Source organism: Nicotiana tomentosiformis, chromosome 3 (genome assembly GCF_000390325.3).
Source record: "Nicotiana tomentosiformis chromosome 3, ASM39032v3, whole genome shotgun sequence".
NCBI lineage: Eukaryota > Viridiplantae > Streptophyta > Magnoliopsida > Solanales > Solanaceae > Nicotiana > Nicotiana tomentosiformis.
This window is the reverse complement of record NC_090814.1, coordinates 105,847,268-105,917,936: the sequence shown is the minus strand read 5'-3', so window position 1 is coordinate 105,917,936 and position 70,669 is coordinate 105,847,268. Positions and strand designations below refer to the sequence as shown.

The window sequence follows — 70,669 nt, the reverse complement described above, 5'->3', positions numbered from 1 at the left end:
TATACATTATACAGATTATCATCCAGTCCGCTAAGAATATAATTCTTGCATAAAAAATCAGAATGCTTCCACGCTTCAATCACGAGAAAGCGTTCATTATCTGGAGTTTTATCCGGCAGATCAGGAACATCTTCCTTGATGAACTTCTGTAGACATAACGTAGTTAAGTAGAAGAACATCTTCTGCTGCCAGCGTTTGAAATCAATCCCGGAAAATTTTCCGGGTTTTTCTGCCGGTGCCAACGCCGGTGTTCGGCTTGTCGTTGCGTTGGCAGTCGCCATCGGAACAGCTTGGTTTTCGTTTTCAGTCATCATCTTTTCAGAAAAGAATGACACAAACAAACGTTTAATACACGTTTTCAAACTGGAGTAAAAATCACGTAGATTTTAATATCCAACAAAACGCCACGAAGGCTTAACTCTCCAAAACGGGAGTACACAAACCACAAAGGTTTTAGTTTGCAGAATAATAAGAATAACACAAGTACAGAAATAAATATTAAATTTCTTAAGATTGTTATTCCCGGTCAATATTGCTGTATTTGTAAATATTAATTCTGCAAAATATAAGTTAACGTAATGAAACAATAATAATAAATTCGAGCCCACTGAATTCACAGTGTTTCCTTAAGGAATTTAATCCCCTCCTAGTACCCAAGGTAATAGATTATTTCCTCCCAGGATAGAACGAATAACACACTGGTGTAGCGGTACTTCAAACCCCAGTGTTTCGGCGAACACAAAGTTCGGTAGCAAATCACACTTACAGTTGCTTTGTTTGAAGTTAAAAAACAATGCAGAACGAAGGAGTATATACTCAGAAAAACGTATGGAAGTTCTGAGAGGAAGGAGTGCAATGTATAGCCAATTTGTTGAGCGAATTGTATGTTGAGTTGAGTATCTTTCTTCAACATTTGCTGCTCATATATATAGCAGCAGCCAAGAAGGAGTGCAAGACCAAACGTCCACCCTTCATGGTGGATCAAGCATTACATATTTGTGGAGCAATACGGATAATCTTACGTTAATAAATCCAAATCCAAATCCGAAGCCGAAGCCGAGCCGAGCGAGCGACGACGACGACGGCGCGAGGCTTGCTTTCTTCTTAACTCTTTAAGAGCTACAAGAAGAGCAATTATATATATACCCACCAAAAATGTCTTCCACTTCCAATATGGGACAATGTCTCATTGTTAAGAGGGGAAAACTTAAAATTTTACTCAAAATTTCATTTTCCCTCCATTTTCCATTCACCCTCATTTTAAGAATATTATATCTTAAAATAAAACCTCAACAACTGCATTCCCAACAACAGTAGAGAGATTGGGAGCAATATATCACATTCGACTCTCGACAAAATACACAATCTTTTCCTTTACTGAATCAAGAGCAATGGCTCTATCCCATGCTTCTATTGTCTTTCCAAGTCGCCTGCAAGAAAAAACCGTGATGATAGCTGAGGGTAGCAGTCCTTCCAAGTCGCTAACAAGAGTAGTCAGATCCCTCTCATGGCCAATTTTTTAAATAACCCGAGCATAATCAATTGGGTGATGAACATGTGACTATAACTCAGGAACTTTCAATTGATACTTGTCGCGTATGAAGTTGTGGATTAAAACAATTTCATTCTCAATGTCAATGGATAACGCATTATAGCCTATTATCAACTGTTGATCACATTCTGGATAATTTAGGTTTATGATCAGACTCAGTTAGGGCACCTTCAACTTTCTACATCATCTTAATATAGCGACGTGATTTTTGCAGCTTGAAAAAATTATCTGGATAATCATAATTAAGCGCCGCACCCAGCATATTCTTTTCATTATTGGATAATCCGTCAAGATCTGCTAGGAAAGAAGTAGCAAGAGTTGCCATTAATTGTCATTGGGGATGAAATTTCAAGCACAAGGATTTTCTATTCTGGAGAGACGAAAACAAAATAAGCAAATTAACAAGTTTATTTTGCACTATATATCTCTCGAGGAATTAGGTTTTGAAGAAGGAATTTTCTTTCGTAGATATATGGCAAAAATATAAATAAAAAAGATAACAATTGGGGACCCCATGCATGAGGGAGAGAAGCAGCTGAGAGCACAGAGCCGTGTAACTAAATGAAATTAGAAAGGACATGAGGGAAAGAAATAGAAGAGCAGTCTGTGATCAAAGAAATATGAGAGGTTACCCAGAGGAAAATATGGGAATATAATGAGGGATGTATCATTTTGTATTGACGTGAACAGCAAAAAGCATTTTGTGCCAAGCAAGCCTTCCAATCTGTCCTTCACAAGGTCCAAAGTACTATTAGTTCAAATCCATCATCAAATGTGCCGCCAACAACACACTTTCAGTATCACCTTACTTATAGTAATACACATATTTATTACTTCTTTGGCCAGTACTATTTCTTCATCAGATGTTGTAATTCTGACGAGAGCGTTTGTGATTGAAATGTGAAGAACGTCTTCGAAAAAACAAAAGTAAATGGTTCAACATAATACTCAACAATTTGAATAGAAAAAAATTGACCACAACAACAATATATTGTTTTTTACTTTTTGATCTCTTTGGTATAATTTTATAAAGATCTCCTAGGAATTTGACACAAAACAAAATAAAAATATAATAAACTACAAAACATATTGATCCTCAAAAAAACATTTGTTATATTCATAATAAAGTTGTGCAAAAAAACATAACATCACTATTTTTTTAATCCTAAACCACTAAGATTTGAACTAGGAGTTATCTTTGCTAACTGGGATGTTATGAAGCAAAATGAAATGCGATAATTTGTCGGAGGTATGCCAACCACACCGCCGTTCTCAAATCCCGATATATTAGCATAGAATTCTTTATTATATTAAATCGCAGTAGCCACATTTTCCTCGTCAATACCATTGTCAGATTTTATTACAAAGTAGACTTCCTCATTCTCTTCGACTTCCGATGAGACGCACTCACCGAAATTGAATCTTTATCACGTAAAGCATCAAGTGCATTAGATAAGTCAATAAAGCTAACTATAATATGCAGGAAATGATCCGAATAGGAGTAAGTCTGATTAAGGAAACTGGAGACAGATACTCGTAATGTCGCAACAACAAAAGTTTCATCTGGTGAAACTTCAGGCCTGCGAAGATAGATTGGAGTTCCAATCCTTTTTTCAGAAGATATAATTGTTGCGGAGATACTCGAAATAAAATCATGAAGCAAGAGTAAAGAGTCCATTGTCTGTCTAAGAATATCGTGACAACAACGTCTCAATAAAACTAGTGGCTTAAAACCAAATTTTAATAAGGGGCATTTTTTTAGTTTAGTTATCTTGCAAAATATAGTATTAATATTACATTATTATTTTTCTTTCTTTTTGTTTGTAGTGTAGTTATCTTATAAAATATAATATTAATATTTACATTGGTAAGAAAATACAAGTTAATAAGATATTAGCCACGTATTTACAATTCATTACGTTGGATCTTATTGTAAAAACGTTATTTACCAATATGAATATTTGAGTAGCTTAATTCAAAGTTCTAAAATATTTCTATTATTAAAAAATAGATAGTCTTTCTTTCTATTTTTATAAGAATTTTGTACTTTTTCTTTCTTTTTTCTATAAACTTCAATATTGTCTAAGCGAAAATAAAATAGTAAATCCACAACTAAAAATATTTTTGCCCCAAAATTTAGGGGCCTAAAACAAAGGCTTTACTCCCCTTTAGCCGCCCCTCTATCGTGATAAAACTTCTCCATCCTAAACTCCAGAATCTTGAGCAGTGGTGTGGGGGGCGGTGGAAAGATTTGCATTCGTTTTTAAGAACATAATTGCTTTGAGAAAGATTTAACAAGAACTGAATTCAAGAACAAGGAGAAGGACTTGGATTGAGACTGTATTCAAGAAGAATGAGACGGACTTGAGTTAAGAATTGAATTCAAGAACAACTTGATTAAGAACTGAATTCAAGAACAAGACTTTGGAGAATTGGGCGGGAGCGCAACTATTATTCTATTTCAATTCATAATCTAATTAATTTCGAAGTAGCTGAATTTTAATTACTTATGAAATGGTGACTTTTTTTCAATTAAAGGTTAAAAAATGGCTCTATGTGAATTTTACACATTTCATTTTGCACAAGTCAGTAGCCAAATCGATACCTGAATTCACCCAAAAACCATTTAATTATGAGAAATTTACACATAATACAACTTATTTAAAACCTATTTAAATAAGTTACAATTGATTTTAAAAAATTACATATTATACAACTTAATTTAAAACATACAACTTTTCATATTCCTTAATATATATCTCTTGAGATTCTCTCACTTTCATTATATCTCTCTTGAGATTCTCTCACCCAATTAATTATCCTTAATTATCCTTACAAAAACGTATGCTCCTTTTTATTTTTCAAAAAATTTCCTTTTCTCTCTCCTCTAGTTGTGTATATGATTGTAGTATATTTGATATACCATTACTATATGTAAAGAACTATATTGCATATATTTCGAATAAATATAATGTAACGACCCGGCCAGTCCTTTTGAGTGTATTAGCCCCGATTCCCTATTTACTATTTTTTCCGTATCTGTTTCTGCTTATGTGACTTGCCGGGAGGTCTTGTTTTTGGTTTTAGAGTATTTTGGGACACTTAGTCCCTAAAACGGAAGCTTAAATCTCAGGATTTTGACCGTAGTCGGAAGTGTGTGAAGACGACTCCGAAATGGAGTTCTGTCGATTTCGTTAGCTCCGTTGGATAATTTTGGACATAGGAACGTGTCCAGACTGTGAATTTGAGGTATGTAGCTAATTTAGGCTTGAAATCGCGAAAGTCAAACTTTGGAAAGTTTGACCGGGGGTTAACTTTTTGATATCGGGGTTGGATTCCGATTCCGAAAGTTGAAATAGGTCTGTAATATTGAATATGATTTGTGTGCAAAATTTGAGGTCAATCGAACGTGGTTTGGTAGGTTTCGGCATCATTTGTAGAATTTGAAAGTTTAAAATTTTTTAGGCTTGAATTCGAGTGTAATTGGTATTTTGATGTTGTTTTGAGTGATTCGAAGGCTTGACTAAGTTCGTACGATGTTTTGGGATGTGTTTGTATGTTTGGTTGATGTCTCGGGGGCCTCGGGTGAGTTTCGGGTGGTTAACGCATCATTTTTTGGACTTGGCTTGATAGTTGAAGTCTTGTTGCAGCAGGTTCTGGTTTCCTTGTACACGATCGCAGGGATTCATTCGCGATCGCGTAAGCTTATTCGGGGCAGAGGTGAGTTTGTTCTACGCGATCACAGAGTTAGGAACGTGATCGTGTATGTGTGCGAAGTTGTGCTTTGCGAACGCATGGCTAAGGTCGTGTTTGCGTAGAAGGATTTGAGCAGGAGGGGAGGTATGGCCAATGCTCTACGCGATCGTGTGAAAACAGGATGCGATCGCGTAGGTTTTTATCATCTAATTTGTAATTTGGGGTGAGAAATTGGGGGAAAAGAGGAAGAACTCTTGAGTTGGGATTTTGAGATTTTGAATGGGATTTTATTATCGGGTTTGAGTAAATTTGGTATGGTTAGACTCGTGAGTGAATGTGCTTTCGGATTTTATGACTTTTGTCGGATTTCGAGACGTGAGCCCGGGAGCCGGGTTCGGGCTAATTTCGGATTTTTTGCTATAATTTAGTACTTTTCTTGTGGAATTGATCCCTTTAGACTATATTGATTGTATTGTTCTACTTGTAGCTAGAGTCGGGACGTTTGGAGACCGATTTGAGAGGCAAAGGCATTTCGGAGTAGAGATTTACTCGGTTCGAGGTAAGTAACAGTCCTAAACCTGATTTTGAGGGTATGAAACCCCGAGAATTGGTATGATGTGAGTATTTGGAGGTGACGCACATGTTAGGTGACGGGCGTGTGAGCGTGCACCGCGAGGGATTGTGACTTGGTCCGTCCCGTGAGACTGTAAAGTCGAATAGCCATTGTTATTACTTATTTTTCCTCGTCTTTGAGCAATTGACTGCATTTCATGTTAGAAACCATGCTTAGGCCATATGATATCACTGTTGGGACCTGCAACAGTCATATACTTGTGAAATTGACTGCTAATTATTGTCTCGTACTTAGTCACAATCTTACTTGTGTGTTATATCTCTGTTTCTTCTCAGTTCTTGTTGATATTTATTGTATTCTCTGTTTGGGCTGATTATTATGGTATTCTTTGAGCCCGAGGGGCTGGAGAGGTTAGTGACTGAGATAGGGCCTTAGTGCCGAGCTGTGAGCTATGTGAGGTTATATGGATCAGGTTGCATGCCACAACAAGCCTTATGGCTATTTATGGACTGTGGATCGGGTTGCACGCCGCAACGAGCCTTATGGCTATTTATGGACTGTGGATCGGGTTGCACGCCGCAACGAGCCTTATGACTACTTATATGATTGGGTCGGGCTGCATGCCGCAGCGATATAGCGCTTGGGCTGAAAGGAGCCCCTCCGGAGTCTGTACACCCCCACTGAGCGCAAGTACCTATCGAGAGTGTGTATTGAGGGATGAGAGCCGAGGGTATGAGCTGTTGAGATGAGTTGAGTGACTGCTGCCTTGAGAGGGTGTACTTTCTTTTATTTATTGTTGCACTTAGTTGTTATCTGTTATTGTGGTGAAATTTCTGGAAGATTCATATCTGTTTTACTTGAGCTCGAACTGATTTGACTTACACCACCGGATTTGAAAGCATGTTCACTCTTTACTGAAAACTTTTGAAATGAACTGTATTTTTATAGCTCGTCACTATTTCTCAGTCCCTTATTTAATTCTGTTACTTGCTGAGTTGGTTGTACTCATGCTATACCCTACACTTCATGTGCAGATCCAGGTGTGTACGGTTCTGGCGTCACTAAGTTCGTGCGCGAGCTGACTATCAGAGACTTACGAGGTAGCTGCTGGCGTCCGCAGTCCTTGTTTCTCCTTTCTTATTATTTTTTCTCTCTTGTATTGGCATTTGGCACAGAATGTAGTAGACTCTATTTTCTAGATTGGTTGTTAGATGCTCGTGACTCAGTGACACCCCGATATCGGGCTATTTATTTTTTCACACTTATGTTTTAATTGGGTTTTACCCCCGTTTTATGAAAAACTCCGGTTATTTTAATATTTTAATTTATTTCTGTTAAAAAAATTTGAAAGTGTTTTGGAAAGGTCGGCTTGCCTAGTACCACGATAGGCGCCATCACGACGAGTTAGGTTTTGGGTCGTGACATATAATATATTAATATACTCAAATATTATAGCAATATGTTAATATCTTATTAATCTATTATACCAGTATGCTGTAGCAGTATGTTAATATCTAATAAATATAATATATTAATATACTCTAATACACAAATATTATAGCAGTATGTTAATATCTTATTAATCTATGGTACATTAATTATTATATATTTAGTATCGGTGGATATATATTCTATAATATGTTGTATATTATATATAATTGTATAATTATATAATTGTATATTATATAATTAAAATATATAATAATATGTTGTATAATATATATAATATATGGTATATAATGTCCGAACTATATAAAATATTACTTACACACATTATATATATATATATATATATATATATATATATATATATATATATATATATATATATATATATATATATATATATATATTTCTCTCTCACATATTTTATTATTTCTTCACTAAATATACAGAACAATTAGTTGTATAATTCAGTATACTATAAGTCTTAAGAAAGGTTCAATGGTATATGCTAGGGGTGTCAATGGTCGGTTCGGCCGGTTATTTTATAAAATTTGTACCATACCAATTTTTTGGTTATTCTATTATGTATAACCAAAATTAATTTTTTTGAAACCATCCCAATCATATCGGTTTCCCTTCGGTATCGGTAAGGTTCAGTTAATTTTGGATATTTTTTTAAATGTCATGCAAAATTCATTAGTAAAAGTAGAATGTAATAACATACATACTTTTATAGAACTTAACAAAACCCTCTAGACATTTTTACTGTTTTAAATGATGATGAATTATGAAAACATGAAAGATGGTCATAATATAGATCAGTAACGACCCGACCGGTCGTTTTGAGCTCTAGTGCGTCATTCAGCGGTTTGAGACCATGAGCAGTTTCACTTCAGGTATTATGACTTGTACGCGTGGTCGGAATTTAATTTCGGGAAGTTCGGAGTTGATTTGGAAAGAAAATTAAATTCTAATTTCGGAAGCTTTAAGTAGGAGGAATTGACTATAGGGTGATTTTTGAGTAAACGACCTCGGAATCGGTATTTGAAGGTACCAACAAGTTCGTATGATAATTTTGGACTTGGACGTATGTCCGGATCGGGTTTTGGATGACCCGGGAACGTTTCGGCGCCTATTGTGGAAGTTGGCATTTTGGAAGGATTTCATAAATTTTGGTTGGAGTGCATTTCAATGCTATCGATGTCCGTTGGGATTTCTGAGTCTGGGAATAGCTCCGTATGGTGATTATAGTATTGGAAGCGCGTCCGTATGTGGATTTGGAGGTCCATAGGTCATTTCGGAGTCATTTGACGAAAGTTCGAACTTTGAAGGTTTTTTTTGAGAAGTTTGACTGGAAGTGAACTTTTTGATATCGGGGTCGGATTCTGATTATGGAAGTTGGAGTAGGTCCGTAATGTCAATTATCACTTATGCGCAAAAATTTGGTGTCAATCCGAGTAGTCTAAGTACATTTCGGCGCATTTTGAGTGAATAGAAGAACTTGAAATTCATAAGTTAGATTCAATTGGTTTTGGGCTGCGATTCTTAGTTTTAATATTGTTTCGGGCATTCCGAGAGTTCGAGCGAGTCCGCTACATGATTCGAAACTTGTTGGTATGTGTGGGCGGGGCCCCGGGGGGGGGGGGTATCAATCAGACGAGGTTCGGACCAAGTCGGAAGCTTGGAGTAACAGTTGAAGCTCCCAGATCTGTCATAATCGCACCTGCGCTTGGCCAGCCGCAGGTGAGGGCTCGCAGGTGCGAGCCATGAGCCGTAGAAGCGAGAAATGGAGGGAAATCCAGAATCCGCAGATGCGGAAGATTGGGTGCGCCTGCGTGAGCGCAGGTGCGAGAGACATGGTCGCAGGTGCGGCTGGGCTCGCAGAAGCGGCCCTCTTTGTCTGCAGATGCGGAGCCCGGCCAGGTGAGGGAAAGGCGTACCAGCGAGGCATTTGCCGCAAGTGCGGGACCGCAGATGCGACCCAAAGTACTGTGGGTGCGAAAGTCGATGGGCAGTGAGGGTTCATGTAATACGAAACTTAGGCCATTTTTATCACATTTTCATTCACTCTTGGGCGATTTGAGAGCTTTCAAGGAGAGGATTTCGACCTAGCTTTGTGCGATAAGTAATTTCTACTTAATATGAGTTTAATACATAGATTATGGGTAGATTATAATATGAAAATTGGTAGAAATTATAGGATTTAGATAGAAAACCTAGAAATTGATATTTTTTGGATTTTGACCACGAATTTGGACATGGAATTGAAAATAAATTAAATAGTTGAGTTCGTGAGGTTATGGGTAATAGTTATCTTCGAAAATTTTCAGAATCCGGGCACGTAGGCCCAAAGGTTGCTTTATTGATTTTTCGAGCGGAGTTGAAAATTGTTATAAATTGATTAATTATGAGTATTAGAGTACATTTTGATTGGGTTGCATCTTAATTGACTAGTTTGGAGCGACGGGCACCAGTTTGAGGTTTTAGAGAGGCTTTGGAGCCAGTTATGAAATTTCGGAGCGAGGTAAGTCTCTTGTCTAACTCTGTGAGGGTAAAACGACCCCCTAGGTGTTGTAATTGATATTTGCTACTTGTTGCGGGGGCTACGTACGCACGAGGTGACGAGAGTCCGTACGTAGCTATATTCATGTTATTGTCCCGGTAGACTCAGGTTCATGCCATGCTATGACTGTACTATTTGAGTTGTCTCTTGCCTATTAGGTTCCTTATTACATGTTAAAATTTGAGACTAGACTTGTGTAGAGAGGTAGACTCGTTGAGATCAGATGAACTTTATGACTTGCCACGGAATAATTGTACTCCCCTTACAAATTTCCCCCGCGTTACGCGTTCTCGTCGAAGGGCTTTCCCCAAAGCTTTCCTAAAACTAACTTATCCTTTGGTGAGTGGGGTCAAGGACCCGTCAAAGCTTTCTTATTCTAATGGGAGTGGGCCGTTCGCCTCGGCAGGATAGATACATCTATGGTTCGTGTCGTTCGACCCTCGGCAGTGCGCACACTTTATGGGATCGGGTCGTTCGCCTCGGCAGGATTATGTACCACACTCTTATGGGAGCGGGCCGTTCGCCTCGGCAATATATATATATATATATATATATATATATATATATATATATATATATATATATATATATATATATATATATATATAATAGATATATCTATGGTTATATACCAGCTTATGATGTGATTGGGCCGTACGCCTCGGCATTTCTGTAAAACTCCTTTTAGGGAATCGTGCATATTAATTGTACAAAGGACCAGTGTATCTGGGAGTTTTCCTGATTTGAATTATGGCGACACATCTGGTGAGGTCCATTATATATATGTATATATGTACTCCGGGGGAGGAGGAGACTGTTAATTGAGAGTTGAGTTTATTGTTGAGAGGAAGATTGTACCACATATTTATATTTGTTTAATTCGCGTTTTTATTCTGCCCCATATCTGTTTTACTTTTTACTGTATTTGCCTTATTGGACCACTAGTAAGCGTCGATGTCGACCCCTTATCACTACTTCTCTGGGGTTAGGCTAGATACTTACTAGGTACACGTTGCTTACGTACTCATACTACACTTGCTGCGCATTTTTGTGTAGGTACATATATGTCTAGAGGCCAAGTGAGAGCAGAGGCGTGTATACATGCAGGGAGCTAGGTGAGTTGTATTCCATTTGTCGACCCGCAGCCAGCAGAGTCTCCTTCAGAGTATTTATATTTTTTCTGTCCAAATTGTATTACGGACAGTTGCTGTATTTTATTTTATATTCCTCGTTAATGCTCATGCACTTGTGACACCGAGTTTTGGGATGATTATGGGTTTTTCTTTATTGAATTTGTTAAAAGTATTATTATTTACTCTGTAAATCCCCATTCTTTACTATTTAAATTGAAGGAAAAAAATATTATTTCAAAAATAATAAAATGAGAACCCAATTAAGTAATTATTGTTGGCTTGCCTGACAGCGGTGTCCGGCGCCATCACAACCTTTATGGATTTTGGGTCGTGACAGCTTGGTATCAAATACTTAGGTTCATTTGGGTCTCACGAGTCATGAGCAAGTCTAGTAGAGTCTTGCGGATCGTTACAGAGACGTTTGTACTTATCTTCAAGAGGCTACAGGGCCGTTAGGAGTACTTCCCTTCTTGATTCCTCATCGTGCGATTTGTTTCCTTTGAGGCTTATGCCTTTATTTTCTTCCCACTCAATCTTATGCAACGTGAAGCGCTTGTTATCGATTGGGAATCGAGGAATTATAATGGTATTGCGAATATGGTACAGGATGTTTCTCCCTGCTATTTGAATGGGCTATTATCGTCGCCTTGCGGAAGGATGTTCTGTCGTTTCAGTTCAGTAATCGGTATTGCTTATGGTTTAGAGGTGGGGCACTGATTGTTATGATGATTCATGTGTTACACTCACACAGTGTTGGTGTAATGGTAAGGTGCTCATGTATGGGTCGCGACAGTGAGTGACTTGAAAGGAGGATTTCTCAATTCATGGCTTAGAGGTTCAGCATTTAAATTCCGGCGGAGGGAAGTCAATCAGACTATGGATGTTCAAGCCTTGGTTGATGAATGACGAGACTTGGTATTTTCTAGCGAGGTGAAATTCTCAATTGTGATGTAGCATTGTCGTCCTTGTTGAAACATTAAGGTTCGTCGGTGTTATGGTCTTCTTTGATTTTTGTCCTTCGAGGCAGGGTGTTGCGAAATGGTGCTTGAGGAGCGGTTGTCAGAGATAGCAGTGTGTCATGGTTCAAAATTGAATTGGTGTTTCTAATTTTGATGGCTCGAGAAAGATGATCTTCTAGGAGGTTTAGAGTTGGTAGCGACTCATTTGTTCAGGTGCTACAGGTATGGATTTGATTTGGGGCAATATTCGGGCAATGAGGAAGGACATGGCGGGAGGTGTTTTGTGGTGGTTGAATTGCTATAAAGTCAAGAATGAAAAGCAGAAGTCGAGGATTTGCTTAAAGGAGAGGGTTTAACCAAAATGGGAGAGTGGCAGAGTAGCATATGAGTTCTGTGGTAGGATAGCCACACGCCTTGAGGAAAGTTTACAGCAATTTGGGGATTCATGATGGGCAATGACTAGGTTCACGGATTTTATTTGGATGCAACATGACTTCGAGTTTGGGATGTATTGTTGTACTTTCAGCTGATGTCAATGGGGGAAAAGGAATCTCGGTGGGTCCCAAGGTTATGTAATTGTAGCTTCAAGCTAAGTGGGAGAGCCCCACCATTTATGATTGGATTGTGTGGTTGTCTACTCGTGCGATTTCTGGTTATCGGTGTATTGGTGGATTATTACGACTAAGAAAAGAAAACATCAGTGCTAATTTGAGCAAAGGATTGGAGGAATGTGTTGGCCTTATCAGTTCGTGTCCAGGTTTTGGTAAGTCTCGGAGTCCATGATTCGCGTGGATGTGATATATAAGGAAAGGAATTCAATCGGTTGCTTCTTCGAGAGGGTGTTCATGTGCTAGCAGAGCCTTGGAGTTTGATTATATTCGGGGACAAGCCAGAGTGGGTGACTCTCAACGATGGTCCTAGTAGGTTCAAAATTATTGAAAGTGTGGTGCTTGAGGATTTCGAGCCAGTAGTATGGTTAAGTATTTGAGCTTTTGCAGTGGATTATGAAAGGTGGCTTGGAGTGTTCTACATTACCATCAGTATGCGGTATGGCATTTGAGGAATGGGAGAAAATAACTTCAGATTAATAGATGGGTTTTCAGAATGGGTGTACCAGTTGAAGATGCAAATATGCGCATAAGGAGAGTATGAGATGGTTTGTGGGTTTTGGAGACAACGTGGTCTCGTGAAATAAGGTCACTCAGGATGAGTGCGAATTTGGGTTCATGATGTTTTGAATGGAGCTATCATTATTTCTAGGGCAAGTCCCGAGTAAATTAGAAAAAGTGGCTCGGTTGGTAATGGTTGAATCGGCACGGTTATGGCAGTGGACAGTCTCTCCAGCGTGAAGTTATACATGTAGTTTGTAGTTATACACTTGGGCTTGAGCGCCACTTGTACATTTGGGAGGTATTCGATTCGTATGGCTTTGTTATGTAAAGGGATTTTCGAAAGAGTTATGGAAGTTTAGATTACAACATGATGTTGTATTTTCTGCGGTTTGGGAATTAGGTTGCGTGTTGCATTGGTCCTTCCGAAATGAGCTAAGTAAAGGTTTCTATATGATGAAGTGTTTATCCTATTAGTGGAGCAGGGGTTATTATGGAATTCTGCTACTCTCACGTATTGGCATGTTAGGTTTAGCGAGCAGCATGGGAAATTGGAAGCTGAGGATCAAGGTTGTGGTTCGGTGTTGACAAGAATGTCACGAGCTCGGATGATCAGGGAAGAATTCGGATGTTTAGAGTAAGTTGGTATTGTCTTTAGCGTCACCTGAGATTGGTGTCCTGTGTAAGAGGCTTTGTGTATTGATTTGCGGCTTCTTGATTTGCTTTACATCATTAGTGTGACCGGTGGTATGGATGTGCAGACTCGTTACCTGATACAGAGGGTCGTAGGAGTGTATCACACGGAAAGATTGTATAAGTGTGACATGTAGTCACTTGATTGATTAAAGATTTAAAACCAAGTATGGAGATTGTGGTACTATCGCTAATGTGAGAATTTATGCCTGAAGGGCGCTCGGTTCATTTGGTTATGGAATATGGAAGTTTGTTCCGGATTTGAAGGCTGCTCTTATGTGTCGTGAATAGGTCATTGTGGGTCCTTAAGAGGCTATTTAGCCAAGCATGATATGATCAGAATCGGTTGAGGTCTGTGGATGGATCTAAATGCGAATGTGGGCTATATATCAGGCCGGATGTGCCCATCTCAGCATAGTGATGTTTTCGGAAGGGTCTTCGGGCCTTGGATGTTATTCATGTTGTCAGCTAACCCGTGTAATCTATATTATACCAAGTGGGTTGTGAGGTTTTTTGATTATTCGCACTCGTATTGAGATCCCGTATGGTTTGTGGTATTATGTGAGCAAGATGGCTCTCGAGATGTAGGTCATATATCGCACCTTGGTGGTGCTTGAGTTTTGTAGCGCGTGACGCTACCCGTCTCCCCATGATTTGTATTATGCACTTGGCGTGCTTATGGTTGATATTCGGGCATTTCGTGGGTATGAGCGTTACGGCTCGATGTATGTTTTCTTTAGATTATTATGTGTGGATCGGGTGGCACGCCGCCACGGGTATATGGTTGGATCGGGTGGCACGCCGCCACGGATATGTTGATTGGATCGGGTGGCATGCCGCCACGGGTATCATGGTTGGATCGGGTTGCACGTCGCAACGGTACCATGTATGGATCGGGTTGCATGCCGTAACAGTGTGTTATTGAGTACAGTTTTCCATATCTATTATTGCGTGTTTTTCTTCTCATTTCCCGAGGAAGGTTCATAACATCCTTTCTGTTGTTTAATTAGTTACGTGGGTTGAGTAGTTCTTTCCAGAGTTTGTTTTTCCTTATGTATCACATTCGAGTCTGTAGCTTGTTGGCACATTGTGGCATCATACGAGATTTTTGGCAGTGTCTGAGGTGGCTTATTGCCTGGGCAGCTTGTACTGGGTGAGACGAGATTATTCGACCTGGGATCAGTGCGATCAGATTTATATGAAACATATTAAAGAGTAAATATTGTCATTCAGTCCAAAAAAAGGTAATGGTTCTTGTCGGGAGGAGAGACTCCATAAATTGTGATTAGGCATGTGGTTATGAGTTCTGCACATCTTCTCTGTCGTGGCAGTATTGCAAGAGTTGGAACATAACTTATATAGGTCATAAGGTATGTTGTGAGCATCAGATTCGTGGGATTTCGGTTGTTGTTATCAGGAGATGTTATTATAGTCATGTGAATTATGCGGTGCATGGTGTGGATTCCGTGAAGGTATGCAAACATGTATTGGTGCATCGTGTAGTGATTAATACGGTGTTCGTATGTTGGAAACAGACCTGGTAGAGGATTTCAGATGTTGGAATTTGGCTCTAAGGCTTATTTGACTAGATAAAAAAGGGAGGATTTTTAGGTTTGCTCAAGCAAATGTGCTCAACTGGGTTATGGTAGCACGAGTAGGTGCACGAGGTGTTAAACAACAATCTCAGACAACTCCAGAGCAGATCTTAGCACGTTTGCGGACGAACGTATGTTTAAGTGGGAGAGAATGTAACGACCCGACCGGTCGTTTTGAGCTCTAATGCATCATTCAGTGGTTTGAGACCCTGAGCAGCTTCACTTCAAGTATTATGACTTGTACACATGGTCGGAATTTAATAAAGTTATACACGTCATAATACTTGTACAAGTATTATGACTTGTACAAGTATAAAGTATTATGACCCTGAGACCCTATTGTGAAAGTTGGCATTTTGGAAGGATTTCATAAATTTGGGTTGGAGTACATTTCAATGCTATCGATGTCTGTTGGGATTTCTGAGTCTGGGAATAGCTCCGTATGGTGATTCTGGTATTAGGAGCGCATCCGGATGTGAATTTGGAGGTCTGTAGGTCATTTCGGAGTCATTTGGCGAAAGTTGGAACTTTGAAGGTTTTTTTGAGAAGTTTGACCTGAAGTGGACTTTTTGATATCGGGGTCGGATTCCGATTTCGAAAGTTGGAGTAGGTCCATCACTTGTGAGCAAAAATTTGGTGTCAATCCGAGTAGTCTAAGTATGTTTCGACTCATTTTGAGTGAATATAAGAACTTGAAGTTCATAAGTTTGATTCAATTGATTTTGGGGTGCGATTCTTAGTTTTAATGTTGTTTCGGGCGTTCCGAGAGTTCGAGCGATCCGCTATATGATTCTAAACTTGTTGGTATGTTCGGGCAGGTCCCTGGGGACCCCGAGTGTCAATCGGACGAGGCTCAGACCAAGTCGGAAGCTTGGAGTAACAGCTGAAGCTCCCAGATCTGTCATAATCACACCTGCGCTTGGCCAGCCACAGGTGCGGGCTCGCAGGTGCAAGCCACGAGCCGCAGAAGCGAGAAATGGAGGGCAACCCAGAATCTGCAGATGCGGAATCTTGGGCGCACCTGCGTGAGCGCAGGTGCGAGAGACATGGTCGCAGGTGCGGCTAGGCTCGCAGAAGCGGCCCTCCTTATCCGCAGATGCAGAGCCCGGCCAAGTGAGGGAAAGGCGCACCTGCGTGGCATTTGTCGCAGGTGCGGGATCGCAGATGCAGCCCAAAGCACCGCAGATGTGAAAGTCACTGGCCAGTGAGGGTTCATTTAATACGGGACTTAGTCCATTTTTATCACATTTTCATTCACTCTTGGGCAATTTGAGAACTTTCAAGGAGAGGATTTCGACCTACCTTTGTGAGGTAAGTAATTTCTACTTAATATGAGTTTAATATATAGATTATGGATAGATTTAACATGAAAATTGGTAGAAATTATGGGATTTTGATAGAAAACCTAGAAATTGATATTTTTGGATTTTGAACACAAATTAGGACATGGAATTGGAAATAAATTATATAGTTGATTTCGTGAGGTTATGGGTAATAGTTATCTTCGAAAATTTTCAGAATCCGGGCACGTGAGCCCGAGGGTTGCTTTATTGATTTTTCGAGCGGAGTTGTAAATTATTATAAATTGATTAATTATGAGTATTAGAGTACATTTTGATTGGGTTGCATCTTAATTGACTAGTTTGGAGCGACGAGCACCGATTTGAGGTGTTAGAGAGGCTTTGGAACCGGTTATGGAATTTCAGAGCGAGGTAAGTCTCATGTCTAACTCTGTGAGGGGGAAACTACCCCCTAGATGTTGTAATTGATATTTGCTACTTGTTGCGGGAGCTACGTACGCACGAGGTGATGAGAGTCCGTACGTAGCTATATTCATGTTATTGTCCGGGTAGACTCAGGTTCATGCCATGCTATAACTGTACTATTTGAGTTGTCTCTTGCCTATTAGGTTCCTTATTACATGTTAAAATTTGAGACTAGACTTGTGTAGAGCGGTAGACTCGTTGAGATCGGATGAACTTTATGACTTGCCCACAGAATAATTGTACTCCCCTTACGAATTTCCCCTGCGTTACGCGTTCTCATCGAAGGGCTTTTCCCAAAGCTTTCCTAAAACTCACTTGTCCCTTCGTGAGTGGGGTCAAGGACCCGTCAAAGCTTTCTTATTCTAATGGGAGCAGGTTGTTCGCCTCGGTAGGATAGATACATCTATGATTCGTGTCGTTCGACCCTCGGCAATGCGTACACTTTATAGGATCGGGCAGTTCGCCTCGGCAGGATTATGTACCACACTCTCATGAGAGCGGGTCTTTTGCCTCGACATATATATATATATATATATATATATATATATATATATATATATATATATATATATATATATATATATATATATATATATATATAATAGATGTATCTATGGTTATATACCAGATTATGATAGGATCGGGCCATACGCCTCGACATTTTTGTAAAAATTCTTCTAGGGAATCATGCGTATTAATTGTACAAAGGGCCAGTGTATCTGGGAGTTTTCCTGATTTGAATTATGGCGACCCATCTGATGATATATATATATATATATATATATATATATATATATATATATATATATATATATATATATATAAGTACTCCGGGGGAGGAGGTGACTGCTAATCGAGAGTTGAGTTTATTGTTCAGAGGAAAATTGTACCACAAATTTATATTTGTTTAATTCGCGTATTTATTCTACCCCATATCTGTTTTACTTTTTACTGTATTTGCCTTATTGGACCACTAGTAAGCATCGATGTCGATCCCTCGTCACTACTTCTCTGGGGTTAGGCTAGATACTTACTGGGTACACGTTGCTTACGTACGCATACTACACTTGCTGCACATTTTTGTATAGGTACATATATGTCTAGAGGCCATGTGAGAGCAGAGGCGTGTATACATGCGGGGACCTAGGTGAGCTGTATTCCATTTGTCGACCCGCAGCCAACAGAGTCTCCTTCAGAGTATTTATATTTTTCCTGTCCAATTTGTAATTCGGACAACTGCTGTATTTTATTTTATATTCCTAGTTAATGCTCATGCACTTGTAACACCGGGGGTTTAGGATGATTATGGATTGTTCTGTATTGAATTTGTTAAAAGTATTATTATTTACTTTGTAAATCCTCATTCTTTACTATTTAAATTGAAGGAAAAAAATATGATTTCAAAAATAATAAAATGAGAACCCAATTAAGTAATTATTGTTGGCTTGCCTGACAGTGGTGTCCGGTGCCATCACGACCTTTATGGATTTTGGGTCGTGACAAGATACATCAACTATTCTACCACTGCATAAAAGAAACTACGCAAAGATAAATAAAAGATAAATCACAGAAGTAGAAAGATATTAACCAAGTTGGGACTCAAAAATAAAGTCTATAATAAATTAAATATTTAAAAAGATAAATCTAAATCATACAAAAGGAATCATATTCAATACATTATAGTTTTCTATTATTCATAATCGTTAGAATACTTTGTTTCTTGTTAGTGAATATGCTGGAAATAAATTAGTTAATAGGAGTAGCATAGTAGGTTTGAGAATTAGGATTTTGATCTTAATTACTTGTTGGCTTGTAACCATTTTCATAATTCTAAAACCAAAGGAAAAATTTAGTACTTTATTATTTTTAAACTTAATATATAAATATATTTTTCATATGTAAATTTATTCGGTACGGTTCAGTATTTTTTTCGTTTTATTTTCATAAAATAAAAAACCTACCCTAATTATCGGTACGATTGTAGATTTCTAGAAAAACCTGCGGTTTTATTAAAAGAAACCTAAAAATCGGTTCGAATTTTTTTTAAAAAAGAAACCTACAAGAGGGGTTGGTGCGTGAACACTATCCCCCACTCTCCGAGCCGAATAAAATTTTAAATTAGCAATTTTAATGTAAAAGCATTCATTAATGGAAATTTTACCTCCTGTAGCAAACTATTACATCCTATTTATTATAAATCAAAATTATTGTAAAATATTATTATTTATAGCTACCTTTTATATTTTACAGCAAAATATGTATTTATTGTATACACTACCATATATGCGTGAAATACGCTATTTATATTTTTTCTCTCTCTTTCTTTCAGTTAACACACGTTCTTTCTCAAATCCAAGCAAGATTTTTTTCTTTCTCTCTCCACAATCTCTTTCTCTCACATCAAGATTGTAAGAACAAATTTCTCAGAATTGATCCTTAACATTTTTTCTCCAAAAGTTCGTGGTAATTGGTAAAGCTTTTGGCCGGTTCATGCCAAATTACTTTACCATTCTTCTTTTTCTCTTCACTTTTTTTTTTCTAAAATTTTCGCCATTGTTAGGTTTTGAGGAAGAAACTTTAAATTTCGTCTTCAATGGCTGATTCAACAACTTCGAATAGGGTTACACGAGGTATACCCACTAAAGCACTTAATTTTGATCGTCGGCGTCAGAATCGTCGGCGTCTATCATCCACTATTGGCTCATCCTCTTAGGCGAACAGATCTGGCCATGGCTAGGCCGGAGAAGATTTGAGGGCTGGATTTTTGTTCGTTTCCATTTTTAGTTTTAATACAATATATACAGTATTTTGCTTGGCCGGAAAAAGCCATCTCCGACGAACTTTCTTCTCTTTTTTGCTTTTTAGTCACATGCAATGATACAAATACACTCAAATACATTATATTTTTGTATAAATATATTATTTTTTTGCATGTATTTATGTATTCCGAAGGTCTGTATTTTTTGAATACAGCCGAATATCACTTTGTTTTGTGATTTTTTGTTGTTTGAATACAGTCGAATTGAATACTCTGAATTGAGTACAATGTATAATAGTGAATAATGAATATATGTGAATTGAATACAATGTATACAGTCGAATTGAATAGAACAGTTTACACTATATTTCTTGATTACGTCACTGTATTTATAAATACAGTCGTGCGAATACATGAAATACAACACAGTAGCAGCGAAATTTATGTAGAATTGATTTTGTTGAGTTAAATTAGGAGTGATACACGCTAATTGGTCATTTTTTTCGTTGTTAAACACCTGTACTCACCTATTTTTAGGCGAATTCCACTACTGTATTCATGAATACAGTAGCGCGAATACAGTCGCACAATTGGACTCCCCTATTACTGTATTCATGAATACAGTAACGCGAATACAATAGCAAATACAGTCGCGTAGCAGCGAAATTTATGTAGAATCGATTTTATTGAGTTAAATTAGGAGTGACACACGCTAATTGATTCTCTTTCCATTATTAAATAACTGGACTCCCCTATTTTTAGGCAAATTCTGCTACTATAGCGTAAATACAACGAATACAGTCGCACAACTAGACTCCCCTATTTTTAGGCGAATTCTGCTACTGTATTCATGCGAATACAGTCGCGTAACAACTAAATAATAGCTATAAAAAGTAATTATATATATTGTAGTTATAAGAAATTAATAGCCACTAAACAATAATAATTTATGAAAATTCCTCTTAATTAACCAAGTACTACCTAATAAACTAGGGTTGAGCTCTATTCCTATTGCACATGGTATAGTCGGATTTTCACCTTAAGCACGTAACCTCTTTCTCTTTTCATTCTTCACATTCTCCATAGCATTAAAGAAGAGCATTTATCATCAAACACAACCAAACACACTCTCATTTATTATCATTCATTCATAGAACCCATGGAAATAGTAAATGAAAGAGTCAGTGATTTTCAAAATAATGAGCTTGTAGTTATTACTTTGAACAGTGATGTGATCGAGGAAGGTAACATTCCTAGTACTTCGGTTGTTAATATTCCTAGTAATTCTAACAACAAAAATGCAGAAAGTCGCAACAAATGAAGAGGAGAAAGCAATATTAATAGAATCTGTGCCTGGTTCAACATTTAATAATCTAGAAGAGGTGTACCTGTTTTACATGAAACATGTTAAAGCCAAAGGTTTTAGTATTAAAAAGGAAGCTAAGTAATTAAAAGAGAAAATAGCGGATACCCTATGTATAGTGTGTTAAGTAGTAACAAGGCAGGCAAGACCAAAACCAATAGCAAGTATAATAAACGAGTTAACTGCATGCGCGCGAGGCACGAGTTAATTGCAAGGCTTTAAGTGAATATTTGTGGACTGTGACATTGGTCAACAAAAGAATGCTGATCTCAACACTTAGATTTATGCTATGCAAGGCAGACATCCAAAAACGATATTGACTGATCATCGATTTTGCAGATGCCTAACATACATATGGAATACAACCTGGTAATTTTTGCTCACAAATTGAGTTGCATCTGGTTTAATTTGAGGAACAAAAGAAAAAGAGTTAACTGTTTCTAACAGCTCTTTTAACTGTGTAACCAAGAATTAATATTAATCATTCACGTTAGAGAGTTTTATTAACAATCAAGTCAAACCCACCAAAAATATTAACTTTTGAATTGATTTTAGCGCCATCACACATGAGATGCAAATAAGTGTTTTTAAGTAAAAACTAGAAACCTTTGTTGATTTTGGGATTGATCGAAAGAAAGGTTCCAATTTTTTTTTATTTTTTTTTGGTCTTTTCCATGTCACCTGAAATTACTAGCAAGTGAAGTTGATTAGTTTTAACAAAAATTTAAAGGTTTACCGCTAGATTAAGAGTTTTGGAACAAAAGTATAGGTTATACACAAGGACAATTTTTGCTATTGATTAGTATATATTAAGGGCAAAAATAGTCCAACTCTACATTAATGACCGTTTTTATTTTTTTCTCTAATATATAACTAATCAATTGGCAATTGACGTATAAACAATAGTTATTGCGTGCATAAAAAAAGTAGTAGTATATTCTTTTTGCTTTTAACCATGTGTCAAGAACTATGTGTAGAATCAGTCGAAGCAAGTAAATTAATAGCTAATAATTAATATACTAAATAAAATAAGACCTCTCTCTTTTTTTCCAAATTAAAACATCAAAATATTAATACGTGTATTAAGATAAAGACATTTGAATAGAAGTACACATTTAAATATTAAATACAAAATTCAAATTTATACGTCTTAATCTTAATATTAGGTGTGTGTTCTTAATATTAAGAAAAACAACGAGGGCCATTTGACAACATCGGTGAAGCAAGAGGTTAGAGCTACAAATTAAGAAAGAAAAAGGGCCGGAGTGAATTTTCATAGACTGAAGGGGTTATGTGTAGTTCCACACAAAGTCAATAGATCACAGTATTGGTACTCAAATTTGCCGGACGATTGCCGGAACTGAAAAAAAGCTCCTCTTTCCGGGAATGGCAGGAATGGCTATGTTTGCCTCAAATCTCTCCAGCGAGGTATTATCTCTCTGAATCTCTGATCCTCTTAGTTTTCACACACTCACATATTTTGGATGTGTAAACACTGATCTGAGTGTGCGGTTGCGTATAGTAACTATCCTTTTTGCTGCCCGTTCTGATCCGTGCTATATCTCATATGTAAATTAGGGTGCTTTTAATCTAACTGGGATTCATTGCAGGATTATTAGCAATTAAGAGTTTTAGCATATGCTGATGTTTCTATTTATCAGAATATTGAAAGATAATTATCGTCAGTATATTCTCCCAGTTACAAACAACTCTTCTTTTTGTTAACAAATGTGGTGTCCATGCCAGCTTGCATGTACATGTACCGGGTAACCCTGTCCACCAATGCTTGGATAGATGGTAAGAAATTACCTAGTGTTTTTTGAACAACTTTTTTTATATAATAAGTTAAATAATGATATATTCAAGTTAAATAATTATATATTCATTCAAACGGCACCAAGAAGGTGCTAAGATCGAGTGTTACATACAAAAGCTGTGGCCCGATGCTTCAGATAGGGAGTTTAATCTTCATTCAAAGCATCTCTGATTACTCTTTTTTTCCAATTAGACATATATTAGAAGTATTTCAGACGATTTTATTGCTTGCCTGAATTTTCCTCTCCTTTTAGCTAAATAAAAACTGTCTAATATACTTACATTATCACCCGATGTACCCCAGAAACACCCAGAAATACACACAAGATCCGAAAAGCTAATGGGCAGTGTAAAATTAGGATGATCTACATTGATGATCTACATTTTTGAATTCTCATTTATATATAACATCTGCTGCATATTATAAATCCCCCCTTTCTTCAATGTTTTCTCATTTTAAAGACAGGCACGTTAATGAATTTCTTGTGGATGTTTCATCGATTACCTCTCCAATCTAACAATTTTCCTTGAAATACTAGATTGAGGGGTCATGGGATATCAGTCCTTATATTTGGAAAAGAGGTATCCAATCCTCCCGGATTAGATTGAGTAAGGGAGATAGTGTGTTGATTGAATTTCTATTTCATGTCTGACATGAAGGATGATGTACCCGACAAATACAGATTAATTTTTCATTTCCAATATGCCTCTAATCAAATGTTAAAGAATTTCACTAAAAAGTCAGACGAAGGATAAAAAACACAACAGAAGAATTTCTTATATTAGAGGATCATTTATGACATTTTGCCTTTCAGAGGGACCCCCCCACCCATGGTGGATGTCAGTGAGGGTTTTCCAGATTGGCCTGCCAAAGGTAGGATTAGAGTAGATAAAATTATCCCAACCAATCGATCTCCAATCCCTCATGCTAAACGACCCTAAAGGTGTCAACATTAGTATAAAATAAATGAATTGATCAGATTGGGAAGGGAATTAGAAGCTTAAATAGAGTATTGTCATTTTTGTAATGCTTTAATATTCTGAGGAAATATCATAACAGACAGTAATCTGTTAAGATCTTCTTGCTTGTTATGGTTACTTGGCAAGTTGGTAAAATTTGTGAGTAACCTAAACTACTTCCCCTCAGTCTTAAAGTGTTTGAGCTGGCCAACCAGTCATGTTCTACAACCCTCGACGTCCGTCTTACAAGTTTTCATTTTCAAGCTTCACTAAAACTACTCTTCTATTACTGGTCATCCTTGTGCTTGTAACTTTCATTTATGTCATGCATCCGGAAGATATAGTATTTTTCTTCTTCTCTGGTCTCACATCACTTTCATTTGATGCAGGTTGGGTTAAAATTGCTTCTTAGCCCGCTTGATACTAATGTTGTTGTCCGTACTGCATGGTGAGCTCTTATTCGAGTTTGGAGATTTTCTTTTCATGATCCAATTGACTTTGCCTACAGTCACTTTTAAGTTCTAAGAAGGAATTCTACACTGTTGCTTGGGATGAGCCAGATGCAAAAGTTTCATATCCGTTTCACGAGCCTGAAGAATCCTTGTTTCTTATTGATATTTTGAATTCTATTCTTTAGCTGCATTTATTATTTGGCAAAGTGGAAGATTGTAATTAAACTTTAAAGGTATTTGCAGCTGTTCTGTGGGGATTCTTTTGCCTGTTTATTCTACTTTCAAAGCAATTGAGATGGGGGATCAAAACGAGCAACAGAAATGGCTTCTGTATTGGGCAGGTGATGATGCTTTTCAAAACATTACAGATATTGTTTTGCTTTGAAAATCTTGAAATTCCTTTTTTCTGCGCAAGATACTAATTGATATTCTCACCACAAAGTATCTCCCCTAAGAGTTCTATTGTATGTCCTTATCAAAAAAAGAGTTTCATATGTACTTCTGTTTTCCCTAATACCGTGTGAAATTATTGCTGGGCAATTAATCTATAGAGTTTCATTTGAAAAGCAATAAAAAGAAGCTATTGAGTCTACAGAACAAGAAATTACAACAAGAACTTAAGCTAGATCCTCCTTTAAATCATCTCATTTTTTTTAAGAATGGCGTTGCTATACTTGTATATCTCAATACTTGCTAAATCACCTAATTTGATATACAACCCCAGCAGAAATTGGGCAGTCGATACAGATTGGGTGTCTGTCTTTTTCTTCCACTTCTGGTTATTGATTCTATGAGTGACACTAACTTCATCTTTTTGAAGGCAATTAAGCAATGTGTATGCTTCATGATTATATGTTGTATGACATTTTTTGACGCCCCACATAAACAAAAAAAATAAGTAAATAATAATATAATAAAAGAAACCCCCACTCCATGAATATTTTGCTTTACTGGTGGCTTATGCTTAACCTATTCAAGGCCTAATCACTGAGGATTGGAGGCCTCACAGTACTAGTTAGACTTTTAGGTTATTGTAATTATCTCGCTCATATGTCTCTGTTCAGTCAAGCATAAGCTACTCCCTCTCTCTCTCCCTCTCTCTCTCTCTCTGCTTGCAGCATATGGATCTTTCAGTATAGTTGAAGCATTCACGGATAAATTTCTCTACTGGTAACTGCTTTCACTTCCTTTTTCTAATTTTTTTTAATAGCCAGTAATGTGTTTAAATGAGGTTATTTGTTTGGGAATACCAAAGTAACATGGAAGAGCTTTGACTTATTTCATAGGTTCCCACTATACTATCATGTGAAGTTCGCATTTCTTGTTTGGCTTCAACTTCCATCTGCTGATGTGAGTTCAACAGATATTTCTGTTTCTTGAAGTTTATCTTTTTCTTCCCTTTCCATTTTGCTTACCTGCTTTGGGGAGGATGGATGTAAAACAATTTCACTACCATGGTTTATATCTCCTGACAATATCCTGCCCATTTCAAAAGGTAAGTGCCTGGGAAATATAGCCAGTACCTCTTTACCGTTAGGAAGACGATGACTTTCGGAGCTTACAACTTCTAACTGGATACTCTTTCCATATGGAAGCCAATTGTTGATTCTGCTGGTGAGTTAGAAGATAGAGGAAGAGATGTACAGAGAGAGAGAGAGAGAGAGAGAGAGAGAGAGAGAGAGAGAGAGAGAGAGAAGGCAAGAAGGTGTAACGTAGGTTTCAAACAAGGGAAAAGGAACATGCAGCTTAGGTTTCACACCAGTGACAAGGAAGGCGGAGTCTAAGGATGGTTGAGGGATGAGTGGGTGAGGGGAAGCTAGTGAATCTGGCAGACAGTGGAAAATAGAGAATGGTGAGAATAGTGACCTAAGTTTAAAAAATTAGAATAATCATCATGGGGGCCTTCTTTGACTTTTTTTTAATCAATTAAAATTAGCATTAAAATGTCCTAATCTCAACACACTTGTGAGCGTGTCAGGCCAAATAAAAAAATTTCTAGCTTTTTTTGAGGTGAATTTTGCTGGACTGCTTAATTAGAGTTAGTGATGTAGCTTTAGCTCGAAGTTTGTACTTACCATTTCACTGAAGTGATGCACTTCTTTGGTGTTACACAGGGTGCTAAGCAATTGTACACAAACCATCTGCGCCCTTTCCTCATGAGACATCAAGGAAGACTGGATAATATTTTGGAGTTATTTCATGGAGAACTGGTAAAAGTTATCTATTATTGTATGTCATAAATTTGACTTTGAAATGTGTTGATGCAACTTGCCAATTAATTTAAGGTTATTGAAAGTGTCATCTATTTCAATTTACTAGGATGTAGCATTCTGTCACTTGATGCTTTGTGCCCTTTTTCAAAGTTTTTCATAAATTCCAGAGTAAGGTTGGATGAAACTGTGCTCGTGCATGTAAGTTAAAAGGACTGCTTAAGGTTTTTGATCAGTAGTTTGTCTCTTACATGTATTGTGTAATTGCAGCTTCTTAAGGGTTTTTTAATCGTCAATTCAGATTGTCTTATAGAAATATAATTTGCAGGCCAAATTTATTAGTACCCACCAAACAGAAATCCAATTTGCACAGATGCTTCTTGCCAAAAGTTTATTATCAGGTGATTCTTTCTTATAGTAACAGATTCCCTTCATCTTATGTTTGTTTCCACAAGCTATTTCAGGGTGAACATCAGTATTTATCCCTCGTATAATTATAGAAGAAAAGTACCTTCATATTTTAGTTTGGTATATGCACCATGTACATCGAAATGTGATAGGTTTAATGCATATCCCATTTAATTTACTTTTCTTTATTTAGTTGGGGGTATTCTTCAACCTGGGCAAGGACGAGTTGTTGGTACAATTGAAGGTCCAGCAGCGCAACTAGAGACTTCAGCACAGCAAGTAGAGACTTCAGAGTCAGAAGATGAATCATGATGCCTTTTTTTTGTACATCATATCAACTTAGTTTAGCTTTCTTTCATGTTCTTACTGCATCTTTGATGCAAAATATATAGAAAGTGATCAGTGTATACATAATTTTCGGAGGAGTCAATTTTATTGTGGGTTTGTGGTTTTCCTTCTTCGTTTCCCTGTAAATATTTATCAACAGAAAGTGCTGAACTCACCCACAATAAGTATTACTATGCATATAAAGGTATGATCTAGTATACATTGCCCTTTCCTGACCCCACTTGTAGTAATATATATATATATATATATATATATATATATATATATATATATATATATATATTTTGTTATGCGTATACCTAAAATATTACCATACAACCTTTTAAAACGATGATTTAAATTAGGGGTGGCAATTTGAGCCACACTCATTTGACTTTGACCTATCCATTTGTTGAACTCCGTTCATCTTGAGCCAACTCATTTCAACCCATCTAGTGTAGGACTAATTTTTAGTTCAAATTGATTCATAAGTAACTTTGTTAAAATATATTGAAAATAAATTTTTTTGTTTGATATATTATATATGAGCATAATAAAAGAAAAAAGTCTTATTTGATAATTAAACAAATCATAAGAAAATAATACATATAAATTAAAGCTCGTTAAGAGTTGGGCGGATGGATTATGATCTAAATTTTAGTCCAACTTGACCCAGCCCATCTTAAGCAAAGTTACTTTGACCCGTGCATTTATTAACTTAATCCATTTTGACCCGCCTAAAATTAGCCAACCCGCCCCTTTGATACCCGTAATTTAAATTATTGAATTTGCTAAACAAGAATTGAGTAAATCCTAAATCTAGATTCGCTCCAGACTAGATTTTCAATTAAAACCAGAATCGTTTTATTCGCCATCTCAAAATCCTAAAACATAATATAATCAGTGCAAAATTGAAAACTCTCACATACCCGGGGTCTTAATTGCATATTTCAAATAAATAGATCACCAGTTTGTAAATAATTTAAAATGTAGCCGTCCATTTTTCTCATTACTGGTCCATCGGCAAAGCAGCAAAATACACTAAAGCAACCGACATCGGCGGGTTGAGGTCATAATTCGGGTTTCTTCCTCAGTTTATTTCCTCAACCTATCACTCATGGCGGCTGTTGCAGAGACGCGAAAGCTCCCACGGCCGGGGAGGGGCGGCGTCGTCTCCCTTGGCCTGACGGAGGAAGAAGCCAGAGTTCGTGCTATAACGGAGATCGTCAACAACATGGTGGAACTCTCACGGAAAGGCAAGGACGTAGACCTAAATGCGTTAAAGTCAGCAGCGTGCCGCAAATACGGGCTTTCTAGGGCTCCAAAGTTGGTAGAGATGATCGCTGCTTTGCCTGACTCCGAACGTGAATCACTGCTTCCCAAACTCCGAGCCAAGCCCGTCCGTACAGCGTCGGGCATAGCAGTGGTTGCTGTAATGTCCAAGCCTCATCGCTGTCCTCATATAGCTACCACCGGAAACATTTGTGTTTATTGCCCTGGTGGACCCGATTCTGATTTTGAGTACAGTACACAGTCATACACTGGATATGAACCTACTAGTATGCGAGCTATTCGAGCTAGGTGACGATCAATTCTCTGTCTTTTTAATTCCCATTATGAAGATAGATAGACTAAACTGTGAATTTCTTTAAAGCTTTTCTTCTCCAGGAATTATAGGTCTTAAAAATTTAAAATTCGTTAGGGAAAAAATGTGGATGTACTTCCTTTTACTTTACACATAACTTTCTGAAGTTCTTTTACTCTCGTTTATTCAAAAAGGTATTTTGAAGAGAAAATCACGGGTTGTATCAGATTATTTAATGTACTTATGCCGTTCATTTTGCCAGATACAACCCTTATGTACAAGCTCGAAGCCGGATTGATCAACTTAAGAGATTGGGTCACAGTGTTGACAAGGTTTCTTCCTTGGAAATACTGCTAATTCTTTCTGGTTTTGGAAATCTTTTGTGAATACGCATAGTTATGAATGTCTGATTGCAGGTTGAATTCATCTTGATGGGAGGTACATTCATGTCATTGCCAGCAGAGTACCGTGATTACTTCACACGGAATCTTCATGATGCTTTATCTGGACATACTTCTGCCAATGTTGAAGAGGCTGTTGCTTACTCCGAACACGGGGCTACAAAGTGCATTGGGATGACAATTGAAACGTGAGTAACTATTTGCTATATGAGAAAGTGGTTTAAAAATCAGAGTGAAAAGCACTTGCCAAAAAAGAAAAAATCCATAGGGAAAAGTACCCCAAGAAACTATTTTAGCCTTATAACTTGGTCCTCCATTACTGAGACATTCTCTTGTCTTTTACTTGATTCTTCTTCCTTTTGTTTTACTTTTTTCATGTGCTAGCTGAGTTCAGACTGAGTTCTAATGCATGATAGTGTATCTTCCAGTAGGAAAGAAAACATTTTTAGTTCTCATCTTCCTCCTCCTCATGATTATCACTGACATCTTTGGTTTATTAGTTATAATATTATTCTGCAATCTTTGAATTGTTGTTATTGTAATTATTCTTCTGCCATATTCAATGATCAGAAGACTGGTAAGGTGATGGAATATAATTTGAACTAAGAAAAGAAGCTAGCAAAGTGCTGTACTTAAATTTAACCTACCTTATTAAAAAAAAAAAAAGTAGGCAAAGTGATATACTTAATTTCTTTAGAAGAGTTGGTGGAACTTTTACGTCTTAATAATATTAGCATTTTGTTCATATCTGTATTGTGTACTCAATAGTGTTTTTTTTGGCCAATAGATGGCCAGACTACTGCCTTGGACCTCATCTGAGGCAGATGCTTTCTTACTTATTTTCTTTAGGAGATTCGGTCGAGCTTTTACCTCTTACTAATATAAGCATATAGCATTTTGTTCATATGAGTATTGTGTACTCAATCGTGCTTTTTTCGCCAATAGGAGGCCAGACTACTGCCTTGGACCTCATCTGAGGCAGATGCTTTCTTATGGTTGTACTCGGCTAGAAATTGGAGTCCAGAGCACATACGAGGATGTTGCTCGTGATACAAATAGAGGCCACACTGTAGCAGCTGTGGCTGATTGCTTTTGTTTGGCAAAGGATGCTGGCTTCAAGGTGCTTTTCTAACTTATTTTGTTGGTGGTTTGGGTAGAATCTCTACATTTAGTTGCAGGCTACAAACCCTTCCGCCTCTAATCCTCTCCCTCCCCAAGCCGCATGTTGAAGATGAGCCTTGAAGAATAAATGAAAATGGAAATATAATGAGGAAGGTCAAATTTACATTTGTGGTGCGATGTTATTTATTTGGACGATTTGACATGAAATTTTGCCTTGAAGCTGTTATAATGATTCATACATTCAATTCCTTTCTATCTTTTTGGACTTTAAGGTATATTTTCAAGTATCTACTGGTAAAGTTGTCATTCATACAGTTGTTAAAATTTTGTAGGTTGTTGCTCATATGATGCCTGACCTTCCAAATGTTGGTGTTGAGAGAGATATGGAGAGTTTTAAGGAATTCTTTGAAAGTCCTTCATTTAGGGCAGATGGACTTAAAATTTATCCAACCCTTGTTATTCGTGGCACGGGACTTTATGAACTGTGGAAAACTGGAAGGTATAGTCTACTTTCTGAATTTTGTTATGCTACATGTTTTTTTTGCATCGCTGACATCATTTATTTAACAATCCAATAACACTGATTTCATGCAACCTAGTTGGCGATAGTACTAAGACCATATTGTTGGATGCAAACTTGAAACTATTACTTCAGTGAGATCATCATAAGTGTTATCATGTCCAGGTATCGGAATTATCCGCCAGAGCAGCTTGTAGACATTGTAGCAAGGATTCTTTCGCTGGTGCCACCTTGGACACGTGTTTACAGGGTTCAACGTGATATCCCTATGCCTCTAGTGACATCAGGAGTTGAGAAAGGGAATCTCCGAGAACTGGCTTTAGCTCGAATGGATGATCTTGGCTTGAAATGCCGAGATGTCCGAACACGTGAAGCTGGGATCCAGGTAATATAATTTTGTTATATACTTTCTTGCATTTCATCCAATGTGGTCTCAAAACTCAAGTCTTTTGATCGAAATAACATATTAGGACATCCACCACAAGATAAAGCCTGAAGAAGTTGAGCTTGTTCGCCGTGATTATACAGCAAATGAAGGATGGGAAACTTTCCTTTCATACGAAGATACACGCCAGGTATGTCAATTCAGCTGGTTGCTCTTTGTTGATTTTCAACTCCTTCCTGGCTCTAGTGTAACAACAACAACAACAAACCCAGTATAATCCCACAAGTGGGGTCTGGGGAGGGTAGTGTGTACGCAGACCTTACCCCTGCCTTGTGAAGGTAGAGAGTTCCCGGCTCTAGTGTCAAAATAGCAAATCGAACTCAATGCATTTTGCTGCCAAAAGCAGTTACTTGTTCTAGATTTGTTTTACTTCTGCTATGGGATCAGCTCAGAACTTCGTAAACTTATGGAACCAAACCTTTTTTCCCTGTTATAAGGAAATTTCTCAGAATAGCAATGTCCCGCCAACTAAAAACAAAGAAAATGGGCTGGAGGAGGGGTGGTTTGGTTCCATAATTCTATTTTTCTTTTTAATCTTATAAAATTTAATAGCAGTAGATACTAGCTTATCTAAACAAGTCTTTTATGTCTTTTTATAAGTGCTGGTAACTGCAAACTATTGCAACGGTGGGTCCTCTTACTTGCAATAGGAAGAGTTCCTATAAGAAGGACCCTGAATCAGATTACACTTTTCTTTTGATGCAGGATATTCTTGTTGGATTGCTACGACTGCGGAAGTGTGGACGGAATGTAACTTGCCCAGAACTCATTGGGAGGTGTTCTATAGTTCGTGAGCTTCATGTGTATGGGACAGCAGTTCCTGTTCATGGTCGAGACACAGATAAGCTGCAGCACCAGGGTTATGGTACTCTGCTGATGGAGGAGGCAGAGAGAATTGCTCTAAGGGAGCATAGGTCGACCAAACTAGCAGTTATCTCAGGTGTAGGAACCCGGCATTACTATAGAAAGCTAGGCTATGAGCTTGAAGGTCCTTACATGGTAAAAAACCTAGTGTAGAAGTATACTTGTTATTTTGCTGTAGGGATGGTTTTCCTATTAGTCCTTCGACAAGTTTTGTATCACACACGGTTGATTGTATTTTAAATGGTATGCATAGTCTAATTCTGGTAATGACGAATTGACAAGTATCTTCCTTCTCTGACCCATTCCCGCGCTTTTAAAAAAAAGAATTTTTTGGGAAATATCCCTTCTAAGATGAGCCTATACTGTGCTTCATACCAATGCAATTAGTTATTGGAGTTGTCAAGTCCAATTTTAAACCCATAGTGGTTGACTGGATTTGACGAGCAATTTTAGGTCTTCGGTTGTCCCCATACTTCGGTATTCGAGGAACTAAGTGGGTGGAAAGGCAAGTGCATGTCGAAATAAATAGCTTCGTTAGGAATTCCTATGGTTATATATATTGTCTTTAATTCTTTTTTCCACGTCGTGATTTTGTAATTTACATTTGGTACAATTTTTTTTTAAAGCTTTTGGATGATGATGGCGAGACTTTCCTAGTAAATGAAAAGGGAAAAAGAAAAATTGGTGTCATGATCCGGTGGAAAAATGTTTTGAACAGCTCTAGTATGAGTGATAACGTGGTTTTTAGAGCACTAGATTGTCTTCTAGTGGTTTTTAGAGCACTAGATGTTTTGAACAGATCATTTCGATGGAGCAAGCTAGAGTTCACACTCCAACTTTGGAAGGTTAATCTTTATATTTCAGGTGCCCTTTTAATCCGCTTTTAAAATGTTGCGATACATTCTATTTTTATTTATTTTTCCTTATTCTTGATCTAGTTTTCAACTTCAAATTTGAATACGAATACTAGATGTGCACTTAACTAGAGACATTTCTGAAGTAAGTATTCTCAAAACGTTTTGCTCAAGGTTTTTGGAAATTTCTTATAGAGTTAGCAAATTGCGAGAATAGAGAGAATAAAAGAGTCTGAAGTATTTAGTTGGAGCTGTAATTGCAACTAATATATTTGTTGTTGTTAAAAAAAACTTTGAATTTATTCAGCATTAGATTATTCTTTCGTTTACTTTCAAGTTTCGACAAATGGACCTAAGATTCCTTTGTGGTCCTTGCATCTACAAATTGCAACTTCAGCACTCTAGAGATCTTTCATTATAAATGAAATGATAAAAAGTTATAGAAATTATGGTCAATTGTTATTTCTTGATATGTATTAATGTTATATTACATATATAATTTAAATAAATTTAATTTCCGAATGACAATGCATTTAAAATCTAATTATACATAATTGCCGAATTATTAATCTAAGACAAATAACTTTATAAAACATGTTAAATGTACGAATAGTACTGTAATTGACTACAATTACAAATCAAGTATAATCCAACAACTGAGGGTAGAGATAGTACAATTGAATACTCCATAAAATATAAAGTTAATAATATCAAATTTGATTACTTGAGTTTTTAATCCTATTACTGGAATCCAACTTGATTTGACTCCTTAAATGCTCAGTGATTAACATCAAAATTAAAAACAAAAAAAAAAAAAAAGCGAAAAAGTGTGAAGGTGGAATACTCCTATCCGAATTAATTTTGGATTCATCCTCCCCGCACCAACCCGCTGCTACCCCCATCTAATAATATACAAATCAAAAGAAAACACCAAGAAATAAAGAAAACCCAAACTACTCTTTTCTCTCTCTCTCTGCTTGAGTTTTTTCGGTCTCAAGGAAAAAATGGTTGCGACGAGACGAAGTGGATCTCTGCCGTCCACTGTTAAACGGTCGTCGTCCTCCTCAGACGATTCTTCCTCCAAACGCCAAAAGGTAATTTCAGCTCACTTCAATTGGTCTGCCGTTATCTTTTTATTTTTTTATTTTTTTATGTTCGGTGAGTCAAATTTTATTGATTTTTCATTTTTGTTTTTATTTGGATTGGGTGATTTTAGGTAGATAATAATAATGCGGAGTCGTCGGAGAAACCGAAGTCGTCTCTTCCACCACCGACGGAGAATCCCAAGGAGTTAGCCTCTACTGACCCGCCGGAATTCGACGCCGTTACTCCTCAGGCTACTTCCGGCGACGGTGAGACCACCGCCAAGATTGATGATGCACCTGCCGTATCCGTTGTCGCACCTACAACAGCAGGCAACTCGCTGTTAAACTTTTTTATTGCTAAATTTACTGTTTTTTTACTACTTGTTTACTTTGAATCTTGATCATATCCAAAGAGTATGTAAGGTTAGTTGCTTTCTCATTTTCTGGGATTTTAGGGGCAACACCTGCTATAGTTGATAAGCCCAGGAGTTCCATGAGTTTGAGGAAGCAGAATCAAGGTTCTGAAACGACGTCACCTTGGTGTTGGCTTATGTCAGAGTATCCACAGGTTAACTTTCTTGCATCAAGATTCTCTTTTGAATGTAATTTGATTGTCATAACTCCCATTTGTTTGGAGCTAATGTTTTGCAATTCAAGATAGTATATTTATTTGGTTTCATTGTATGTACTGCAGAACCCAACTATACATGTTTCGGCTACGAATTTCTTGGTTGGTTCTAGCAAAAACGCTCATTTGCATATCAAGCACCAAACAGTTAGTGCAACCTTATGTTCATTAAGGCTTACACAGGTATTGCTTCAATTTCTAGTCTTTACCCCGATCTATTCCCAAATTTTGTTGCTATCTGACCATGGGTTTAAGACTTTTCCCTGTACCGGTGACAGTATTAATACAAAGAATTTGTGAAAAAGAAGAAATAAAGAATAAAAAGAAACTTTTGGTAATTTGGATTTCTGCCCTTTTTTTGGTCAGCTCATGGACCGTTTCTGTCCAAGATTGCAATTACAACAAATCTGTAGCACAATCTAACTTGGTGTGGCCCTGTCATTTTTTCCGGATCATTAATGCTAGACTGTAACAGCTACTGCCCATGTTGATAAATGTCCACGTTCTGAAATTTTGTTTAAAAGTTATAAACAATTCATAGCACTGTTTACATGTTGGCTGAACCTTTTCAAGTTATTTGGAGTAAATGATCTTTGGGTGCTTCTGGAAATTTTTCCGTACCTGGCTTTGAATCGCTGCATATGAAAACTCACTCTTGGAACAAATATATCTGTGCTCACTTTGGTGTTTATTTTATATTCTTTTTTTCGGAGATGAACTTCACACTGTGTATATGCAGTATGAGTACTCATTGTTTGTGAAAATGATCAGCATGAAGGAAATTGGGTTGCTGTGCTCGAGAGCAGGGGCAAAGGATCTGTGCAAGTTAATGGAAAAACAATAAAGAAGAATACTAGTTGCATTCTCAATTCGGGTGATGGGCTTGCTTTTGGTCTTGTGGGAAATCATGCTTATGTATCCTTAGAGTTACTTTCGCGTTTCCTCCTGTGTCTCGTCATTTTTCTGATTTTTTTTGGGGTTTTGTCAAGTTCTGTTCTTTCTTTTCTTTGGCTACATGATTTGTAGGAATATCCTTAACATTTGCATGTATAGATATTTCAGCAGCTTCCATATGAGCTTGGAGTTAAGTCGCCTCCTTCAGATGTTAGGACCAGTGCAGGTAAATTGCTGCGCGTTGAAAAGAGAGCAGGAGATGCTTCAGCTGTAGCTGGTGCTTCCATTTTGGCATCGCTTTCAAGCCTGCGGCAAGATCCGTCGCGCTTGAAACCTACGTCTCAGGTTAGTGGGAATGAGCTGCCTTCTTCCCCTGTTATTCATGAAGATGAGCTTGATGGCCTCGAAGTCGACTCTGCTGCAAATGTTAGCAGCAGCAGTGCTGCTGATGTTGGGTTGACTAGCAAGATCCTCCCTCTTGATGGAGACCTGAACTCTGGCAGAGAGGCAGGCAATGTAAAGTGTCGAACTAATTTATTTCTTTTTTGTATTTTATCATGGGTATGAGCTCACTTATATGTGAGATAAACTAATTAGAATTATGCATGGACAGATACTGGAGGAAAGAGACTGGACCAGAGATGCAATGCCAGCTTCCGCAACAGGGGTGTCTCTAAGATGTGCAGTATTTAAAGAAGAGATTCATGCTGCAATAGTTGATGGACAACAGCTAGAAGTTTCATTTGATAGCTTTCCATATTACTTAAGGTATGCCCCAAGACCACTGTGCATTATCCTATTACATCCTATACTTCTTATAGTCCTTTATACTTGTGGCTTTCTGCTTGTTACTCTTGGCACTTCTGATTATTCGCTCACCACGTTAAATGTGAAAAATGTCAACCTACGCAAGTTTATGCTTGTACTAAAGTCAAATATGGCGCTGTTGATACTTGTTAAATTCAGAGGGAGTAGGACATCTGTGTTAGGCTTCAAGTGATATCCACAAATGGAGTAACTAGCAGGTGGTGGTTTAGTAATTGGGCTGTGTGGGAGCAACTTTCACTAAAGTGCTCTTGTAGTTACTGGAAGGAATTTGATAGTACAGAAAGACTCTTGCATAAAATGCAAAACCAACAAAGTATGCACTCTTCACTTACTACTTTAAGGCGAAAATTCTAACCTACATTAAAGAGAGATAATTCTTAAGTTAAAAGATTGAAAGAATATGTCAGGTAACTGATGTTTCACTATTTGCAAGAAGCTTCACTGAACTTATATATTTCAAAGAAGCTTATATGAAAGTCAGAATGTTTTTATTCGCTGTAATGTACACTTCATAGCTTTGTGCTTGTTGCTTGATTGCCTTATTTATTGGCTCACTAGAATTTAAAACAACAACTATGTCTCAGTCTCAAGTTTGGGTCGGCGATATGGATCCTCATTTCTTTCTTTAAGTTCAACTCGTATCCTCATCATTACCAAAATAAATTACCAAAATAAAATATAAGTCAAAGTAAAAAATAAGGATAAGTATATATAGATAATAGTATTAATCACTATTGTCAAAAGTGAAAAGCTCTAAAAGGTGCTCTAGTTCGATTGGGCTTTAAGCGCAAAGCGCAAATAAAGTGCGGGCTTGATTAAAAAAAGATTAACTAAGGAAAAAAAATAAAAATACATATGTAATTACAGAAAAAAGAAACAAACTCACTCCTAATGTTTTCCTCAGCAACTAATACACTTATTTGCTAATAATATTTGTTGCTTAGTACTGTCCAATTTAAGATAGAACTCATGGGCATTGAGTTCCACGCCTTAGTGCCTTGCCTACACCGAAGCGCAACTTAAGCGAGGCGAAGTGCCCTCCTTGAGCTTTTTTGAGCTTCAGGGCTTAAGTGCGCCTTAAATGAGCCGTTGACAACACTGATATTAATAATAAGAATAATATTAGTAGTTCTCTGCCAAGTCTAAAGCCTATTCTCAACTAGTTGGTATCACTTATAAGGATCTTTCTCTTCCATTGTGCCTTTATATTTAGCTACGTCTGCATTGATTCAAAGGATTTATATGTCTTTCGAGACTACTTCCTTCCATGTGATTTTGGGTCTAGTCCGTCCCCTTTTAACACCTTTCCCCGTTATAGTTTCACACCATGGACCGGTGCATCTGTAGGTCGACGCGGGACATGGCCGAACCATCTTAAGCGATTTTCTCTTATTTTATCCTCAGATAGTTTGCAAGTCATCTCCTTTCCACTCTACTCTTAAGCTTTTACATCTAAGACTACTAAACCTATGTTGGGTGGTCATCGCTTCTCCTGGAACGACCTTGCAGCCCTCGCATGTACTTCTATCCCCTTTTTTGGTAAGGATAAAGTCTATCGACTATGGTTACCCCCACTATTATAAGTTACAAGGTGCGAATCTCTCTTTCTAAAATATGTGTTAGCTACCACTAAATCATAAGCTAAAGCGAATACTAAAATAGTCCCCTTCATCATTCCTAGTACCATAACCATAACCACCATGTGCTTGTTCAAAACCATCACTATCTTAACCATTTAGACCCCCCCTCCCCCTAAAGATTTGTTGGTCCCCGGAATCTGTTGAACCAAACAATCCATATCCTCCCAAAACTAGCTTTAGCTGCTACATCTAATCCTATTTGTGGAGCATAGGCACTAATAACGTTGATTCTCTTCCGTATACTAGCCATACTACAATAATCCTATGCCCAGCTTGTTTTACCTCTACAACCTTATCTTTAACTCTTTAAGTCCTGGCTCTACAATAATACCCTCCTCATTCCTATTTTTATCTGTCTCACTATACCATAATTTTTAATCCTGTGTTACCTATCTCTCTGGACTTTTGCACTGTACGCATACAATATCTACTCTCTTCCTTTTTGGGGTATTCCCTAATTCCATCGATTTTTCTGTCAGAGTGCCTATATTGTAGCTACCTACCCAAATCCACCGCTCTTGTACTTGCCTTTTTATTGTGGATTTCACTTCAATGAAGCAGTTTTTGCTTTAAGCCCTAGGGACTGTTGCATTTCTGAATGATGTTAGCGAGTTACAACTTGTGCCAATCTGTTACGAGAGTCGCAATCATAACTTGTTTGTGAAGTGCCTTTGTTTGCGCTTTAGCCCTCACAAAAAACTTTTTTTTGTTACCCCTGCTTCGGGCAATTGCCATGTCAAAATGTTTGTGCATTAGTTTAAGTGACAAAGAGTATTCTTTGTTTAGAAAATATTACTGCTAGAAGAAAAAAAAAAATCTAAATTAAGCTTTTTTCTGGAATTTCAAATGCAAAAATGTAACTGTAAAATGTTCTCAATGTATTTCTTTTGAGAGTTTGTGCCTATCTAGAAGGTAAAAAGTTTATCATTAGAAAAAAGAGTTTATCAAAGGAAAAAAACAACTAGGAAGGTGAGTTAATGGATACAGTTAAGTAGGCGTTGGACAATATTTATGTTGAAGTTGAAAAAAAAAATGTATTTCTGGCTTAAGCTGGAGAAAAGTCTGTGGAAGTTTCTGAACATGAATTCACGTGGGAAAAAGTTGAAGATTTGTTAGTGGTAACCAGTACTTCACTTGAAAACACACCTTCAAACCACTATTATAATATTTCCATGAAGTTTAAATACTGAACATAGTATTTGCAACTATTCATGACCAAACAAGTAGTTGCAAGTACTGAAATTCAATATTTAGAAGTACTGAAATAATATTAATGCCCAAATGGGTAGCTTAATGGTAATATAACTTATTTTAACCTACCAACAAGAGTAGGCTACAGGCAAGTGTTTCCTCTGTTTTTTGATTGCAAGTGTGTGTGTAGGGGGTGGGGTGGGGGGCTCTATCATCATTTTTCTGCGTGGAAATTTGCGTTCAATAATTTAGTTTTTTTGCTCCCGAAGGAACCTTACAATCTTTTAATGCAATGAAAGATCACACTCCAAAATGTAATTTGTTGTTTCAGGGCTAAAGACTGCCCTTTGGGCGGTGCTAGCATTTACAGATGTGATTTCTTTCAGGGGCCTGGGTGAAATAAGTGCATTACTAATGTTATGAACTACTTCTCAAGTTGCTAAAAGAATGCGTTCGATTTTCTGTTCCTTACTGAGCATTGTAGTGATAATATTCTGTTGGTTGTTTCCCAGGACTAGCTGTGCCGATTTGTTTTTCTTAATTGGTTAGCAATCTCATAGTAGTTAATTATATAAAATAGTAAATTTATTTCCAACAACATGGTTGGTGAAGATTCGTTGATATCTTAACTTTTGCAGTGAGAACACAAAAAATGTGCTGATTGCGTCTTCATATATACACCTGAAGCATAAAGAACAAGTAAAATATACATCTGAGCTACCTACTATCAACCCAAGAATTCTGCTCTCAGGTCCTGCAGGTAAGTCGCTTTCCTTAGTATTTTGTATTAAAAAATTCTTATTAATTGTTTTTAATGTCCGCGTATTAACCACTTCTGCTTTTGTATAGCAGGATCTGAGATATATCAGGAGATGCTGGCGAAGGCACTTGCTCAGTATTATGGAGCTAAATTGCTTATATTTGATAGCCATTCCTTTTTGGGTGTAAGACAATATTCATGTTATCTTTTTCTAAGGGCGGATTGCAAGATACCTTGTCATGATTTTCGTAGTCGTCTTTGACCTCCCCTACTCCTGAAATACTCTGATTCCTACCTTGTTCAGGTCAACCTTTTATTTATGAATGCGTCGATTGCCATTTGTCATGTTACAACATTGTTGGTATTTATGGTGGACCTCTTTCGGGTGGAGTTAGCCGGGTTTTTGAATTTAAAAGCGGTTATGGACATATTGGGATGATATGGAAGTAACATCAACATTGTGAAAAGACTTCTTTTTTCTCTTAGTGTTTTTGCGTGGGGGGATGCCAGATGTCTTCCTATTTTGTAACAACTGGAATTCTTGCTTTATTTCTGAGTTTCTAGAATCATCAAACTAGTAAACTTTTCATGTTTGGTTTTTGTCATACTGTTGCCCCTTTTACTGCCATTAATCTGTTATAACATAATGCAACTTATGGATTACTATCTTATCATTCAGGGTCTATCTGCGAAGGAGGCTGAATTACTAAAAGAGGGATGCAGTTCACATAAGATGTCCACAAACTCCAAGCAGATTCCTGGAGAATCCGATTGGCCTAACGGCAATGGGTCGTCATCTGGTCAAGCAGCTAATACTAACACTCTGACTGATCCTTTGGGTTTGGAAGCACAACCAAAGATGGAGAGTGGCAATGTAACCTCTTTAGCCGGAACATCGAAGAATACCTTGTTTAGGACAGGTATTGCCATTGGGTTTTAATATTTATCAGTTGTTACTCGTCTAATTGTTTTTGAGTATCTAAGCATTCTACGGCTTCTTTTGCTCTTTTATCTTAGTAATAAATGTTGGTAATATTTAGGTGATAGAGTGAGATTCATTGGTGCTTCTAGTGGTGGGTACTCAGCCTCCATCAGGTAAGTCCTAGAGAACGTTTTCTTCTTGAAACCTTCTTTCATTTACTCTTTCTCTGCCCAAAATGAGTTGTGTCATTCACTACCTGATGTTATTTTTGTAATTCTTTTTGATATTGCAGCTGTTAACTCTTTTTCTGAAACTTTTTTGTTTTGAATTTGGATGCATTTGAAAATGATGCACTGCTTTTGCCCCAAGCAGTATAACTGTTATGGTTGTCAAAAGATAGATGTCATTGTTGTGATTTATCAAGCTAGAGTATGCCTATTTTTTTGGCTGTAATATCCAATTAAATTGCAAGGTAGAACAACTTGTTTAGGTTGATATATTAGGAACGGAATACAGGAGAGAACAGTATGCTTATCAATTTTCTAATTAGGTCCATTTGTGGGGATGATTCAGGGGCTTAAGTAGAAAGTTCAATTGTTTCTTTTTTGCCTGTCTGCAAGTGAAGTGAAGTTGGGAATAGAAACATAGTTTAGTCAATAATGCCAAAGGTGGTCATGGTAATGATTTGAAAATTTTAAGAGCACTTTTTGAAGTCAAGCAACTCATATCAGTTAGTCTTTTTTCTTTCCTAGCCAAACAAAAACACAAATCAACATGATTGGCTATATTTATTTCTTTAGTGGCATCTTTTTGCTCATTTAATTAGATTCAAACACGTTCTAAATGAAAACTGATGTGCTAAAATTTGTTTTATTTACCATGAATCTTATTTGGAGGAGTAGGTGTTTTGCTTCCACTTTTCTCCATAAATTTCCGTACTATACTACCAATTTTCCAAAAAAACTAGGAAAGCATATGAGTTGCAGGAACTTTAACGAGTCAAATAAATAATTTGGAGGAATTTGAAGTGTGAGTGTTTTGGACCTGCTGTACAACAACAAATAATCCCTTATTTGGAGGAGTAGGTGTTTTGCTTCCACTTTTCTCCATAAATTTCCGTACTATACTACCAATTTTCCAAAAAAACTAGGAAAGCATATGAGTTGCAGGAACTTTAACGAGTCAACTAAATAATTTGGAGGAATTTGAAGTGAGTGTTATGGACCTGCTGTACAACAAGAAATAATCCCTTATAACCTATTTGGAGACCTAATTCGTTATTAACTGTGATGGTATTTTTCTCTTAAAGCATCTCGTAGTCCTGTTGGTGCTTGCCATATGGATGTTTATAAGATATAGTAAATAATCCCAAGAGGGGGTTTACAAATCCCTAACCTATTTGGAGACCTAATTTCTTAATAGCTTTGATTTATTTCTTTTAACCAAATGACCCTGATAGCTCAAGAGATTCAAATCTAAAATTCTTTAAATATAATGGTAAGATGAAAGTGATAGGTGGCGAGTCCATTTTGTCAATTTATCTTAGTAGTGAACTTGAAGGCGGATCTTCTGTTCTGACAATGTGCGTTAATATTGAGCATGCAACTTGCATGAATTCAGCACCGTTCCCAAATGTGTTAACTTTTATAAAAAATTTTCATTTTGTGGAATTTTTGGATTGAGGCGCTGTTTGATCGAATTCTGTTCTGGGCCTGGCGTGCACATGTATTGCATGCTTTTACTTGCATCATTGTTTTGGTGCCTTTTGTATTTGTCAACTTTATGTTTTACTTGAATCTCGATGCGTTCTCCATAATTTGATTTCATATGGACTTCCATTATGGATGCATATAATCTCTTCTTCAGTTCTTCCTCCCTTTTCATCTGTGGCCTTGTCCTTTTAAAGATTAAAATTTATCTAATACTTCTCTATTATCGTTTTTAGTCGATTTTTGTTTTCGAGATTTCCGATCTTGTTTATCCTCTCATATTATTGATTGTAAACTAGTCATGCTTTTAAACATTTTATTCTGCAAGAGTGCCTTTGCTTCAGTTACAGTACATTTTAAAACTGTTGTTTAAAGTTATCTATCTTTGTCCGGATTACTAGGGGCCCAGCTTTTGGGACTCGAGGGAAGGTTGTGTTGCCTTTTGAAGATAATCCATCATCAAAAATTGGTGTAAAGTTTGATAAGCCTATATCAGACGGGGTTAACCTTGGGGGTCTTTGTGATGAAGGTCATGGATTCTTTTGCAAAGGTATTTCCAGCATGGTCATCCTTTCTTTTTCCTTTAATTTGTCAAATTCAGTAATGCAGAATCTAATCTTTGCGTTTTATCATCTCTTTCTCTCTCTCAGCCAGTGATTTGCGCTTGGAAGCCACAGGTGTTGATGATCTGGACAAGTTACTCATAAGCACATTGTTTGAGGTTTGATCCTTATGATTACTTTGAGAACTAACGATGTTGAACTTGTGGTCACTTTTCTGGTTATTCTAAGGTCCTAATTATCTCTGTTAATTTTTTTTCTGCTTATTAGGTTGTATTCAACGAAAGCAGAAATTCCCCCTTCATTTTATTTATGAAAGATGCTGAGAAATCTATGGCAGGAAGTTCAGAATCATATTCAACTTTCAAAAGTCGGCTTGAAAAGCTTCCTGCTAATATCGTTGTTATAGGATCTCACGCTCATACAGATAACCGTAAGGAAAAGGTACTTTTGCTTTCCAGGTTGTTAAATGTAGTGGTATACAATTATTTTGTTTTCGGTATGCACATGCTGTGTGCTAGGAGCGCTCTAGTGTGAATCTTTTAGGGATTAAATTTCTTGATTAAGAAGTCGTAGGTGTATAGAGGGAGAGGCATGATAAGGAAAGTGAGCGGTGAATCTTTGTTTTTTGATGACCGAGAAATCCGTCTTGGCCAACCCTTTGACCAACCACAGTCTTGTAAACTCGGGGATAATGGGCCCACCCCTCTACGCTTCTCCACTCAAATACCAGGCTTAGTTTGCATGGTGCAGGGCTCGAACCTGAAAAAGAGAAACAGACAGATTAGTTGTCTGTCATGCTTGCAACAAGGGCAGTTTTTCATAAAAGAAAGCAGGCAGGAGGTTTGAATTACTAAGATTAAGTTATAGCATGGCTGGTGGAGGTCCGCATGGAAACTATACAAAGATTTATTAAATAGGGTTGAGTGTCTGACTTCTGCTTTATCATATGCTTTGTGAAACGTGCAGATGTAACACAAAATAGTTTTGAAAAGTTTCTTACGGCATCGATTTTATTATGTATAGCGGTGTTATCGGATTCTTTGCTTCTTTCTCCTCTCTCCAATAGTGTGTGGGGGTTTTAAATTTTCTTTTAAAATTGTTGATCTTTGTATTGACTGTTTATTAGTTGGGATAAGGTTAACATTTTTTTCGCGTTCTGCTCTCTTGTAGTCACATCCTGGGGGATTGCTCTTCACCAAATTTGGCAGCAATCAAACTGCCTTGCTCGATTTGGCTTTCCCGGTATATACTCTCTCAATCTTTTCTTCCATAAATTCCCGGGATATAGTATGCTGTTTTTTAATTGTGTACTTTTCTTTCTGCAAGTATTTTGTACATGATGATGCCAATTGAAAACAGTGGCTTTTTTGTGTCGATTCTTTTCTTTGTATTCTTTTTTTTCATTCCTTTTGGGGGGGGGGGGGGGGGGGTTAAATTTTGGGGAAGCAGTACTCGTAGTATGAGTGTACTATACTATGTTGCATCTCTGCATCGCACTAGCAATTTTTTGCGGATAGACCTATGACACATCTTTATTTCCTTTATGAACAAGCCTCCAATTCTCTTTAATTTGAACTTCTTTTCCTTCTTATTTAAAGTGGATGGTTTTTTCTATTCACCAACTTTGTTATGTCGTTACATCTGAAAAGCTGGAATCTGGCAACCTAAGCCTGGCACTTTCCGTTGTTCCCTTTTCTCTGGACATAGTCTGTCCCTTGTGCCAATGTTACTCCCACTTGGATTTTTTTTTTCCTCAGAACTTTAACCCACGGGCTTATAGTACCCAAATTTGATGACCTCAGGATAGTTTTGGGAAGTTGCATGACAGGGGGAAGGAAGTGACCAAGACAACTAAACTTCTGACGAAGCTTTTCCCCAACAAAGTGACCATTCACATGCCACAGGTCTGTTTTTCAAAATTTTAGAATTTTTTATGCTTTTACTGTCTTGTATAACTGATGATCTGTTATGGCTATTGCAGGATGAAGCGCTTTTATCTGCTTGGAAGCAACAGTTGGATCGAGATGCTGATACCCTAAAAATGAAAGGAAATTTGAATAGCTTGCGAACAGTAAGAGCTTGTAACCTGTCTTGCACCTGTTTGTTGATTATGTTGCTGCTAATCATCCTTGCTGAAAATCTATACTTAATATTTGAACTGTTCAGTATTTAAATCAGTTGGCTTCTCTTGCATTCGGGTGAAGAGACCAGCTTCTTTAATTTTGGTGGTTCGTTTTTCTCGGCATGAATTTTGCTTTTGTTTATATAGAGAAGTTGAAGAGAAACTACTGCTTAACATAAATCTAAGTTTGATGATAATGCGTGCCTTGCTGTTCCTTTTTTTTCAGAAGTATTTTACTAGTTCACCAAATAGTTGTTAAAATGCACAAACAAATAGGATGGTTGAACCACTGTCAAGGAATTTTCTCTTTACACCAAAAAGGCCCGTGGTAGATGTCACTCGTCATCGATGTAGTCGCTTTCAAACCCTCCTGGTTTGCTTAGTGATAGCTCCAGCTTGCCGTAGCAAGTTCTGTCAGATTTGTCTCATCACCTGCCAGACAAGTATCTAGTCCTGGTTCGAGCCAGCAAAAACAAACTTATTTTCATGTCTCTTTCCTTGCTGCTAGACAGGCTTCTCCATTTTATCAACATGAATTTGGGGAGGGGGGGCAATCCTCTATGTTTAAGAAAATAAGAAGGATTGGAGATCATTACCATTCTTTGATTCATTACAACCTTCTTATGATATGGAAAAGCAATGTGGAGAAGTAGAAGCAAAGAGGAAAAATATTGTTGCTGAGGGTGACGGAATTTCCTTTGAATCACTTCTCATCAGACAACATCTGTGCCTTTGGGTCGTTTGAACTTTCAGCTTCTGCTCTTTCTAGAATTTTGAGTTGTCATTCTAATTTGGCAACAGAACACGGTGCACCATTTAGTTCTATTCTTCCTCAGAAAGTGGGTAACATTTCCCAGCATTCTGAGGCAGTGCAAATTATTTAAGATTAATGAACTCTATTATTTTATTTTTAATTGTGTGAACAAGTTGAATACCTGATATGCAAGGTCAAGAGATTAATGAAAAACTCATTATTATTTTTTACTTTTTCAAACTGTTGGTTGATTCTTCTCCCTTTTTTGGGATAGGTTCTTAATCGGAATGGATTGGACTGTGATGGACTTGACACTTTGTGCATTAAAGACCAGACTTTTTCTGTTGAAAGTAAGCAACTTCTTTTCATACCGTTTACAGTTTCTTTGGGTGGGTAAGGGGAGTGGTGGCGAAGGAGGTTGTCGGGCTACTTCACATTGTATTCTGTTAAGTCATACCATACCTGTCATTGTTTCATGAAGTGGAAAGAACATATATTTGTCATTTGATTTGATTTTGTTGTGTAAAAATAAGCGATTTAGTTTTTTCTTCTCTTTCTTTTGATGATTTGAAGGTGCGGAGAAGGTGGTTGGATGGGCCTTGAGCCATCATTTGATGCAGAACCTTGATGCAGATCCTGACGTTAGGCTTGTTTTGTCTCCTGTGAGGTAATAGAAGTACCAGCAGCTGAGAGTATATTGGTTCACTTAACTGTATTATTCGTGGTATTGAACAGTTCTGGGTAATCTTTTTTTCAATCTCGCAGCATTCAGTATGGGTTGGAAATTCTACAAGCTATGCAAAATGAAAGCAAAAGCTTGAAGAAGTCACTTAAGGTGATCACCTTCTTTCTGGTGGTTTGGTAAACTTCAATTTTTTCTTTTTTGATGAACGAGAAATTTGTCTGGGGCAACCCTTAGGACCAACCGCGGCCTTCAGAACTCGGGGTTAATGGGTCTGCCCTGTACCCTTCTCCACTTAAATACCAGGCTTAGTTCGCATGGCGCAGGGTTGAACCTGTGGCCTAAGTCCCTCGACCTTTGCCACTTGAAATAAGCGCTGGGGGCTTGCTAAACTTAATTGAGATGCTATCTTAATTCGATTGTGGGAGATATTTAACATATAACTTGCGAACAAATTGTTTGTATGACTCAGGATATTGTGACGGAGAATGAATTTGAGAAGAGACTTCTAGCAGATGTTATTCCCCCCAGTGATATTGGAGTAACATTTGATGATATTGGTGCACTTGAAAACGTCAAGGATACATTAAAAGAGCTGGTCATGCTTCCTTTACAAAGACCTGAACTTTTCTGCAAGGGTCAACTAACCAAGGTTTTCATCTTTATACTTGCTTGTTTACATGGTTGTTTTTATGTGGAGCTGTATTGGCTGTTTAGTAGTGTTTGACCTTGTGTTCAAGGATTTAACTGTTAGCACAGATGTTCTGAATCGTTTCTGTCAACACTTTTCATCCATTTGTTGGGTGCTGACAAAATGTAAAAGGAGAAAAAGATGACCTTACTTTTACTTTTAGTGAATTCTTATTTTGAGGTTAGTAAACTGAGTTTTCGCGGTACTATGGTACTAGTTCACATGAGTCTTTTAAGGTGCAAATTAGAATATGCATCAAGTGTGGCTGCATCACTTTTATAGCTGACTGTAAAATTAACATAAAGAAAATCTTGTAAATTTTCTTACTCCTTGCTTTGCTTCTTTTATGAAATTTCTTGTTTATTTACCTGTCACCTTCCCGTTTCAATAATTTTAATATATTTCCATTCTCTTGATCTTTGTGAGATCCTTGGTATGGATAATCAAATTGATAAAAAATATTACTCCCTCTGTTTTAATTTATTGTGGAATAATTTGACTGGGCAAGGAGTTTAAGAAAGAAACGAAGACTTCTTGTGATCTTAAACATGTCATAACATTTGTGTGGCTAAAAAACTTTTGAAACATGTGACTTTAAACATGTGTATGGTTATAAAAGATTGTCATTTAGGGTAAAATGGTAAGTCTAAGTTAAATTGTTTCCGAATTTAGAAAGCTGCGATTCTTTTTGGAACAAACTAAAAGGAAAGGCTGCCGCATAAACTGGCACAGAGAAAAGTATGTAGGGTGAGAGAAACTTCCTCTACTTAAATACTCTCTTTTTGGTGGGGGGTAGAAGAGAAGGTTTCTTTACATAAATGCTCTCTTATTTGGCTTTGCTGGGTACTCTTCTTTGTATCAGACATGAATATCACATGTATTGTCATATGTGATTGCGTAAGTTTTCGTACTGAAGAATTATGTTCTTCAACTGCTTACATTGCAGCCATGCAAGGGAATCCTCTTATTTGGACCACCTGGAACAGGGAAAACCATGCTCGCGAAAGCTGTTGCGACTGAAGCGGGTGCAAACTTTATCAATATTTCGATGTCAAGTATCACTTCAAAGGTTTGCTTCAATTGGAGTTTGTTAGACTGTTCTATCGAGCATGGATTATGTGCTCAAAGGTGCTTCTTGGCTTGTATAAACCTTACTATTGTTTTTCCATGCTGCAGTGGTTTGGCGAGGGCGAGAAATATGTGAAAGCTGTCTTCTCCCTGGCTAGTAAAATTGCTCCAAGTGTTGTCTTTGTTGATGAAGTACGCTTCCTAGAACTCTTACTCATGTCATTGTTCTTCCATTTAATTTGATGCTATTTTCTTATTCTCTCTCTCTCTCTCTCTCTCTCTCTCTCTCTTGATGCGATCTACCTAAGGTTGATAGCATGCTTGGACGACGGGAAAATCCAGGAGAACATGAGGCCATGCGTAAAATGAAAAATGAATTCATGGTGAATTGGGATGGTTTACGCACAAAAGATACTGAGCGTGTGTTGGTACTTGCAGCAACAAACAGACCATATGACCTTGATGAGGCTGTCATAAGGAGACTGCCGCGTAGGTAAAAGGACCAGTAATTTTACTTATCAATGAAGTAGGAAAATTTCCAGTCTCAATGTTCTTATCATATCATTTCATGAACAGGCTGATGGTCAATTTACCAGATGCTCCAAATAGAGCGAAAATTCTAAAAGTGATACTTGCAAAAGAAGACTTGGCTCCAGATGTTGGTCTGGATGCTGTGGCAAGTTTAACCGATGGATATTCCGGAAGTGACCTTAAGGTGTCGTTTCTATTTCATTTATGCTTGATAAATCACCATTCTTCTGCGTCCTTCTCTGATGCTTGCAGATGCTGTCTTTTCTAACTAGAGTGCTATATTGCAGAATCTGTGTGTTACAGCTGCATATCGACCAATTAGGGAAATCCTAGAAAAAGAAAAAAAGGTATTCTCTTTCTTACTTGATGTTTGTGCGTGTAATCCTTAGTTGCTAGAGAAAATATGCATTGCTTCTTTAACAGATATTATGGGCGCTGTTGTTTGGATGTGTCTGCTTTTTTTCATTATTAAGTGCTTGCTAGGACATTTTAGAGGCATCCATGTGCAATCAAGATGGAATAGGATGTAGGCATATCAACGTAATGTAAAGGATCTCAAGATGTGGACTTGGTTCTGCAATTTGGGAAAAGAAGATGCCTCTTCTTAAATTGTTATACTTTTTCAAATAGCTCAACCTAATGAATAGGCTTTCCCTTGGGTAAATATTCCTTTACCTAATTCTGAATTGTAACTGTAAGGAGATGGTAGGAGCCACTTTGGAAGTATTGTTGAAAAATAAACTAGTTCCATCTCAAGGATGTAAATTTTCTTAATTCATGTAATAGGATATTAATTGGTTTTTGTACATGCTTGAAATTATTTTAGAATTATGCTACATCTACTAGACCAAATACATGTTAGAAGAATGCCTATAAATACCTTTGTAATATTACTATTCAGGACAAGTTGGAAGACTTCCCTCCACTTGCCTTGAAAAGATTTTGATTGATTAGAAGTGCTCCTCCCCGAATTTCCAACAATATGCACTTGATTTGCTACTCATAAAACTTCCCCTTTAATAGACTTGCTACTACTGTAATCTCATGGTTGGAGTTGATTTTAGGAACATGATGCAGCTTTGGCAGAAGGTAGACCTACGCCAACACCATGCGGCAGTACAGACATTCGGCCTTTGAATATGGACGACTTTAAAAATGCTCATGAGCGGGTGAGTTGAAAAAAAATTAATGATATTTGTCTTTAAGCTCTCTGTTTATTTTTGCTTCATCAGAAAAAATTAAAGTGCTTTTGGTGTTTTTATAGGTATGTGCAAGTGTTTCATCAGAATCCATAAATATGACGGAGCTTCTTCAGTGGAATGAACTGTATGGAGAAGGGGGCTCTAGAAGAAAGAAGTCGTTGAGTTATTTCATGTAAAAGCTGTTCATATTGTACATTGGTGAACAAGTCCTTAAGTTATGTAATCTCCTCAGGCCCCAGGTCAGTTGCTGCCCTTTATGGTATGCCATGAAATCCTGGAAGTTTGTAAAATGAGTATAGGTCTCTTTAGTTATACATGAGTTTTGAGATGTAATGAGAGTGGAGTGACTGGCCTCCTAGGAATAGATAGTATCTCCACCTTCGTTTTTCGTTCCCGTCTTTCTCACAACGAGCAGAAAGATGTCGAGGCTATTATTTTATACTGTTGCTATTCATTATATGTCAACTCGAAAGCAAATAATATGGCAAGTCTTTTCATTGCTCTTCTTCTTCTTTAACTCTGTTATAGATGCTGATGAGCCCCTACTCGGTAAAGTTCCAACAAAGAAAATTCCCTTTTGTTATTTATGACGTCTTTGGATATTTAGTGAAGAGTTTTGCATCCCAGGGTGAGTTGGTATGGCAGAAAATACTTCCTAAGCTGAAATCATTTTCTGATATTAATTTCTCGAAAAAAAAAAAAAATACTTGAAACAACAAAACCTAGTATAATTTTACTAGTGGAGTCTGGGGAGGGTAGTGTGTACGCAGACCTTACCTCTACCCTGAGGTAGAGATGCTGTTTCCGATAGAAACTTGGCTCCCTCCCTCCAAGAACTCTCCACCTTGTTCTTGGAGTGACTCGAACTCACAACCTCTTGGTTGGAAGTGGAGGGTGCTCACCACTAGAGCAACTCACTTTCACTTTTGGCCTGTACTTAAAATTGAAAATGGTACTATTTTAGTTTTCTTGATAGTGCTATATGATTGTGTTTTAACTAATTTATAGACCACATGCATCGCAAGATGCTTGTTAGTATAAAAGTAAAGGTAGGTTTTTCTTCAATATCACTCATGCCCACCAAACGATGACAAAAAACAGTACCAAGAAAGAGAAGGGAAAAAAATGCAAAAGCAGACGAAATTGGGTATCCAACTTGTTAAACAAAGAGTATCAATCATTAACAATGATTGATAAATGTTCAACTTAGCAGGTTGGAGATACTGAATGACATTGTGACAACTAAATAAAAAAGAAAAGGAAACGCTTCAAACTAAAGGAAAATAGCATACCATTCCTTCTTCTTCACTCAAGAAAATTCTGAAGGAAATTAACACATGTCACCCAAATTATTATAAGCTCCCCCCCTTTAGGTAGAACGTAGTGAACATAAGAAAAGAACACAATGCCCCCCTCTGAAATTGCTTTTCCTCTGCTTCTATTCTCACCCAAAACTCGTCTTAAAAAGACCCTTATACACAAATACTATAGAGCTATGAAGTTTACAAAAAGAAATATCATACCACTTCTTGTTTTCATCTTATCATTTGCTTCCATCCTCAGACTTGTCAAGATTTCTGTAATTACTTCATATTCCTCTCCAATTTTTTTTGCCTTATCTCCAGCTGAACAACACCCTCATCTCCTCACAAAGAAAGAAATCAAGTTTCTATATAATCTTGTATCGCGAAAATCCCCCTGCAATATTCTTGTTTTCGGGCTTGAAACACAATATTCTGCTCAAATTTCAACCATCAACAAGGGTGGAATTACTGTCTTTCTCGAGGACAAGCCCGAAAAAATCAAGACTATTAATGCCACAGATCATGCTAATACTACTCGAATTTATAAAGTCGAGTATCAAACAGTTGCTAGAGATGCATACAAGCTTTTAAAGCATGCTAGGCGAAACCAAAAAAATTGCTACTCACAAGATTCGCAAAGGTGCAAATTTATGTCACTTGTGACAAATATGCCTAAGGAAGTATATGAAGTGAAGTGGGATTTAGTGATTGTAGATGGACCAGAAGGACATAAACCAGAATCACAGGGACGAATGGCTGCAATTTATCTTGCTAGTGTGTTAGCAAGAAGAAGCAAGAAGAAAAATGGGACTCATGTTTTGGTACATGATGTTGATCGAATGATTGAGAAATGGTTTTCTTGGGAATTTTTATGTGACATGAATTTGGTTTCTTCTAAAGGGAAATTCTGGGATTTTAATATATTAACAAAACCAAATACCACCACATTTTGTCCCACGTAATTGAACATAGTATGCTATTGTAGAAGAATGTTTTTGATTTAGGCATATAGCTTATGTTTATTTCATTATTGTAAATTTGATGATCCTCTCGCCCTTTAGTAAATACTGAGTAAATTCTATTTGAAGGCAACTATCTTCCCTTTACCTTGAGAAATTAACCATCTTAATTTATCTTTGTAAATTAGCTGCCTCACATTTTATTAAATTGTAGATGTTTAACTCCACTCTTGATCTCCATATGTCACGTGAAAATAAATGGTATGTGTACCTTATCACAATCTTTACCAAAAAAAAAAACATAAAATGAAGAAGGTTAATACGTTTCAAGAAAGACTAAAACCAATAATTACTTTAGTGCTAAAAAAGTCTTTTCTTTGTTTAAAATAGCCCTTTTCCCCTTTTAAACTCTCATTTTCCTACTTTTACACGCTCTACTTTTATTACCTTCAAGTAGTGCTAAAAGGACCAATTTCTCGGTAACTCGCCCATATTTAGATGGGTTGGCCGGCCGATAATAGAAAACTGAAAATGCGTAAAGTTTTTAGATTCAGGCCATCTTTTACCCACATCTGAAATGGGTTACCAAGAAGTTAGACAACGAAGTATCCCCTATCGACCAAGTCTAAAAAAGACGAGCTTTCCCTATGAACCTTGCTTTTCTTTCGGTAAATACTTCACTTATTAAATAATGGCCGAATATATAAATAACCCCTTAAACTTTGTCAAAGAGTTTTATTTAAACACTTGGACTAAGACTATGACCTATTGGACTCCTAAACTCAAACTGTAGTGTACCAATTAGACATTTCACACAGAATCTTTCACAAAAATAAAATGTGTGAGTTTCACACACTCTGACATGACAAAACTAGCGAATCATTAAATGACATGTGGAATTTTTTAGAAAAGAAAAAAAGAGAAAAAGCCTCTTTGATCTACCATTTTTTCTGCCCAAAATCCCTACAACACAATTTCACTGTTATACGATCAAACAATTCTTTCAAAATTGACTCGATGCTAAACCCCAATTGTTTTGCTCGCAGATGGATGAGGAATTCATTTCTCATTTTTGCTCTAGATTACCAATTTTGTCAGAAAGTTCATGTGATTTGATTCAACCAACTGTGACAAGCTTAATGATTTAAGATAATGAATCAATTTCATATCTGCTGCAAATATAAAGAAAATACATCCACTAGAATAAAAGTCAACCACCTCGCTCATAAGCAGCTCCTCCTAAGTTACGACACCCATATGATCTAGATTCTCTAAGAGGAATATAAAGAAGGAAAAATGGGGTGAAATGGAGATGACAACATATCCAACCTTACACTTTGAATGAAGAAGACGAGGGGGTGATTGTAATGGTATATAGATGATTAGAAGGTCGAGGGTGGGGTGCGTTGGGTGGAGTGAATGTTTGGTAGGCGGCAGTGAAATTGGTGTTGGTTGGTGGATGAAGTGGTGGCAGGGAGAGAATATAGAAGAATGATAACTATTTTCGTGGCCCTCATGCGCCAAGTTTAATGTTTCACACGCACTGTGCCATGTTATTCATGTGTGTTTAATAGATACACTTTAGCTTGAGTTCAACTGCTAAATAGAAACACTTAGTTCAAGTGTCTAAATGGAAAAAATGGACAAGTTCAAGAGTCTACTTATGTATTTAGCCTTAAATAATTTAAGAGATGGTCATATTGTCAATTTCTATTTTACTTGTTGGAAGGTTAGTACGAATCTCTTCTCGAGTTAACTCATTCAATATCCAACTATTATATTTTATTGATAGGGAGAAGAGGTGGCCTTGTACTCCGTTTCTCTCGTGTTTGCTTGTGAGAAGGTTTAAAGCCCTTTCACGGTTCAAAAGTTTTCCAAAAGATTTGATCTAACAAAAGTCCTGCACTGAGCGAGTAATTAAAGTAAGAATACACATTACCTAATCATAGTTAAACAATAAATGTATTTAAAAAATACGCATGGATTGCATTTAGCAGCTAATGATAAATATGTTGCGCTCCGACATTCTGTACGTTTGCACCATGGGCTGCAGCATTGATTATGCTGACCAGGGACACCTCTTATTAGAAGCCTGTCAAAAATGTACATATGGTAAATTTCCCCAATTGAGGCCTGTAAAAAAATTATGCAGAAGGTATATTACATTATTTCATATGGATAATTATTTATTTTTGAACAATCTTCAATTTCTTCTCAGAATCTTGATTCTCTACCAAGAATCTTTTATTCTCACCAATAATCTTCATTCTCTACTAAAAATATTTATTCTCTATCAAAAATTTCTCCACCAAGATATCTTTATTCTAAGAACAAAAACGTAAGTACGCCCAGTTGTTCTCTGATTATTACTCTGCAAATATTTATTAAAAGATGAGAACTGAGAAGTTATTTTTTTTTTTGGATGATATTTTTCTACTGAATAAACTTTCAGAATCTTGATTCTCTACCAAGATTCTTTATTTTCCACCAGAAATCTTAATTCAATGCAAATATCTATTGAAAGATTAAAGTAGTACTATAAAGAATTGACGATATTTTTCTACTGAATAAATTTTCAGAATCTTGATTCTCTACCGAGATTCTTTATTTTCCACCAGAAATTTGATTCAATACAAAGTAGTTATATAAAGAATTGAATCTTACCAAAGTAGAAGTGTAATAAAGGCATCCTTTTGGCGGAGGAGAGCTGGGGCCCCACCAATTGGATTGCCTTGCCGAATTAGAGCTTCTTCTTGTAGGTTCCTGAAGAACTCCTCTCTGTTTGCTGGGTTAATCGGTCGCGCCTATCTTTTTAGTGGCACCATATGTAGGTTTCAACAAGGATGTTGAAATCTCTTTTTCTCCCAAGGGGGATGAGAGGCGAAATGGGCATTGTTCGTTGCATTCATTTTTGTATCTGGCACAGGCGCCACAATTTTGATCCGCCATTGATGGCAATTTTGAAGCTTGAAATTTTAAACCTTGTATTTTCTTTCCCAGTGGTGTTTAAATACTTACTATCTTGCCTTAACGGTTAACGCTCTTGAAATTATATGCCGTATTAATTAACATTTTCTTCTCTTTTAACTTTAATATAAAATTTTGAATTTTAAAAATTAATTATTAAAACTATACTTTGTTGCTTGGGATTCTATCATTGCATAATATTTTTGATTTTTGACTTCATCTATTGAGATTTAAGTTATGCGGTATTATACATACATATAGGGGTGGACATAAAATCCGAAAAAATAAATTTTGAACCGAACCGAATAAATTTGGTATTTCGGTTTTGATTTTTTTGGTATTTCGGTACAGAAATTAAGGTATTTCGGTAGTTCGGTACGGTATACGATATTGAGTTTTTGATATTTCGGTATACCGAAATATTTTAGTCCAAGCCCAACTCTATTTTTATTTTCCAGCCCAATAAACCTAAGCACACAACCGAAGCCCCCTAATTCCCTAATCCTTTATAGGCTAAGAGCTCAAGCAGACTTACGGGCAGTCCAGTATCTGGCTATTTGCTCTTACCCCCTTTCCCTTTCTATTTTCTAACCTAGACTTTTCTCAAAAATTCCAGCATGATGTTGCTGCTGAAACTGCTCGTATCTGTGCCCTTATTAGAGGCACATGGGTTTACTATTTTGTGTTCCTTGTATTTTATAGGTGGATTGATTCCTTATTATGCAAATACTTACAAGTTACAAGCTAACAGATTGATTTCATAGCATATACAGTGCACTATGAATTGCTAATAGACTATTTTGTTCCAAATTTAGAATTTTGTACCATTTCTTGAAAGGATACAAAAACATATCATCAAAAAATGAGGTCTCAAAGCAGCTCTTGATGAAATCAAAGCAAAACACAAAATACATATATGCGCACATATATGTGTAGGAAGAATACATGCTAGCATCATCTAATCATGAACAAAGATGTTGAATTCTCAGCAGAAAAGATGTTAGGCATAATCTTGGGAGATTTGAAAGACTTTGGTATGATACCGAAACCGTACCGAAATCGTACCGAACCAAATAAGAAAATACTGAACCGTACCGAATTACTTTGGTACGGTATTTTGTATGCACAATTGATATACCGAATACCGAAGTACCGAACCGTAGTTATTAAATATCGTACCGAAGTACCGAACGCTCACCCCTACATACATATGATTTTTCTCGTCATAACTCCAAAACACTTTGCGATTTCAAATTCTATTAATTCTTATTATTGATATTTTATACCAATTATTTTCGCCTTTTGTTCCTTGATCTCAGTATCGTTGCACTGTCAGGTGAATTTTTCATTAGTTTACCTTTAGGATGTCCTTACTTATTACCTCATTTTAATATAACATAAGTGCACAATCGTAGGATATTTATTTGACATTTGTATCAAATTTATCTCGTTTGATTAGGCTTTATGAAACTATAAGTACAAATACTTTTAATGTGATATATTTTAGAAATGATTTAGAAAAATATTTGTTTTAGAAATCAAAAAGAGGAAAAATCATTACTAACCCTCCACTGGAAACTTACATCAGCCGCTAATCATAAGTTATAGTATGCATTTTATAGCCCAAAACATATTTTGATGGCTAGCCGCTTGAATTAACAAATCAAACTGACACAGAACACAAGGGGATATGAGGGAACGGGAATAGATAGGTAAAATAATGAGACGACTTTTAATTTCTTCATATGAAAGCATTCATCATTTGATTCTTTTTCACTTTTATGGTATTCAAATACTAATATTTTATACATATTTGTGAGAAATATAAAATTAAGTTGTTTGTCATAAATGTTAATTTTTATCGGCCGATGGAAGGGGCAAAAAGGACAGGTGTCGAGTACACAACAATCGCACATGTTTGGGTCATTACATTCTATTTATACACATTAATATATCATTTAAATTCATAGTTTGAAAAAAAATAATGCCAAGAAGTTGATTTGTGCCTTTTTCTATACGAGTCCAAAATGTGGGCATTCTTTAAGTGATCGATGGATAACTAAAACTTCACAAAACCACTATAATTGGGAGTATGATCATCCATTCTCTGCATTACTGAAATTAAACAATTCAATTACATCCAAATTATACACGATCACTATATATATATATATATATATATATATATATATATATAACTACACCCTTACTATAGAGAAATTATACAACATATATATACAAGTTTATACAACAAAGCAAAAATCTTTCAAATATTTTACTATACTGTAATTTGTGTGCACACTAGTAAAACACACACACACACACACACACACACACACACACACATATATATATATATATATATATATATATATATATATATATATATATATATATATCAAATACACTTTTTACACATCGTAGAATGATAATATGTGTATATATACACACACACATTAATGATACATCGGGAATATATTTCAAAATGCATGATACACTCTAAATACACAGCGTGTACACATGTTTACATATTAGACAATACACATGTGTATACAGTTTTGATACATTTTATAGACATATTATACACTCATGATACAAAAATACACTCGGGATACACTCAATGTATACTTTAGATACACAAGCACATTCGAAATACACTCAATATACACTAAGAATACACTATCGAACATAGGATACAATATATATATATATATATATATATATATATATATATATATATATATATATATATCACATACACACATCTCACATCCTCACAAAAGTTATCATACTACCAACATACACCATCAACAACGTGCAGAACTTGGCTAAAAATCTCACCTCTTCTGCTATCACCCCATCATCATTTATCGTAGCATTAATCGGAGAATTTTTCTTAAGACTTAAATTGAAATCTCGACAACTCTTTTTTAGGTTTGCGTACACTTTACCCTCCCAAACCTCACAATGTGGGATTACACTAGGTATGTTGCTATTGTTGTTATTGTTGATAACTTTTTTTTAGGTACTTAGACAAACCTCCCTAAAAATACTCATACAAAGAGAGAAAAGAGATCAAACGAAAATAGCTAAATGGACAAATATAACCATCAAACAAAGAGGGAAAATGATTAAATAAAAAGAGCTGATAGATAAATATTATTTAAGTATAATAAGTGGCTATGTAAGATCACGTGCTATGTTAGGAAAAGGTAAAAAATAAATTTAAAAAGTTTTAAAAAAAAGTAAAAGTAAGAGAGCAAAAAAAAAAGTGTTAGAATTAAAAGAATCGAAGAAAAAAGTAAAAAAATATAGAAAGAGTAAAAAGTCAAGTGGGATACATGAGAAAGAGAAAAAAAATTGGTATTGGGAGGAAAAATATCTAGGAAAGATAAAAAAAGATGTATCAAAATTTACTTTTGTCTTTTATCCGTTGGTTTTATACGATGGCTACAATTTGATATTAAATTTTGGGGTATTATCATTTTTAGTCCGCGCCAGAAACTATTACATTCAGTAACCGAAAAAATGTATAAAATTTATATATAACATACAAAAAAAAAAAAAAAATATATATATATATATATATATATATATATATATATTTTACTATTATTTTAAAAGCGGTTATACAATGTCATTTTTCATTCGCCGGACATTTCGGGATACATGCAAAACTTTGGGCTAATAATTGTTCTCGACGGTCATAGAACGTAGTTTTCTCAATCAAAATAGTTGAATCCCATTTGAACTGCAGGGCCTATGCATAAGCCCAAATTCTTTATAGCGGGTCGGATGAAAAGAAAGCAAAAGAAACCAAAATTGGAACGGTTTCTGCCTTTAAAATTTTTACAACCTCCCTCTGCCGCTAGGGAGAAGAGAAACCCATTATTCTCAGACCAAAATGGACGCTCTGGACTCTGTTTTCGATCCCCTTAGAGATTTCGCCAAAGACAGCGTTAGGCTTGTTAAGAGGTGCCACAAGCCCGATCGCAAAGGTACTAACTCAGTTTGTGTATTTTATTCATTGATCTGTAAATGTGCGTGCATGTTCTTTAATTTAATTGCATGTTTGTGCAGAATTCACCAAAGTTGCCACTCGTACTGCAATCGGTTTCGTGGTGATGGGATTTGTAGGATTTTTTGTCAAGTTGATTTTCATTCCTATTAACAACATCATTGTTGGTGCTTCTTAACCGGTAACTCCTACTCTTATGTGGATCTGCTGATACATCTCTTAAATTTCGCTACATCTGTTGAGCAATTACAGGTTTTGATGTTAATTAAGGTTTTTTCCACGGATTTATTAGATTTGACTGCTCTTATGCATATGTGTGCGCATGCAGAGAACTTTGTTTATGCTTATACATAGATCAGTTGGTGTAAAATAGGTTTTTATCTTTAAAAAGGAAAATGATCCAATTGAGCCAGGTTAATCTGTATTATTAAGGATGATATTGAATCTAACAGAGGTGAACCCATGTTTTGCTGTTAATTTTATAAGTGAACGCAAGTGTTTCTACACATAATAGAAGGATTTTTCGTTGAATGAGGGGCAGTTTCCTTTATGCTTATTTCCAGTTGAATTCTGTCATAAAAGCATATTTTCTACTGTGGGGATTTTATCGTAGCCGAGGGTCTTATCGGAAACAACCTTTCTACCTTCTCAAGTTAGGGGTAAGGCTGCATATACTCTACCTTTCCCATACCCCACTTGTGGGATTATACTGGGTTTGTTGTTGTTGTTGTGGATTTCATCATAAATGCACAAAGTATGTCCAGTTATCTATTGGTTTTCAATTATAAGTTAGTGAAATATAGTACATGACGATCATTGTTCTTATTTAACCAAGTAGCGAATCATTTGTGTGGATTGCTCCTTGTATTGGCAGCTTAACCTTCATCTCAATTGTATGACGAGCTTTGTTAGATATTCTCTTGATTATTTAGCTGCTTCTAGAAGTGCTAGTTGATTAGATTTAGGACAGAAGAATATGAAGAAATAAAAGACATGAAGTAGTTCCTATTATGAAAAGGTCTCATTCTGTTACCTAAAATTCATCCCGTGCTTTGCGATTGTAGAAAGTATGATAATACCTTTGTTGGTATTGTCAAATTAACAAATGAACTTTTCTTTTTGGGTCCAATTCCATACTGACTTCGACCCTCAAAAGAATTTTAATAAGTAGAGGACCCATTGTCCTCTTCCTTCTTCCACAACCATCATCTGTATTGATTTGTTACGATTATGTGGAGGGGGTGCTATCAGAGAGGGAAGATATCATCAAGTTGTGAATATGTCCAACTTCCTTTCATTATTTGTTTGTCTGAATAATACAAAAGAACCAGATTATGTAAGATAGGCCAAGTTGCACGCACCTTGACTAGTCCACCAAGGCTTATAACATAGGAAGGTGAACATAGGTAGAGACACCTGCTCGCCTTTATTATTTTGCTGGGTTTTGAACCAGTATCTCATGGTCCATTCTAGCTTCATCGACTGCTTGACCACAACCCTTGAGTGCAAAAGCTGAAATATGCAAAATTACTAGCATGGTGTCTTGGCAACATATCATCGAACATGCTTTCCAAGTATTGTGATGTTTGTCTCAAAAAGAAAAAAAATGGCGATGGTCAACTCGTTAGTTATTTCTTATTTGATACCTATCCTTGGTCTTTTTCTTTCTGGATACATATCCTGTTATGGCTTTGGATGTTTTGCTCTATGGATTATAAAACTGCCTTAACAACTGCCTTATCCTGGGTCATGCCTTACTCCATCAAAGATGCATATGAAGGTTGGTGCTCTTGGAAACTTGGAAACCCCATCAAAAAGACATGGTTAATGGTGCCTGCCTCAATTTTTTTTGGTGTATCTGGAATGAACGAAACCGTAGGTGTTTTGATGGGATCTCAATTCTCAACTTCAAATCATACTCTTAAAGCTAAATGTTTAGTGGATTTATTTAGCTGGCTTAACCAAGCCCCTGTATCTAGCTGTGAACAAAACAACTTTTGGAAGGTGTCTGCTCTCTAGTTATAGATTAATCTTTGTATCTGAGCAGTCACCTTTTTCCCTCTTGTAAATTTATGTCTGCATCTTCTTGATGCCTTTAATGGAAACTCTATTCATAAAAAAAAAGTGAATTATCTGCAATTACTGTTTTAATCCCTGTTCTTCAGATATTTATTACGGTGGTTTGCGGCAAGAAAACTGAAACTATTTTGTGAAACTGCAGGCAATGTAAAGGAGAAACCAAATGGAGATATAGCAAGGAAACGACTCCTGAAGTCCTCCCAATTTAGTTTAATTTTGTAACCGGTAGCTGTTGGACATCTCTGACGTCTTATTCTGAACCTCCTTATTGGTCTGAGTTAGTAGCATTCAAATTGGCTTCCTCACCTCCCTGCACCCTCTTGTTGGAATTTTGAACACTTCCTTTCAGCTCAAAGCACTTATTTCGTAGCTTTACTTTTCTGGTGCATTTACAACAGAGGTAAATGTTTTCTTTGAAAATGTTTCCATGAAAGATGTTTTATTATGAAGAATAATTTAGAATGAAGAATGAGGGTATTGTTTTGACGGATAACGTGGCTTGTATTAGAGGCTAGTTCTTTCTAATAAAATGGTATATAAAACAACGAGCAATTCACATAACAGAGTACATATATCGTATGAACAAAAACTTTCAAATTACTCATTTATTTTTGTTTGTAAAATAATAAGAAATTCATTTGAAAAAAATTATACCATTAAGCAACTCTACAAATAGATAGGTATAGAATAAATAGGGTGACGGACGGTCTCTACTTCTAGTTTGTGAGGTTTTTTGTAAAATAATTTTTCTAATCGTGTGTATTTGTGGCCTGTAATTTTAATGTTCAGTTGACCATTTATTCGCCCGACAGTTGTGATATATACATCAGCTAAGAACTAAAACAAAAACAAAGGTGATTTTGGTATCTTTTGTCTCAGATTCGTCATTGTGTCTGCTAAATAATCTGTTTAGGAATAATTGAAGGAAAGAAAAATTTCCAACTCTGTCTCATGTTTCTCGTTTGCTCTGGCAAGTAATTAATTTAGGCGAAATAGCAACAACTTTTTTTACACTACTGTTGAATAGATATGAATTAAACTAAACTGTACTACTGAACTACTATTCATCAGACTAGAAGCAGGAAAACAAGGAACTTGCTTGAGAATTCTGCTGTAGCCAGCTTCGCCGTTCAAATTTCCAAGTTTACCAGGATACAGTACGTTTACAGTAAGGACTCATTTTGCGCCGAGAAGACCGAAGTAAATACAAGAAATATCCTTAAAATATCAACCATCGCGTGTACAATTTTGCCTCGGTTGCTTGAGTCCGTTTGTTTCGGTATTACGAATCCAGGATTTAAACTCTATAGGTTCAGTCATTAAGATTTTTAGCATTAAACTTATTAAGTTTTTAAAGCTGAGTTCATATCTACTATTTGTTGTAATTTTGGTAGATTTTACACATAAATTTATGTTCCGCATCGAAAGTTATGAGTTCAGTTGAATCTGTCACCTATATGCTAGCTACGTCCCGGGAATACCGCCATCATGACAAAAATAATTTAACCATAAACCAATGCTACACACATAAGTATATTGCGGTTACTGACATCTTCTGCTTTGAGGACACGATTTGCGACATGCTCTTTCCTCTGCTCTGCCATGAGATATGACTTTGACATAATACATGTGGGGGGGTGTTTGAAGTGAACTAGCAACAACTTGAATAGTTGGGTTCGCAAGCAATTCGGTTAAGTAATCTTCCAATAACTATAAACTTAGACTCCCAGAATAAACTAAAGGGAAAAGAGGAGAACTTTCGGGTCTCTCTTTCATGTTCCTTGATTGTGTACCTGTATTCCTTGCCGATAAACGCAAGTGTTATTCGTAAACACATAGGTTAACTTCCTTTGGGAACAGCTAGTAACCTCATATCCGTTGAACCCACCCTAAAAAAGACAGTTCAATTTTACAGGTGGGAGGGGTTTTGCCACAAGTATTATAGCTTCTTTTTGGCCAATAATACTTTTTTTCCAAATTTGTGTTTGACCAACCTTTTAGGAGGAAAAAAATATTTTTGAATAAAAGCAGAAACAATTTTTGCGAAACAGAAAAATAACTTTTCCCTAAAAGCACTTTTTGAAAAATACTTTGAGAAAAATACACTTCGAAACACATTTTTTAAAAGCTTAGCTAAACATTAACTGTTGATTAAAAATATTTTTCCAAATCATCCTTTTTTTTTTGGAAATTTGGAAAAAAAATTTCTAATAAGCTTGGTCAAACAGGCTACCAATAACGATGTAAACTGGGTAGCGTATTCTCAAAGATTAACACTTGGAACTCAAATCGAGAGATGTGGAACCACATTACTCCTTAAACCTATATATTAAGTCGTGTAGCTTGCATGACCAAACATTATGATTCTTTACCCCTTAGTTAAGACCAAACACTGCTATTCTTGAGTACATTACACTGCAAGCATGAACTTACAAGAATGTCTTCCCTCTCTTGACCTGCATGCAACTATCTTACAAGATTAAGGTTATTCTAGTCAATTCAACTGATCTCAACAAGGAGTAATAAAGAACTCTTGAGCTTATCTTTGTGGCAAAGTAGTTATACTGAACCAAACAAGAAAAAGAGAACTCTACAAGTAAGGCATTGTTGACACTAGGTTTTCTAAATTATCCCCACTACCGATAATTCCATCATAGCACTATAGCAAGAGAACAATAGTCCGAAAGAGAACCAATTAAAGTAACACACACAATTGTTATGCAAGTAGTAAGGTCAGTTTATTATAACACAGAAATCCATAAACATTCTGATAAACTACACAAAGTTTTATACAAACAAGACGACTAAAGGATTCAAGTCATTACAGTTAAGCCAGTATCCATGGACACTAGCAATAAGGATCATTCACATTTGAGGACATGTACCATTAGTAACTAATAGCTTCCTTTGTGCCACTAAGCGACTGGATCGGCAGCAAACATGATCATTAACTGCAGCAAGATCAAATAGAACAAAATATCACAAACAATTAATGGTTGAACCATAGGAATGAGAAATCAGAGTCTTATATCCTCAAACAGAACCATGTTAAGAAACTACAGCCGACAAATACTCAAATAGATAAGTTACCTGCTTAGCCCCACAAGTAAAACCACATCAAGAAAATACAACCCATAAACAGATAACAACAGTGAAGTAAGAAAAAGCAGATAGAGACTATATTTAACCTTAGCATATATATCTGCCAACATGATACCAAACAAATTGAGACATGCCACGAATGAGTAAAATAACATGAACATGACGGGATTAATGAATAGGAGTAGCTCATAATTATGAGACCGTCTAAACCAGAAAAAAAAGATAAAGAGGGACGGAATAAATATGTCAAAGTATACAGGTTGAGAACAAAGCATGGCGCGTGATATCCATTAGGAAATTAACACCAACTGAATAAGGTAGCAAGGCTTAGAATCACATCTGAGCTCCAAATGCGATGTATGCTGCTGAGCTATTAGGCGACCTAAACAGCATTCATGTTTAGGCTGCTCACACATGATTGTTGGCATTCGCAACTCAACATACTTTTCCTAAATTATCATTTTTCTTAATAATGATGGTATCCGAGCTAACATATGTGCAGCTCAACTAATTCACCTGTACCTCCTAAATTAACATTTTTACCCTACAATTTTGTTATCTATGGGGATACATAGTACATAATAAATATTGTACAAATATATTATTTTGTCCACACACCTAAAATATTAGGTGTGTTGGGATCTCATTTATCAAAAATATATTTTTAATAAAATTCACATGTATCGAACTATTTAATCCACCATGATTCCAAATTAGCACGAACTCAACATATCAACTCTACATTAAGTAAGCGAATGAGTTATACTACACCACTCTTTGACAATCTCAACTGCCCAGAATAAATGCTTTTTACGGGAACATCCAAAAACCCTCTATATTAACCTTTGCAATCAGAACCCTAAGTTAAGTAAATGCAATTTCCTTAATCATATAATTATGCAGAAATGAAAGATTGGCCAACCGTGGAAAGACAAAAGAAGCATTTCAGTAATTATTTTCACAGATATTCTCATCATTATAAAAGAACAGGGAAAAAATTGACAAACACGGTGGAACCCTAAATCTCTCTTTAGAAATAGGTCCCTCAAAAAACCTGCACCAAAAAATTAATAACAATAAAACAATTGCACAAGCACACATAGAACATGCACAAAAGAGCAAAATGGAAATTTATATTCATTGTTTCTGGTAAAGAAAAATTTGCTATAGCATATGAAAACCTAGCATAATATGTAGTTCCTCTCTAAGTGGCCAAACAACGAAAGTCATTACAATTCATGCATGAACTATATTTTTGGAAGCATTTCAAAATTCTGTAGCCATATCATGTAGACAACTACTGAGAAAGTAGCCAGCAGAAGTATATCATAATTTATAAACTGCCTAAGCTAAGTTGGAAAGCATTAAATGTAAGTTGTGTCGAGTTCTTTAAAGTGCAACTGTACATCCCTATCAATCTCTAGAAAGTAGCACATCACAAGCGAGATAAGTACTCTGGGGAAGGATGGTTCCTGTAAACAGCAACAAGAGTTCCCCCGATAGTACTTTAAGATATTTTAGGACGTAACTTTATATTTTACTCTACAGTTTAAAATCACTTACTGGTAATTTACCTTAAATTCAGTCCTAAACTGCTCGTATTCAGGGGGTGATGTGTTCTTTGAAGTACATTAATTATAGAACCGTATTCTAGAAACATCTAGAAAATATAGTGCGCACCATTATTGTCCATTTCCAGAGAACTGAAGCCCAATTTTGACAGGGTTTCTGCTGGATGAGGGTTTCGCTAGTAGCTAAACCAATGTAGTGCAAAAAGTGAACTTTTTGTGTCTAAGATGCAAAGAAATCAAATAGAAGGTGTCATGTGAGGAATGGAAACAATGTACAGCTATTAATCAAGAGGGAATGGTGTATTGGTACTAGCTCCATAGGATATATATACACAGTAGAGCTTCAACTTTGTTTTAAGATACTGTGAATTAAGTCCTTTAATTTTGTTCTTCATCCTCTACAATCATGATAAGTACAGGAACAATCCCTTCCTTTTCTCTTTGTTCCCCTTCCTCTTCATTCAAATATATTAACCTTAAAGAAAGAGGGAACAAAGGAGGAAAAGAATAAAGAGGCAGCCCGGTGCACTAAGCTCCCGCTATGCGCGGGGTCCGAGGAAAAGAATAAAGGAGGGATTTCAAGAATTTAATCTACCCAACAATGAGAATCAAACGGAATAATTTAACTCTTTTCTGGAAGAGATTGAAGTAAATCTAACTCGTTTTCTAAATAAAAACCATCCATTGACCATGTATAATTACGGTTGAGCAACAGACTGGAATAACTCTAGTTAAGCTTTCAATTGAAAACAAGGCAAAGGTAAAATTGGATCATCCATTGAATACATACAATTTTAACCTAGAGTTGCTCTCATCTATAACTATTTCTAAAAGCTTATCCAGAGTTTTTGAACCTAGCAATAAAAATTAAAATGAACCAAACAACAGATGAGTCATGAGTTACAAGTCATGGCTGAACTGTCTCGTAGAGCATAACTCATCAGTTGACGTAACATCTAATATTACTAAAATAAGATGAAAACTCAATCACCACAAAGAAACATGCTCAGTTTAAAGTTCTCATCACTAGATTAGCATATTAATTTAGGTAAGATTATTTGTTTTTTGATTGTCAATATAACTTCTACTCTCACCCTGAAAACGAATCATAAGACGGTGAACTTCTTTTCCTTTACGATAGCTTCTTTGAGAAGTCAGAGTGGGAGAAAACCTATGGAAACGTTTTGAGGAAATATAGATGAGCTTCTACATTCAAGAAAAAGTAACTGATTTGCTTACTGTCCATGCAAAGCGCCAAATATCTGACACCATATGCATCCTGATTTCTCTTTCTTGGCGGTCACGCAAAAGACAGAAAAGGAGAAAATAGATGGTTATGACTAACCAAATCCAACTATCCTAGTTCTTCGGACTTGCTCTGGATATTCTTTCCTATACGACATACCTAAGTCAACACAGTTGGCAACAAATTTAATTCCACTTTACTACTGGCCACGTGTTCAATTTGCATCAGCATAACCAAGAATTATACCCTAACGAACATGTAAACCACATAAAAGGCTCCGGGAGACGGGAAATGTTTTTCATACTTTGTAACACAGATAAAGACATCAAATATCAGCTCATTCTCAGGATTATAGGTAACATTATGGATGGAATATCCCAAGCATGCATATATGTGTGAAAGCATATATGTTGCCCTAAGATATCCACAAAATCCAGATATGTCAATTCATTTTCTCCACAAATGAAATTAATGAAGCAAAAATGATGGCTGAAAGTCTTGAGTGCACATTGATTATTGAACTCCTACCTCCATGTTGCAACATCAATGAGATTGCACCAGCATATATAAGAAATTTACTTGAATTTGGGAAGCATTGCCCAAAATGTGTTCAACATGCAAGAAGGCAAACATATAAAAAGCAAAAATATATGTAGCTACTATCTGCTAGAGTGAAATTAAAACAAGTAAAAATTTCAGTTTTAACAACAAACATTAACATCCCCAAACCTCAAGTCCTCAGAAAAACAAAAAAGTTAGCACCTTTCAGAAAAATGGAAAAAAAAAGAAGCTATTTCATTTGACTAAATTTATCTTATCAAACCCTAGCTTACCCAGATCTGAAGAGAATAATGACAAAATTACCTTTGACCATCAAGGTTACCCTGTCCACTGCTGCCTCCACTTGCATAGGAATTATCCTCAGCAGTCTGCCAAACGGACTGCCACGCCTGCGACGGCGGTGGCGGAGGCTGAACGTACATCGAAGGATCAACCCCAGGCATAGCAGGCCGGCCCATCATCACACCCGGTGGAGCAGGCTGACCCATTGGTGGGTAATAGTAAGGCACACCACTAGCTGTGGACCCCACAATCCCAGCAGGCCCAAGACCAACACCACCCTCTTCCTTGATCTCATCCCTAGGAACAATGTCAACAAGGAAATCAAAAATGTCAGTCCGCGTAATCGCCGCAGCGATGTCGTTCTTCTGTAAAGTTCGACGCTTATTTTCCTCAGCGTGAAGCCAGGAACGAATAGTGAGTTCCAGAATGAAAAGCTCACACGCTTTGGCGAATAAAATGGGGGCTTCAGCGGAGATCATGCGGACATCCTCGTCAGCTTTCATGATCTTCTTGATTCGGGCGAGAGGAAGTTGGTGGTTCTTGAAATCGTTAACCTGTTCGATTTCTTGGCGCTGGTAGGTCCAGAACATCTGGAGCTGCTGTTGCTGTTGCTGAAGGAGGTGGTGGTACGGTGGCTGCGTTGGGTACGCCGCTGCTGCTGCTGCCGCCGCCGCCGCTGCATTCGCCGCCGATTGCTGGTTGTTTTCCATTGGCGTTTTGGACGAGGTGGTTCACCGGCGATTTTTCCTATTTTAACACAGAGACAAGAGAAATGGAGGACTTGTGTAGCTGTGCTCAATATATACAGTGAGAGAAAAAAAAAAGTTAATGCCAAATTGTTTTTATTGGTAATTTTGGATATTTTTGGTGAAGGAATAAGTATTGATGCTTGAGGTACAACTGTGAAAGGCAAATGAGGGAAAAGGAAATAGGGCCCATATTCTTTTTTTAATTAGATGAAAATCTTACTAATAGTGGAGATTGCCAATGGATAATATATAGTCCTATCTACTTTGGTTTTTTCTTACTGGAAGAGGAAGAGGAAGAAGAAGAGGGGAGTGGGGACCACATACAAAGAGACTAAAGTCACCATTGGCTTATCCTTAGGACCCTTTGCCTTCATTGTTGTTAGATCGAGGAGGCCTTACGCCGCGCCACATGGAGAGACCATTGTATGACACGTGGACTCACACTTAAGCTAAGCCCTCTCATCTCCTATAACGACAATTACTTACTTCCCCTTTAATTTAAATGAAATACTTTGTTTCAACTACTATTTTTATATTTAAAAATATTTTAATTTTATACTTTTTATTTTACGCATGAAAAACTTTTTTCTCTTAAGCTTTTAGAACTACATATTTTAAAAGTTTTTTTTTTCTTAAATTTTGTATCAAGTTAAACAATATTATCTAAATTGAAATGGATGAAATATTTACTAGCGTCTTTGTTTGCAATAGATCGATATCAATTTACTATAGTTAGATAATTTGATAGTGAGAAAATATATTACGGTTAACTTAAAGAAGTTTATATATGTAAACACATGTTATACTTCGATTTAGGATAAATATCTAGGGAGGATAAGTTTTTTACATACGAGTAGTGTTAATCCCAACATATAATACAGTTTTCGGCTGGAATGCATAAGAAAAAATAACCATCACATCACATAATTAATATAGCATTTAATTGTGGGTTAATTCTGCTTAATTAAATAATATGAAATATGAATACGTATAAAAATATGAAATATGAACAATTCTAAAAAAATCGTATAAAAATATGTAATTGAATGGCAGAAATTTGCCTATTTAAAGATAAAATTACTCTTTTAGAGTGAATTATATATGTATGTATGACGATCATTAATTTATGTTATTAATTAATCATCGCAAAAATAATTGTTATACTATCAACTTGCATAACTAACATGCGAACCAAAAGAAAGGTAGACATCTATTCATCAATTATCACGAGGTTGAAAAAGCTCTCCTAAGAGTAGAAGCATTAGAATTTCAATTCTTTTCCTTTTTTTTTGAGGTATGAGCTCACCGCTATGTAATAATTAGATAGACAAAAGAAGGGCGGACAACCTCTAGTTTAATTATTAAAAGTAAAAAATATATCCAATAACAAT

General features: G+C 36.5%; 6 protein-coding genes and 1 pseudogene across 10 annotated transcripts; 5 read left to right on the top strand and 2 right to left on the bottom strand.

Annotated features, from left to right (window-relative positions):
* Nucleotides 1–1,276: 1,276 nt before the first annotated feature.
* LOC138908299 (U4/U6 small nuclear ribonucleoprotein Prp31 homolog) lies at nt 1,277–1,877 on the bottom strand (annotated as a pseudogene).
* Nucleotides 1,878–22,410: 20,533 nt separating this feature from the next.
* Nucleotides 22,411–27,506, top strand: LOC104087238 (HVA22-like protein k). Of its 2 annotated transcripts, XM_009591659.4 has the most exons (9): nt 22,411–22,635; nt 22,954–23,004; nt 24,372–24,430; nt 24,678–24,775; nt 25,553–25,604; nt 25,721–25,784; nt 26,549–26,644; nt 26,973–27,045; nt 27,246–27,506. In XM_009591659.4, exons 2-9 carry the CDS (start codon nt 23,002–23,004, stop codon nt 27,362–27,364), a joined length of 564 nt encoding a protein of 187 aa, XP_009589954.1. In that variant the 5' UTR covers nt 22,411–22,635; nt 22,954–23,001; the 3' UTR covers nt 27,365–27,506. The 2 variants fall into 2 exon arrangements, with proteins under 2 accessions (XP_009589954.1, XP_009589953.1); XM_009591658.4 differs by lacking the exon at nt 22,954–23,004 and having other exon boundaries at nt 22,413–22,635.
* An 881-nt stretch (nt 27,507–28,387) lies between these two features.
* On the top strand, nt 28,388–32,611 carry LOC104087237 (elongator complex protein 3). The gene is made up of 8 exons (XM_009591657.4): nt 28,388–28,960; nt 29,227–29,296; nt 29,381–29,553; nt 30,311–30,485; nt 30,820–30,986; nt 31,173–31,392; nt 31,478–31,582; nt 32,158–32,611. Exons 1-8 carry the CDS (start codon nt 28,497–28,499, stop codon nt 32,467–32,469), a joined length of 1,686 nt encoding a protein of 561 aa, XP_009589952.1. The 5' UTR covers nt 28,388–28,496; the 3' UTR covers nt 32,470–32,611.
* Nucleotides 32,612–34,103: 1,492 nt separating this feature from the next.
* On the top strand, nt 34,104–50,957 carry LOC104087236 (uncharacterized). Of its 3 annotated transcripts, none has more exons than XM_009591656.4 (28): nt 34,104–34,264; nt 34,387–34,585; nt 34,711–34,823; nt 34,950–35,066; nt 35,655–35,798; nt 35,937–36,122; nt 36,391–36,545; nt 40,075–40,196; nt 40,286–40,380; nt 40,876–41,116; nt 41,237–41,291; nt 43,229–43,377; nt 43,478–43,548; nt 43,658–43,831; nt 44,561–44,632; nt 45,193–45,294; nt 45,372–45,461; nt 46,541–46,616; nt 46,840–46,933; nt 47,032–47,101; nt 47,421–47,600; nt 48,586–48,708; nt 48,816–48,899; nt 49,016–49,200; nt 49,284–49,422; nt 49,526–49,585; nt 50,303–50,407; nt 50,503–50,957. In XM_009591656.4, exons 1-28 carry the CDS (start codon nt 34,175–34,177, stop codon nt 50,614–50,616), a joined length of 3,405 nt encoding a protein of 1,134 aa, XP_009589951.1. In that variant the 5' UTR covers nt 34,104–34,174; the 3' UTR covers nt 50,617–50,957. The 3 variants fall into 3 exon arrangements, with proteins under 3 accessions (XP_009589951.1, XP_009589950.1, XP_009589949.1); XM_009591655.4 differs by having other exon boundaries at nt 35,937–36,293; nt 40,289–40,380; XM_009591654.4 differs by having other exon boundaries at nt 35,937–36,293.
* Nucleotides 50,958–51,935: 978 nt separating this feature from the next.
* Nucleotides 51,936–52,706, top strand: LOC104087235 (arabinogalactan O-methyltransferase 2). The gene has a single exon (XM_009591652.4). It carries the CDS (start codon nt 51,936–51,938, stop codon nt 52,704–52,706), a length of 771 nt encoding a protein of 256 aa, XP_009589947.2.
* Nucleotides 52,707–59,475: 6,769 nt separating this feature from the next.
* Nucleotides 59,476–62,260, top strand: LOC104111125 (protein transport protein Sec61 subunit gamma-1). Of its 2 annotated transcripts, none has more exons than XR_001972229.3 (3): nt 59,476–59,668; nt 59,751–59,958; nt 61,910–62,260. XR_001972229.3 is itself a non-coding variant. In XM_009620737.4 (3 exons), the coding sequence occupies exons 1-2, from the start codon at nt 59,575–59,577 to the stop codon at nt 59,864–59,866; spliced, it is 210 nt and encodes a 69-aa protein (XP_009619032.1). In that variant the 5' UTR covers nt 59,485–59,574; the 3' UTR covers nt 59,867–59,869; nt 61,910–62,260. The 2 variants fall into 2 exon arrangements, 1 of the variants encoding a protein (XP_009619032.1); XM_009620737.4 differs by having other exon boundaries at nt 59,485–59,668; nt 59,751–59,869.
* Nucleotides 62,261–64,480: 2,220 nt separating this feature from the next.
* LOC104111127 (nuclear transcription factor Y subunit C-1-like) lies at nt 64,481–69,354 on the bottom strand. Its single transcript, XM_009620740.4, has 2 exons — nt 68,551–69,354; nt 64,481–64,718 (listed from the first exon to the last, which is right to left on the bottom strand). The coding sequence occupies exons 1-2, from the start codon at nt 69,237–69,239 to the stop codon at nt 64,715–64,717; spliced, it is 693 nt and encodes a 230-aa protein (XP_009619035.1). The 5' UTR covers nt 69,240–69,354; the 3' UTR covers nt 64,481–64,714.
* Between the last annotated feature and the right edge of the window lie 1,315 nt (nt 69,355–70,669).

What these genes read in the sequence shown, in the direction of transcription:
- LOC104087236 (XM_009591654.4), top strand. Translation starts at nt 34,175, where the DNA reads ATGGTTGCGACGAGACGAAGTGGATCTCTGCCGTCCACTGTTAAACGG. An exon ending in GGGTACTCAGCCTCCATCAG is followed by an intron (nt 41,292 to 43,228) that starts GTAAGTCCTAGA and finishes CCGGATTACTAG; the next exon opens with GGGCCCAGCTTTTGGGACTC. An exon ending in TGTCAAGTATCACTTCAAAG is followed by an intron (nt 48,709 to 48,815) that starts GTTTGCTTCAAT and finishes TCCATGCTGCAG; the next exon opens with TGGTTTGGCGAGGGCGAGAA.
- LOC104111127 (XM_009620740.4), bottom strand. Translation starts at nt 69,239, where the DNA reads ATGGAAAACAACCAGCAATCGGCGGCGAATGCAGCGGCGGCGGCGGCA.
- LOC104087235 (XM_009591652.4), top strand. Translation starts at nt 51,936, where the DNA reads ATGAAGTTTACAAAAAGAAATATCATACCACTTCTTGTTTTCATCTTA.
- LOC104111125 (XM_009620737.4), top strand. Translation starts at nt 59,575, where the DNA reads ATGGACGCTCTGGACTCTGTTTTCGATCCCCTTAGAGATTTCGCCAAA. An exon ending in CCACAAGCCCGATCGCAAAG is followed by an intron (nt 59,669 to 59,750) that starts GTACTAACTCAG and finishes ATGTTTGTGCAG; the next exon opens with AATTCACCAAAGTTGCCACT.
- LOC104087237 (XM_009591657.4), top strand. Translation starts at nt 28,497, where the DNA reads ATGGCGGCTGTTGCAGAGACGCGAAAGCTCCCACGGCCGGGGAGGGGC. An exon ending in TGGGTCACAGTGTTGACAAG is followed by an intron (nt 29,297 to 29,380) that starts GTTTCTTCCTTG and finishes GTCTGATTGCAG; the next exon opens with GTTGAATTCATCTTGATGGG. An exon ending in CATACGAAGATACACGCCAG is followed by an intron (nt 31,583 to 32,157) that starts GTATGTCAATTC and finishes CTTTTGATGCAG; the next exon opens with GATATTCTTGTTGGATTGCT.
- LOC104087238 (XM_009591658.4), top strand. Translation starts at nt 22,594, where the DNA reads ATGGCAGGAATGGCTATGTTTGCCTCAAATCTCTCCAGCGAG. An exon ending in GTTGTTGTCCGTACTGCATG is followed by an intron (nt 24,431 to 24,677) that starts GTGAGCTCTTAT and finishes AGGTATTTGCAG; the next exon opens with CTGTTCTGTGGGGATTCTTT. An exon ending in ACGGATAAATTTCTCTACTG is followed by an intron (nt 25,605 to 25,720) that starts GTAACTGCTTTC and finishes CTTATTTCATAG; the next exon opens with GTTCCCACTATACTATCATG.